The sequence below is a fragment of the Mixophyes fleayi genome, chromosome 5, assembly GCF_038048845.1.
Source record: "Mixophyes fleayi isolate aMixFle1 chromosome 5, aMixFle1.hap1, whole genome shotgun sequence".
Lineage (NCBI taxonomy): Eukaryota > Metazoa > Chordata > Amphibia > Anura > Limnodynastidae > Mixophyes > Mixophyes fleayi.
The window spans coordinates 204,053,754-204,125,842 of NC_134406.1; the positions used below are offsets into that span (position 1 = coordinate 204,053,754).

The following is a 72,089-nucleotide window of genomic DNA, read 5'->3' on the forward strand; positions in this document are numbered from 1 at the left end:
GGGGTTAACCTTGTATATTAAGATGTTCACATAAAATTGCATTTTAAAATTACTGCAAATGTTAACTCTCGCTATGTTTCTTAAAGTGCAAAATATTTTATTAAACTATCTGGGAATTAAACATATCCTGTTCAACATGGGTGATATTTTATAAAGCTAAAGCATATTCCATATCCGTCTCCCAGTTCAAATGTACTTCTGTGTCACAAGATAACTCAGCGTGTACAGCATTATCTAGCTCAATTAATAAAGAACATTCTGTATGCCTTTTCATTACGTATATTTTTGCAGTACTCTACTGTATTATAGGCTTGATTCCGAAGCTTTCCCCCCCCCCCATGAAATACATTTATTAGGATGTTCTTAACGTCTACTGCACATAAAATACAATTTTACAGTTGCTCCTGATTGCAAACACATAGCTGGAGCAAGAGATGTGGCAAAAAAACAAGAACGTTTGTGATGCCCAGAGCTTGATTTGGACCTGGCTGCATGTGCCTTAGCTTGGCAAGCCCTAACTGTAAATTGACTAGGGCCAAACACCCCATCCCTGAAATTGTAGGCTGTACTAAGTGTCCTCTGCACGAAGACGTGGCTTTGTTTACTGTCCTATGGTCCGGTTATGGGCATGCGCAGAATGATTTGTGTACAATACGCTCAAAATCGTCTGATACCTTGATGAATCAGGCCCAATATGTTTTCTACGGCACAGTTATTTGCAGCTCCATACTTTCTAGAAAGGAATGTGTTACTGATTATATTTTACTTTATCAGAGAAACATTGTAACTAAAATCTATTCATATCTATAAAAGATAATTACAATAGTTCTCTATATTACTGTGCAGTGAAAGCGGGGAATAAAATTAGTATTCTATGTACTTCACACAGTGCTCCGCAAGCAAACACTACAACACAAAATGCACATTTTTATCTTCATACTTTTACAAATGATGCTGTATAAGGAGTTACTTGCACTATTAGTATTTCTGGGGAGAGATCACAGTTCTTCCTGAGATGTGTTCAGAACTTTTTCAGAATTAGGTTAATGTCTCAGGTTCAATTTGGCTTGGACTAATTTTAAGCCTTAGCTAACACTCTGAACTTGTTTACATTTTTTGCTATATGCTATACTTGCCTGCTTTGCCTTACTAGTGTGAGAGCATGACAACGATTTGCGTCAACATGCGGTACCCCCCCCCTCCCCTTCCCTCCACTCCCCTCACCTCCCCCTATGCAACGAAATTTCAAATTATAGTGATGCTGGCTTCGGGAGGGTGGCCTGCCCGGCTGGGTTTCCATGAAATTCCCTGGACATTCCGGGAAAACAGATAATAATAATTTTTGCTAATATTTGGATCATATTTACGGAGTGGCTAATATCAAAAGTTAAGGTGAAGACACACAATGGCCTTAGGTTTAGATTGATGTTTCCCTGCTAGCATTTACGTTAAGATAAAGCAAATCAAGTGATCCATTTTCAGAGTCTTCCTCATCAAAGTTTATTTACTAAGAAATCTAATGATGTGACTCCTGTGCTGATAACAGGTACATTTTATAAAATTATTTTTCAAACAGTATTATTCAAGTCTAAAATTTACCATTACCAAGACCATCTTTATCAGAGCAGGACTATTGCAGTGGTGGTAATGACCTGAATATTTCCCTAACTTCTTCTGAGTGACAGTCTTATTAAGATCCTGCTTCAGAACATACATTTCTAGCATGACAGCGTTGTCATAGACTATTACTAAACTTTACAATCTGCAAGCACAGGTCCACTGAGCTCCATAAAGGGAAGTAAGCTGGATGTATTTCACACTAAAGAAAATCCTTTAGAAAAAGTTAAAAAAGAAGGTCATACAATTACAGTATTTGTTTCAATATAGGTAAACATAATTGAGCTAAGAAACTATCTGGTGGTTTATCTCAGTATACATTTGTCTTTTTCATATTATATCTAGTTCTCGTTTCATTCCAATGGACTGCTCAGTGTTGATAGCCATTTCTGAGCCATTATGTTTCTTTACTTGTACACTTGTTAATTGGTCAGATCAGCAGCATCTGTTTGTGTACTGTAAGGATGGTCTTCCAAGTTTCATTGCATCATTAGAACCATTCTGATGAGGATCCAGGGGAGGGATTCTCCGACCTGAAATACAGGTGTTTAAAAAAGCTTACTAAGTATGTTAGTCAAGTGCCTAGAATATTCCTGGGTAAATATTCAGTATAACATATGTGGATAAGTTATAGTTACCAACATTTCAAAATAATTTACAGGGACACATTTCTGTTGAGCAAAAAAAACTTCTTACATATGGTACAGTCCATGTCGACCATACCATCACCTACAAACTGCATCATGACATGCTTGGTTAACTTTGACTTCTGGGTATTTTGGATCCTCTTCTTGCATAAATATATAATTATATTGCCCAGAGTATAATAATATATAGTGAAAATTGCATTCAAATTTAAAGAATTAGAAGAATTCTACATGTCTTTGGAAATTAGGGACAGTTGGCAACTATGATAACTTATTTTATACAATCCTTGGCAGTTCATTATCTGTCATTCCGATGGCAGATAATGAACTGCCATTAGAATGTGCAGCCTTCCTGGGCTTATGTAGATTTCCAAAAATTTGGGTCTGAAAGTTGCTATATTTATTCTTCTGTTAGGATAAAGGTAAATATTGTATCAGTCATAAACTTCAGTGCAAAGTGTGCGCATTGCTTGCGTTATATCGTATAAAACGTGCTTTTGTTTGTCAGTCAATAACTGCCGGAGAGCGGGCGATGTCTCATAGGATTGAACGTACCACACCAGGGTTGTGACAGAGTATGTGTCAGTATTAGGGGTTCTAAAAGTGGCCCAATTGTATCCCAGGGTTTATTACATGGAATTGTTGCCGTCAGCTTGAGGCATGTTAATATACATTGCATGTGGCAGATAGAGTTGGGATTCAGCTGAGTTCAAATGCATGTCTTTTGTTTTGACCATGACTTTCCTCTGGTGTTGACATTTGTGCTAAAAATTCCATTCGACTGTAGTGAGACTGAGAAATATCTGGGGATCCAACAGTCGAGTGTAAAGCGAGTTTGAGTTCTGAGATAGAAGCTACGGAACCCAATGAATACCTTGAGAAAACGGAGAGATGACTGCATGAGAGCTCGTTGGTATACTTGGGGCAGAGTGTAGTAAACCTGACACATTTGAGAGTTGGAGAACATCAACTAAACCTGCATGTGCATGGGCCCCTATTCACTTACCCACCAGAGCCTAAGATGAGCAGATCAGAGCTAGAGTTAAGTGCTAAGGGGTGCACCTACATACCACTGCCAGTAAACACAACACTTGTTTTTAGACAAACTACAATTACAGTGTAGTGTCAGGTGAATAGTGATATCAGCAATCAATGTGATTATACATACAACTTGTCTTATAAGTTGTCACCATCCTTTTCATTCCACTCAAAATGCACATCTGTAAGCCTGCTGCCGAAAAATCCTGGATGAGTCATGATTATTTGCTACAGTAGATTCCTATAGCACTTTGTGCTCCCCTGGGACTTCACTTCATGGGGAACAAGTAAACCATATGTAACTATAAGACAGAAATATTAGATGAAGCACTTACTTATGCCATGGAAGAGTTCTTCAACATTGATGGCATTCTTTGCACTAGTTTCTACAACAATGGCCCCAATAGATTCTGCATATTCCTTGGCATCTTTCATTGTAACCTCCCTGAAAAGAAGAAAGATACAGGACATTACATTTGCCAGACTTAAATGCATAGATTGTAGCTACAGAATTTCCACTTAATTTTAACTGTTTTTTAAAAAATATAAGACTTATTGGGCACCCTGATAAATCTGACCACACATAATACCCAAAAATATCATCAATACCACCTAGTGTAAGCCAGTTATTGTGTAAAATAGAACGTCTTTTCTCTTGTTGAAATGAAAGACTGGCACCTTCCCTTGCAAAAACAAAAAATTCAAAACCTGCACCCATGTCCTACCAACAAACACAGTCCACATACCCAACACACAACGGGACTAAAAAATCACTGACACATTCTCATGTACATCCTCCAATGTGGTGTACATGATACAGTGTACAAGGTGCCCTAAGGGAATATACATTGGAGAGACCAAGCAGAAACTGCAATCCAGGATGAATCTACACAGACACACAATAAAGAAGACTCTGGGTAAACACTTCTCTGGACCAAGACTCAATATGACAGATTTAAAAGTCTTAATACTGAAAGATTTTTTTAAAAAATGACAGGGAGAGAAAAATCCGTGAATTCAAGCTGATAAGAACATTCCAGTCATTGGCTCAAGGACTCAACCTAACACCTGGATTTATAACCCACTACATGGACACACTTCACATCCCACAGCAGAGTGACTCCAGGGGGTAAATGTATCATAGTCCGGGTTGTACAAGTCGCCGGAAATCGGCGAGATGACAGCTTAAATTTAAAGCGGCGCTGCCTTGTAAATGGAAACTTCCCTTTACAAGGCAGTGCCGCTTTAAATTTAAATTGTCATCTCACCGATTTCCGGCAACTTGTACAACTCACACTATGATACATTTACTCCCAGGTCTCTGAACTCCTAGGACTTTCACTCTTCCATCCGTAACCTCCGTTTTATTATTTTAACTTATCTTAATGATGTATCCCCCACCCCCCCCCCCCCCCCCTGTACAAATTGCTTGATGTAACATCTCTTAAATGTTGTGCCCTTTTCTCAGTCATTCATTTGTAAACTTGCCTGATGAAGGGGACTCTGTGCTCTGAAAGCTAGCAAATATAAAAATTTATTTTGGTTAGCTAATAAATGTATCACTCCTATAATACTTTTGGGGTTTTTTTTACACAAAAGTATTCAACATCACATAGACTCTTGTTGGAATGTAATCTTACACACTGGAAGCTGAAAATGTGATGTAGGATTCTTTAAAAGAAAATAAAGTGAAATAATGAAATCCAGATTGCATGTTATGCTGTATACATAAAACAATCTGTGAAACAAGTAGTTTGACATTGACTTATACTGCCATCTCCAGTTACTACACAAAGAACACACAAGATAAATACTATCAGGAATCATATAGGGTAATAATATGTGAGACATGAAGAACTGCATCTCCTTAAAGCACCAGCAATACCAACAGAAGCTAAAATTACAACAAAATGACACTAATTATGAAATATTTCTGCCCATGTTATTTTTGAAAGAGATTAAGCGGAGAAGTGTATTATACAGGCCGCTCAAAAGAATATCAGGCCTTGGTATGGCCGCTTCAATACCAGGATGGGTGTAGCCGCATGGACCAATAGGAAACAATTGGTTCACTTAGTTACTCCGCCCCACCATAATCTGCCAATTTTGTATCCACCCCACTTTCCTGTCAGTGCCCCGTATACAAGCAGCCATGTTTCATTCTATGATGAAGTATACAAACTAGGGCATAGGAGGGCATTATTATGTAATAATTGATTGACTGATATATACTGTGTTATAGATGGACACTAGTAAAACAAGAAATTAACACTTGTAAAACAATGTAGGGATTCTTACTAGTTTGGCGTTTTCAGATGATAACACTGTTTAATATAGGAGACTTCGGTCACAATGTTGTATTAAGACAATGATATCCAAACATTTGCTAACACAGGAAATACAAACAGACAACAACTGTTTTAATAGGGACCCCTGTATTGCCTACCTGGCTAATTTAATTGTGTGTTATTTTGAAACTCTGTAATGTTTTACTTTTTCTAATTCCTGCCCCTTTAAAATTATTTTTTCCCAATATTTTCACTTGATATATCAATATGTTTTGTGCAAGTCAACAGGAGAGACTTAATTGAGTCTTAAATTAAATCCTATCATGGTCAATTCAGTTTTGTTTTCAGGCCTGACAGCATAGAAGAATACAGACATGCTGAAACCTATTGTGCGAAAGACAGCAATCCCCAGTAGGCTAGTCCAAGGAGTGATTGGGAACTACAGTAATCAGCCTGAGAGGGACAAACATTTACTAGAATTGGTAAAACAATTTACCAACAGGGATATCTCAAAGAGTTATTATAACATGTTTTCCATCAACCACTGACTAAGGTTAAAACAAAAGTTCCCCGTGTAAACTTTGTAACTATGTTCTCTAGTCACTATATTGGAATTCAGTCTATCATTAAGTGAAATTGAACTGTAGTTAAATGTTAACCAAAATGGCCAGCGCTAGTTTCTGAACCTCCACACTTATAAAATAAACTACTTGTTAAGAAATTATTTAGCATATAGGATATTAAAATACTATTGTGGAGAAAGTTATAGTTCACATCTACCTACAGTTGTAATTATAAATGTGGACATTGTGCTGAATGATCAAATACTTTGAACACTAAATTTATTCTGCGCTGTACTACAGGCAGAAAGACTATTCAGAAACAGTTTTCTACAAAAGGCGTTGTACCATATTCCAAGGGCACATTAAAAAATATACAACACATTCATTAGCTATATATATATATATATATATATATATATATATATATATATATATATATATATATATATAAGTGAACATAAAAGCAATTCATACTAGATTTAAGATCATAATTACTCCTAGAGAGATGGTTTACAGTTTCTATGGAGGTGGCTCACAGTATTTACAACAAACACAGAAGGAGGTTCTTATAACTCCATTATTTAATAGTTTTTGGTAGTTGTTAATTTAAAATATCATCCAGGAATGAGAGTACCACGTGTTATATTGACCAGTCACATGATTTGTATTGCATATGATATGAATTCAAAACCATTCAGGACCTATAATGTTTTCAGTGTTAATATAAAGTTACTTCGGTTTGACTTTTGAAGGGTTACTAATTTTTTGGACATCATGTCATCTGAGTACTGTGGGCTGTATTTTATGGTTTTATGAAATCAGCATGCACATATGTGATTTGATACATTGTTTTACTATTGTTCATTTGTTGAACAATTGGATACATATTGAATTGCTCCTATGCAATTGTTGATTCATTTGTAGCAATCAGAAAAACATGTTGAACATTTAGGGCCTGAGCCATTAAGGAAATCAAGGCAAAATAAGGAGTAAATTTGAAACCATGTTACAATGCAAGGGGTGTAAATTAGTTTATTATTGTGCACATAAATAAGATACTGACTTTATTGTCATCTAGCACACAAATACTTGATAACCTTATTTTTACACTGAAATTTAAAGTTGATCTAGGACATGCTTTTTACCCCAACTGTAAATCTATCCTCGTATTTTACATTTACCTCCCCCTCCAATGCAACATGGTTTTGCCAAGGTGCAAATTTATTCCTTTTTTTTGCTTTACTTTCCTTAATGACTCAGGCCCTTTGTACTCAACACAGCTTTATATCCCATTACATAATTTAGCTCTATGTACATCTGTATCACAGTTTTTCATTCTGAAGCTGAAATAAATGTTTTCAACTACAGATAATGAAGATTCTAGTACTCTGAAGTATGGAATGAAATATTGTCGGAAGATCTCATCATTTACATGATCGCTTGTTTTAAGCACCAGTTTGGATTGCAGTAAACTGCACACTGCTATTGGATAAGTACATAGGGCCTGGTTCATTAAGAAAAGTACTCTTTTTTTTTTTTTACTTACGTTTTCTCCTAGACAAAACCATGTTACAATGCAAGGGGTACATATTAGTTTATTATTTTGCACATAGGGAAAACACTGGCTTTTTTTTTCTAGATCAGCTTTAAATTTCAGTGTACAAATAAGCTATCAAGTAATTGTGTGCTATATGAAAAAACAGCCAGTATTTTTCTCATGTGCAAAATAATAAACTAATTTGCACCCCTTGCATTGCAAAATGGTTTTGTCCAGAAAACTAAAGTAAGAAAACTTACTCAATTTCTTACTTAACTTTCCTTAATGAATCAGGGCCATAGACATTAACAGGTGTGGTGTGGTGCTTAAGAAAATTACATTTACAGACAGTGGCGAATAATTGGTGACTGAGTGCAGCACTGTTATATGCTTAATTAGTACAGAGTTGCCCTGTATTTAATTTTTTATTACAAATTTTAGCAAAAACACAAATGTTATCAGCATTGTTTTGCCACTTTTTATTTTACTCTTAGGAATACTAGTTCTAGACTGCTTATATAAATGTGTATTGTGCAAGGTCTCTTGAAAAGTGAAATGTAAAATGTTCTTGTAGTGATCTATTGCAGAAAATAGTAGTTCATAATAAAGTAGTATTTATAAGGACCATAGTGATCATAGCATGTACACAGCATGGCATAGATGACAGAAGTTGTTTAAGTGAATCCTGATCTTTCAGTAAACTTTCTTGAAGATATGTTCATGTTGATAGCAGGTGACGTCACTATCAAGTTGTTTTCTACGACCTGTCCCACACACTCTCAAATGAACTAAAGTGGGTGGGTGGAAAGGCCAAGGAAGATCTTGAAAGTCCTCCACACATTCACCAATTTGTAATTTCCTGATACTGTTGGCATTAGCATTGTCATTGATATACTAAGCATAATACAGTATGTTACAATTGCCTATGCTCCCTGCAATCCACTGGCAACAAAGTCTATGGGGTGCATTTACTAAACGACATGTTTGAAAAAGTGGAGATGTTGCCTATAGCAACTAATCAGATTCTAGTTCTCATTTATTTTGTACATTCGATAAAATGACAGCTAGAATCAGATTGGTTGCTATAGGCAACATCTCCACTTTTTCAAACCCGCAGTTTAGTAAATATACCCCCAGATCTCAGTTTGAATTCAGCCTGTAATGAGCCACTTGCCTTCCAGATTATAGACTTTTGAATTGAACTTTTTTTGTGGTGCCTTTAAGTCTTATTTGCTCAGCTGAGTAAGCTCATAGAGCATAGAGTATTAGTGAGGTCCATAGTGTCAAACCAATGTGAGAAGAGTCTGATCCAGCAAATTTATTCAGATGGCACAGTGGCACTGTGGTCTAACAGCACCAGTGATTTGGGCTCCATCCTGATCATGGTATTATCTGTAAGGGGTGTATATGTTCTCCCCATGTTTGTGTGGGTTTCCTCACTGTACTCTGGTAGAATGTAGCTCCAACAGTTTTTTCAAATAGCTGGGGCCGTGATTTCTCAATGTTTTTGAATCTTGAAATAAATTATTTTACTAGCAGCTAGTGTAATGCATGAAGAATTGGTGTAATGTACATGTAGTGTGTAGTAACAGAGCAGGGCAGTCCTAAGGATTTTGGGGGAAAGGACAAAACAGAGGAATAGTGCAGAGGATGATTGAGCTATGCTTGGTCAAAACAGGACAAACAATACCAAATAACTAGGCAGACTAGTGATATAGAGAATCCCAGGACTCCACAGACTAATAACCAAAAGGACTTAAAATAGTAACACAACACAAACACCTAAAACCAAGCACCGTAGTAGAGACATATGGAGTTTTGGGGAAAAGGTGGCAGTGCTTCAACATGCAGACTCAACCTGTAATAATTTGAACATTTATGTCTATGTTGAGCTGGGTACACAATACAAGTTTTTCATCAAATTATCATGCCGATCAAACAATAAACAACCGCTTGATAAGGTATCGCATTAGTGTGTATGCTCACACGATCATGTTTTATCATACCAAAGCACATTGTATTGTTTGATTTGGTTTTATAAACTTCCTAAAAATTACAATCAACAATGGAACAATGTCGGGCAAATGTGAAAGTGTGTCTGCACTCACGACCAGCAGTGTAGGCAGATCTCTATAGAGTGTGCAGAGTACCATCTTTTCAGCAGATGGTTATGAGAAATGAAAAGCACAGATCTGAAGGTAAATTGTGTATTGTGCACATAAATCTGCATGCTTGTCATTAGTGAAATCATTATAAAAATCGCATCATCAGTAATTTTCTATAGTGTGTACCCAGCTTTAGTCTCCATCTCCAAACATGCTGAGAGACACAAAACTAGTAAAATGTAAAATAAAGTAGCTCATGGATAATAATTATTGAAAATTACTCTCATGAACCTGTCACCTGGCATTAGAAATAATCACAATTTCTAATTACCTACACTCTGGCACTTACCAAATGTAAGATACCAAAATACCTTTAGGGGTACCCTTATGTTTAGTCTTATGTAACCCTTTTGCTGCCATTACTGTTACATCTGCACACCACCACTCCAAGGCAGTCTTGAATGTAAGTTACATCGTGTATGCAGTTAACAACTGTAGTCCACTGATAGCATTACCGGTGAAGTTGAACAGAGAAAAGATACAAGAAGAGGAACTTACGTTGCTGCAAAACACTTTTGTCTCCAATCATGACACTTTCCTGAGTACTTACTGAGTAGTCACACTAACTTTTACACATACATGCCCTAAAGTGGACTAATCTAGTAGTTAGCTTGGTCCATTCAAAAATAACTTTTAAGAATCCGGGTTTAGCATCTAGGGGTCTATTTATGAAGAATTGCAAAAAAATCTGTTATCTAACATCTCTTATTGCTGCTCTTCTCAATGATAAGAGATGCATTTCCTTCTTTCCACAGCAGTAATACTGCAACATATTATAAATATAAATAAATATATATTTACTGTCTTTTGTGTTATGCTATTGGTAAATTGTATCAATACTTAGATTTACCTTAATCATGTGGAAACTGCTGTTTTCAAATGATTTAAGGGTTTATATAAAATGTTTAAAAAATAAGTCCCCTAGTCTTTCCAGCTTGTTAATATTCAGTTAGTCCTTAGTCTGGGATATTAGGTTTGCACTACTCACCTGAGCTCAGCACAAAACCCAATATGTCTATTTTACAATATTGTGGGTAAATGGGAGGGAGGTCTGTATGGAGACATTGCACATGCTCCCGGCTATGGCCCCAGAGAGGACGGTATTTTAAGGGAAAGTTCAGTGGAAATTAGAGAGATGTGCTCTGTGAAGACAGGGACTTATCAATGCATATGAGGTGCTGCTGTACTAAACAATAAGTCACACATATTACAATGACAATCTGAACTACAGGTGTGGGACCCCTCCCAAAAATATCCTGGACTAAATCATGACAACCTATACTCTCTATGGTGGTGCGCACTCAAATAGGTGATTTAGTCAGACCAAAATGAGCCTGACCATATCACCTGTTGACTAATATACAAAAACAGAGACCAAACAAGCGTCCTGTCTGGTGACTGATAAGTAATGCAGAGCTCCAATTTGGAAACAAATATATATTGAAAAGCCCCTCTGATGTCCATTATACCACATATAGCCCTCTTTTGTTCTGGGGCGCACAGAGGATTTTTCAGGGGGGGTTTCCTCCACCCCGAAAAACAAACAAACCCTAGAGAGGGCTCCGTTTCGGCTTCCCGAAAAACAAACAAACCCTAGAGAGAGCTCCGTTTCGGCTGCACTGTACTATACAGCAGCCGTGACGCTGTCAAAGAAGCGTCCGCAGCGGTGCTGTATACAATACAGCACCGCCGCGGACGCTTCTTAGGCAGCGCCGCGGCTGCTGTATAGTACAGTGCCGATATGTAGGGCACTTTTTAAGCGGAGGTGGGGGGGGTTTCTGGTATCAGATGCCGCACGAAGGGGGGATTTCTGGGTCTCCAGAAACCCCCCCTGCGTGCGCCACTGTTGTTGTTCAATACTCAATACATAGTCCCCATCCTAAGTCCAGCTCACAATATATGGTCACTTTTTCTTGTCAGTACATAATGTTTCACCTCTATATTCTCAGTGCACAATGCAAAGCCCCTTATGATGTCCACTGCATAATAGCCACAATGTATTGTTTACTGGATATACTGTATATTACTAAAATCATATAAAAAGTTTGGAGGATTCAATTAGATTTCGGATCTAAAGTTTATTTAGCTATTATAGTTTAAGTTGTTTATTATATTGCAATTTATTCATGCTATTTGTTTGTGGCTGCCACCTACCTTTTATCCTGTTCCTACTTACCATTACTTACCTCCCTTGCCCTTTAATTAATACTGTATGTGTGTGTGTGTTAAACAAGTTACTTGTGTCAAATACAAGGAGTCTCCTACCCATAGCCCATTATCCACATCCCCATAAGTGTAAGAGAAGATTCAGGTGGAAGCACTGCATCATTGAGAGAAGTGATACACACACACACCACATATCCACATCACCCCTCTCAGGGCCAGAGTTAGGGGGTCTTACGTAATATTTTCTCAAAATAAATAAGTAAAATAAAGCCTTAAGGATCCAATATCCCACAGGCTACCTGTGCAGGTGGTATGCAGGCCTGATTATCCAATAGGAAGACTAGGCTGTAGTCTAGGGCGTGAGGGTGGGCCCGTTACATTTTGGAGAAGTATAAACTGAAATCTATTAGTTGTCTTCCAACGTAAAAAGAAAATATGAAAGAAAAATGGGTTTTACTCTTGATGTATTTCCATGATAAAGGCTGAAGACAATGAGTCATTATAGGGTCGACAATTGAGCATAAGTGAGGTGGAGGGACAAGGATAACGGCAGGCGCATAACAGCCCCTCCACCTTTTCACTCTCAGTAGCACTCGTTCACACCTCTGCTCTGCTGTACAGTTCTGATTTTAATGAAAATGAATTGAGTGACAAAAATTGCCATGATCCCGAAAACACAGGAACATAAACTTTGTGGCAGTGGGAGGGCAGATTTTTAATTAATGACAGTTAATTTTCACCTAACTCATATTATCCTGGTGTGGAAGGTGAGAAGGCGCTATGAGCGTATTAGCCTAGGGCGCCCTGAACCATTGATCAGGCCCTGTTGGTATGCCCCCTTGTACCATGGGACACTTTCAAAATAAGAGGTTTAAAAAAAAGTGGAAAAGCCCCTGTATTGATTACATAAGAGATACCTGAAAAGTACAATAATCACAGATTTTGCTACCTGATGTCGGAGAGATCACATTTGTTTCCAGCAATAGCCATAACAATGTTCTCTGGGCCGTGTTCTTTCAGTTCCTTCACCCACTTTTTCAGTGTATGGAACGAGTCCTGTTTAAATAAGACGATGCATTCAGTTTTCCAATTCTCTAATAAACACAAACACTAAAGTGCATTAAAATAACTACACTTATTACTGCATATTAAACCAAAGGGATGCCTCCTATTGATAGAGGAGTTTTGCAGGATTTCAGTGTTTACTTCTAGAGAGTGATGCATTGTACAACTTATCAGTATCTGCTATACATGTATAATCAGTGGTCAAAGTGGAAATTTAGAGGTGGCAGTAGTTTTACAATGAAAGCAGTAGTAGATGTGGCGGTATGGCATACCACCGTATACACCCCCACTTCCACCAAAGTGTATAACAAACATAACTTTCCACAGATTTGTCTACTGATATGTAACTGTTTTGGAGAGAAATTATAGAGCTAATTAAGAGTCAGCAACTAACCAGATTTGTCACATTTGGATATCACACATACTATATCTGGATGAATGTATCTAACCAATGTTTTAAAGCCCCAGACTAAGTCCCTCTCATACAATTGTTTTGGGTGTACAGGATGCCCCTATTCATTTGCGCTCACTCACTCAACCTAAGATTTTTGTGCATTACTAATTTAGGTTCTCTTACACAGTTACCACAACTTGGAATTAATTTGCCAGTTCAGATATTTCATGCACCAGAATGTGATATGTGTAGTAACCCACTAATAGAGGAGGATTTTTAACTATTATATGGTTACATTTCTGATTCCCATAAAGCAGCACCTGCAGGTAAATGTATGAAACTGCGCACTTTGCAAGTTGCCGAATATCGGCAACTTTGCAGGGAAAGTTTAAAGCAGCAATGGCTTTTAAAAGTTACGTTTGTTTACCAATTTAGGTCTGCAAAAATTTAAATTATAGGCAGGGCTTAGTTCACATACCAGTGAAGTAAATCCAATCTATGATATGCTATACATTTGTATATCCATGATAAGCAGTTACTTTATGTTAAACATAGAACAGACTGTAGTTAATGGAATGCAAAACATAGAAAACACAAGTTGCTAAAAACTTTACCTGCTTTGTAATGTCATATACAATAACAGCAGCTGCTGATCCTCTGTAGTACATTGGTGCCAATGAGTGGAACTGCAATAAAAACAGAAATCTCTGAATTGCACAAAATAGATATTTTTAATTGAAAGTGATGCCATATTGTTTGTCCGAAGCTGCAGTGACAAGCTTCCATGTAGTAGCATCAGTTTCAGACTTTGCAAAGCTGTTGTACATGGAGAATCGTGAGTTATAGGCACAAGCAGAGGTGAATCCTGAACTCTGGAGGCCCATGGTATGCAACACTTGCAGTCTGCTAGTTGAGGAAAAGGAACTTCAAAAAAGGGTTTAATTTTAAGTGAAAATCTTTGTATCATATGTATAGACAAAAAGGAAGCACAGATTAAGGGTAAAATAGAGGTACAGTAAGGACCTCTTGAAGAAAAAGTACATGTGTGTAGGACATTTAAGTAGTATAAAAACTCATTCGCCTTATATAGTGCACATATACAAATAATAGGGAGAGTAGAGCACATGCATGGGGGCATTCCCAGATTAGGAGGGGGCACAAAGCAATTCTCTTTCTACAAAACAGATTTTATTTTTACACATCCTGAGAAGGTGTGTAGATCGGCCTCAAATTTCTACCAATGTAATGAAAGCATTAAACTGTACGATAAGGACACATATAATAAAGACAGTCACAATGTCTCCTCACTGTCGTGTTTAATTTGAGACATAAATGAGGCTGGAATGAGAAATATATTAGGATGAAAAAGGAAAAGCTGAAATGAATGAAATTGCAGTAAGTTGGACATTGAAGTGGTGTTTTTAACCCTTTCTCTTCTGCGCATTTCCAGCTGGATCAACAAACCTGTAAAGGTAAGAGCCTAGTGCTTTTCTGGGGGGTAGTTCCAAAAACTGTAATGTAGGAGATGTGCAAGGTGGGTAATAGACATATTTGCACGAAATGAATTGTTTCTGTTTTTTAAATGAGACTGTTTGTCTGGTTACTTATTTGAAAGACTTGTGGTGTCAGTTCAGATATGGCTTTTTAGACATAAAAACGTATTTCACTATGTCTGTTGTATTGCAAATGCAAACTAATGTATAGTATTATGTATACATATTAGAACTCATGTGTGAATGTGATGCTGCTATACAAATGACTAAGCTATAGGCAGTGTCTTTGACCTAATGCCTCTGGAGAGAAACTACAGTATGCTGCTCAGCACCTTTCTGTTTGCACAAAGACCTTTTTTGTTAGATCGTCTCCATATAGTCATACACTTCCTCATTTCATTCATACCTTAACTTTCTAGTTAACGTACGTCACAACTCCATCAGTTGTTGGGTTAATGACTATAGGTCCATGTGACTACGTTTCAGAGGCTGCACATACATAATTTATTGGCACTATTGGATTTGTGATATAGCTTTATGTCAATCTGGAGATAAGATTTTGCACAGATTTACACCTAATAAAATGTTTGAGACAATGGACCTGGTTAATCTAGGGATGCAAAAAGCGATTTTGTGGGTATCATCTGCAAAATCACTCTGCACATGCCCAGAACTGGCTCATACGCAGCCACGTTCAATACATCTGCAAGCGCAAAGGACACTTACTACAGCCTATAATTTTAGGTAGAAGGGGCGTACAGTAAGGGCGTGCCAATCGCAAACAGCGGCGTCCGATCCAAGCTCTGGGCATCTCTCAGCTGCTTGTTTTTCAGCCGTCTCTTGCTCCAGCTACAGGACTAGTCTAGGTCCTGATTACTAGTGATGATGGCTGTGTATGCATGCTATAATAGGTGTATACAATCAGTAGCAACAGTAACAATGTATTTTATCTACAGTAACATATACAGTAACATAATAACATCCTAATAAATGTATTTCGTGGAAAAGTAAAAATAAAAAAAACCTGTTTCTTAAACTTTTTAATGTTTTGTCATTAATACCAGGCGACATGAAATTAAAAAATGTTGTGTTTACTTTAGTTTGGGTTGTGGTGAATGGACATGTTGCCCAAACGTAACATATTTAAGACTTACAAAGTCTGGGTCAGTCTGGGTGAGCTTGTAAGTCAGGATCTGTTCCGGTAATAATTATTTGTGTTTTTCTGTTAAATATTTACACTTATTTCATTGTCAATAAAACTATTTTTTTAAGTTAAAAAGAAAATGATTTCAAAATCAGCCACTGCGATTTACTGACACCGTAGAAATTTTTACTCTATACACTACATGGGTGAATTATATGAATATCCAAAGATCACATCCATATGTGCTTGCTGAACATCTTGTTCTAAAACCAAGACCATTAATAAAGAGTTGGTTCCCCTTTGCTGCTATGACAGCCTTCACTCTTATGGGAAGGCTTTCCACTAGATTTTGAAACATGGCTGTTGGGATTTGCATTCATTCAGCACAGGAAAGGACCTTCTGCAAACTGTTGCCACAAAGTTGAAAGCACACTCACACCATTATTCCTTCTTCACCAAATTTACAGTTGGCAGTACGCATTCGATTAGGAAGTGTTCTCTTGGCAACTGCCAAAACCAGATAAAAAAGTTAAAGTGGGTGTGGTCATACAATTGAGAGCGTGGCTATGCATCATTGGGACGTGGATAGCAGGTGAAAAGTGCTAGGCCACTCTCCTACACAAAAAAACCTGCATTGTTGTGTACACCATTGGCACAAGGGTGCAGTGCCCGCTTGCGGAGCATGACATATGTCCCAGTACTCCTGACTTTCAGGACATCTAGCAACATAGTGTAGCATATAAAGAATGTAGTGTGTACATAAAGAGTTTATAGTCTTGGCCTGCCCCTTACATTGGGCAGAACACTCCAAAAATTGGGATTGTCCCACTAGAATCACAACATTTCACAGACTGTCCTGCTCTCTCCTACCTGTTCTTGTCACTTTCACCACATATGGCTGCTGGTTTTTTTAGTTGTGGCTTGCTTGGATCCTGGAATGTTGGGGGTCCTATTTGGAAAAAAATATGGGTACATTTAGAAAATTCTAACCAGCCCCGGTGTTAAATCAATAGGTTTCCTCCAGCCCCAACATTAAAATAATAGTATTCCCATTTAATAAATAACCTATTTCCTTCCCTGCAAACAGCCCCTGCAAACAGCCCCAGCAATAGTCTCCCCAAACTCACCCCCACATTCAATAGCCCCCAAACCACCCCATCTTAAATTAATAGTCCCCACTATTAAAATGCCCCACCATCACCCCACAAACAAAATAGCGCCCATTAATTAGCCACTACCTACGTCACACGCCACAAGCCCCCTGTTGCATCACACACACATTACTGTGCTCCTTCATAATCACCACGCTGTGCCTCCTTATGATCACATTGTGCCCTTTCATCACAACCACGCTGTGCCCCCTTATGATCACACTGCGCCCTCCATGCTGCTTTACCCCCCTTAACCTGGCCCCCTTCATCACACTGTGCCTCTCTCTCCCCCCCTTCCTCATGACACTGTGCCTCCCTTCCCACCCCTTCTTCATCATACTGTGCCTCTCTCTCTCCCCCCTTTCTTCATCACACTGTGCCTCTCTCCCCCCCATTCCTCATCACACTGTGCCTCTCTCACCCCCTTTTCTTCATCACACTGTGTCTTTCTGCTTTCCTCCCCTTGCCTCCGTTCCTTTACTTACCTTTGAATCTTCTACCTAGCTTCTTTCATCTCTTCTCTTTTATTTTTCTCTTCTTTTCTTCTGTCTTCTTGCTTCTTGCTGGGTCCTCTCTGCGTCACTCCGCACTGAATATCAGGTGGGACTTGATGACGTCACGCCCAACATTCAGTGTGAATGGAGCAGAGAGGAAGGAAGAGGGACGCCGGCGACACGTTCACGTGAGTATGTTTGTTTGTTTTTTAACTACCCTGCTCCCCCCCCCCCCACCAATGAATGGGGGGGTAGGGAGAGCAGGGATGTCCCTTACTTATCTATTTTTTGTTATTTTTATTTTTTGTTAATTATGCAGCGCTGCGGATTCTGTAGCACCATATAAAATGGTGATCCCAGTGCCCACCATACACACAGTTCTGTTCCCAGATTAAGACTCATGCCCACCACCATCACATAGAGTCCCAAATGCCCACCTTAGTCAGTCCCATTTTCAGAGAAATGGTCTTCTACAAAAAAACTCTGCCTCTTCTATTCATAAATCATTTACTCACCTGGGGCTATACAGCACTAGCTACCTACTTTGTGGCAATGGAGGCAGTGATTTGCGAACAGAAATCCCTTTGGGCAACCCCTGGAGTCTGTGTGGCCTCTTGAGCTAATAACTGCTGGATAGAATACAGCCCCAAGTAGCCTGAGGCACAGAGAAAGATGCAAGAACAGGGAATCAATGGCCTTTGCTTCCTCTCTGGCAAGCCCAGCATCACAGTAGGAGTCTGGGAAAGTATATCGGAGAAGAAAGCCACATGCGTATTATAGCTCATGTTATTGCCTTGTGTATTGCAGAAGCAGGAGTTCCAGCCAATCAGGGATTCTTGAATTGTGACGAGACAAGTGCCAGAACCAGCGGAACCTGAGGCTTCTGGCTACCAGGCACAAGCTGGGCCAGTAAGGGTAGGGAGGTGTGGGACAGGGTTGTAACTAGGGCTGTGCAATGCTGAAGGGGGCACAGTATATGAATATTTTACGTTCATTTGGATAAAATTGAGGACTAGGGGGTGGCAGTTTTCCTTCTCTCCCCAGGCGCTAAAATTTCAAGTTACTGCTCTGGTGTGGGACCCATATTAAATGCCTTGGGCAGGTATCCGGACGACCAGGTAGTATTGGTGGTGGCTGTAGGAAGTCTATGCAGTCATGTTATTCACTATTGCAACATAACTCATATAAAATGTTATTGTTTAACTTGAACTAAACTTATTTAAATTAAAAAATATATATTTTATTCTTTGTGTACCTGTTAATTATATGGACACTACTGACTGACACTAATAACTCACAAGTGCCCTTCTGCTGCCTTATTATTCACTGACTTGAGTCAGACAGTAGGAGATTTGGAAAAAAGTAGTTCAAGTGGAAGAAGTGTTGTGGCGCTAGTCAGATACAGTGCCCCCCATATCATTATCAACTTCCTTTTTTATACTAAAGATAATTAAAACAGTATTGCTTTACAAACAGGGAATATTGATGAGACACATGTCAAGCATTCGGCTGTTCAGAGAACAACTACACTATAGAAACTGAATATTGAGATATACTGCTGTATTCAAAACCTATTTTAGAAAAACTGGGGAGTCTCCCAGACATTGCGGGAGAGTAGGCATATATGGTTATGGCTCATACAGTTGCACAAAATGTCTAATAAAGCTCACATTCTGTATCCATTTAAATGTAAGCAGTCACATAATGTAAGGGTATAATTTTAGGAATTATGTTTTAGTATCATTTTCCTATTTTTGATTTTGCATGCTTGTGGTTTTGGCTGTTCTTGAGGCACACACAAGACTAAAACTGGACATATGCAGAATTTATGAACTCTGCAAACTTTACATTTTAACTTTTAGAATCCATTTTGTGTATTACACTGTATTTTATGTTTGTGTGTGTAATTTTTATTAAAAACATATTTGATAAGCATTTGCAAAAGCATAGTGTGGAGTTCATTCTCATTTTAAATTCTATAGGATGTCTTGTTTTCAGAAACCAGGGCCGTAATGAGGGCGACCGCCCAGGGTGCCAGGCCGAGGGGGCGCAACACCTGCCCGCTATATGCAGCCCTCAGCGCACTTATCGCAGTGCTGTCATTTTTGAATGACAGGTAGCCGGCACTTCCTGCAGTGTACCTGATGTGCACATGTGATGTCAGGACGCTGCATAGAGGAGCCTGCACAGAGAAAAGAAGCAGGAAGAAGAAGACAACAGAGCAAGAAGAATCAGAAAGAACGAGCAGACACAGCAAGGAGATTGCAGAGCAAGAAGAATCAGGATGCAGAGACAAGAGAAGCAGAGAAGCCTAATGTAAGTATATTGCTGTAAGAGAACTGTAAAAATCGTGGGTGGGGGAGAGGGGGAGAGGGGGGGGCTGTAAAAAAAAAGCAGAAGGGGAGAGGGGGCTGTAAAGAACGGGGGTGCAGAGAGGGGACTGTAAAAAAAAGAGGAGAGGGAACTGTAAAGAACGGGGGAAAGAGGGGGCTGTAAAACAAAAAGGAGTGGAGGGGCTGCAGCTTCTGTCTGTCGGGCGCATGCGCCCTGCCTCGTCCCGTTGCCTAGCAATGGGACGCTACTTTCCACGCGGGATCCCCCGCCTCTGGCTCCTCCAATCATCAGTGAACCTGCCCTATTTAAACCTGGCTCTGGCGCCATTAGGGTGCCAGAGTAACAGGTTCATACCTAGTGTCCTGGTTCTCCTGCTTCCTTGCTCCCTATTGTGCTTCCATTATTCTGCTCTCCATTGTGACCCGGCTTGGCTACCATCCTTATCTGTGTGACCCATATTGTACTGCGACCTTGGCTTGTTGACTACCCTCTCGGATTCTCCCTTGTACCGTATATTCCTGATTGGCTCGACCCGGACCGTCTGACCCTTCTACACTACACCGGCAACTGGCTAGTAGGACAGTGACCTGCGTACCCTGTGCAGCGAAGTCCAAACCTCCTTGCGGGGGTCCCTGGCGAAGACCAGGGGTACGTTACACTCCGCACCTGCTAGTTCAGTAGCGCTAATTCCGGTTAGTGTTCAGTTCCATTATACTCCTCAGAAGGCCTGCGGCCTGACACCATCAAGCTCCACTGTAATTCTCAGTTTTAAAAAAATGTTTCTACATTGCATGCAAGAGATCTCTGGAAGAATTGGTTGCTCTTCATGAGAATACGTTAGGTCTCACCCAATTTCAGGACTCAACTGTACTACTACATTTGGTTAAGCTAAAACACGGCGATTATAGACCAACAATGTGTTTTCTTATACAAATAAAAAGAGAAACATGTAAAGTTCAGTTCATTTTTAAAAAGCATTACATGAATTTGAATTTTGATTGCATTTAATTTTAACTAGGCTTGGTTTTGTCACCAGTTGTGTAAAAGTATATAAGCACAATCCTATTTAGCTTTTAACTTTATTGTAAATGTACATTTTCCAGTTATTTACAATTACAAGTTACTGCATTATATTATAAGAATTACTACGATTCCTAATTTAATAGCACACTTTGCACACACAATATGTAACATAGATACTCACGCGTTCCTGACCAGCAGTATCCCATATTAGAAATTTATGCAGCTCATTCCCACAAGGCACTGTTTTAGTCATAAATGAAGCCCTGAAAAAAAAAACCCAGGGTTAAAAAACTAGCATTACTGATAAGTACCACAAGAGGGCAGTATAATGATGTCCTATATATATATATATATATATATATATATATATATATATATATATATATATATATATATATATATAGTACAGAAATGCATTGTACTGAGAACATACTGAAGGTTATATGTGATCTCTACATATTTCATGTTAATATATTTTTTACTGTAATCAGAAACAAAAAACAACAATTTGTAAAATATATGCATTAACCTGTATACGAAGAGGCAACATTTCAGTATCAGTAGACTTTTATCAACAAATTATATTCCCTTGCATCCTAACATGGTCATCAATGGGAAAATTAATTGTTCTGCAGTTCACTTACCCAATAGTAGGGCTGATATTATGGTCAAAATGGTCCTGGACGAACCGGCAAACTATGCTTGATTTCCCCACCCCTGTGTCCTGCAACAAAACATTGAGAAAGTAAATCAATTTGTATCATTAACAGTGAAACATAGAGAAAAAACAAAAAACAAAACATATATCCATCTTGTCTGCCCTTTTTTGGGTGTGCGGATTTGTTTGTAGGTAACAGTAACCAAATGCTTGTCCCATGCGTTACTGTATGAATCTCCACCACAGTTGCTGGGAGAATATTCCATGGATCTGTCACCATTCTGTAAAATATTCTTCCTTTACCTTGCCGACCTGACTCACAACTTAGTGAATTGGCAGGTGTGGCACTACAATAACCAGCCATTTAAAAAAAACACACTTATTTTCTCCACTGATCACTTCACATGTTTATTGCTTCTTTCTCTGTAACACAGAAATTATTCCCCACTCCAACTGACAGCTTTATAATAGTTTGTTAATTGCTGGTGGTATTTAACACGTTTCACTTACCACCATTGCATCTGTTTGGTTGGATGGTCAGTGACACTTTGGTTGACACCACTTCTAACACTGACACCTGGCAGATGACAGACACAACACATTCTTACTTGAATAAGGGCGCTTTTATTGTACACACCACCAGTAGTCTACAGTACACTCTTGTCAGGATGACACCAGGAGACCCTAGCTCTGGCTAGACATAGAACTCCTGCCTAGTCACCAGCCAACTAGCTTGGCATCAGTCGTGCCGCACAAGGTTTACATACAATCAACCCCTCCCCTTAATCCAATTACCTCATTATGCCCTGTCTTCCATCTGTGTATGTTCAACCTAGGAATATCAATCTACTAGAATGTAATCCTATCTACCACATTATCCTGCAGATTGTCAGTTAAACCTTTCCAAAACCTCATGAAATATGGCAGCCTGCCCCTCTCTTTGCCACAATATATATTTCCTTTATGTTTTCTTATACTCTTTTATATTGTTTTTCTATGTAATCACTTTTTCTGTTTAACTCTTTCTGTACATTTAAACTTCACACTCACTTTTCTTGTATTCCCTCATATCCTTCTACCAATTTCGACCTGCTCCCCTATCTGTCTACTATTGTACCGTCACATCTCCTGATTCATGTTTTTACTGATTATTAGAGCTAATGCACTACTAAATTCACGACTGTAAGTAACATCCTCCACCTTTTCCAAGCCACTACATATCCCTACTGCTGTCTCAGCTATTATCTCACCTTGTCCTCTGTTAATTATGCTCCTAAAATCCTTTTCTAACTACTACCTACTTTTCCAATATGCCATTGTGAAAAAATATCTCTCCCCCACTAACACTACTATTGCTGCACACCACCTACACGCTACTTACTGTGACAGATTATTCAAACCACCTACCTCAGTTCTCTGATAGCAAACTATTTCTAAACTCATGAAATCACCCATCTTAGCCCTAGCTCTGAAAACAAGAAACAAAGCAGATCAACGGACCACACTTACACCACCATACATATCTCCTTCAGAACACAGCCCTGATACAAAACTATGGCAGCCCACTTCAAGTAGTGCTCCATGTCTATGGACAAATAAGTATAACTTTCTTCTAGCTACTAGGTGAAACAACCAGTGTCTGCAGTACACATACATCATCTCACACACCAGCCAAGCACAATAGTGTACTCTCAGAGGTGATGCCTGTCTGAAAAAAGCATGGCTTTGTGATAGGTGGCTGTAATATGGGAAAACCAGTTGCCATTTAGGCTAACTGGTGGTTTGAGGGCATGCCTATTTGGTCCCAATTTTCCAGTCAGGAGAGTTGGCAAATGTGTGAAAGTAAATATATTTGCCATATTGTAGCCATTTTGTATTCATGTTATGCTGTTTCTTAAAAAGTGTTTGTGTAACAAAAGTAATGTCTGACAGTTTACAGACAGGAAACCTCACTTGCCGTTTATGGAATCACCATGTGCAGGTGTAAGGGATCAATCTGGACTAAGGTCATAGATAGTTCAGTGTTTGTGTTTGAGCTGATCATTATTTACATAAACTGTGTATAGAGCTAATAAAACTAATACTGCAAAATAAATTCAATTGTATAATAAAATAAAACGGATTCTGTTGTAAAATTCTCTCTCTGAGACTACTACTTTTTCACGGAAAACTATTAACAAAAGCCAGAATGTCCGGGTTACAAGATGGTTTTTAGCATTGCAATATTTTAAATTCACATTTGAATACAGGCCTGGTACACAACTAGCCAAAGTAGATGCATTGTCTCGTATCTTCTGTTTAGGGGCTACAAGTGTTCCACCCTCTTGGTCAAAACAGGGGAGGCAGATGTATGACAAAAACACTGGAATAGTGTTTCTGGGCAAGTATGTTAGTTCCAGATTTATGACTTACATGTTTTGAAAACCCCAGGGAGATTGTTTTGTGTGGGAATGAGCTTTCCACTAAAAAAAAGCTACTAAGGGTCCCTGTGGTGTAAATGGAGAGAGAAGGATGGGTTCCACTGACAGCAGACTGATTAATGGTTGCAGCTGAAAGGTGTGTTTGAAAGGATGTTAGATCAAACTCAAAGTCTGCTCTGCGTGGGGGAAAGGGATTGCAGAGTCTCTAAAAGAGAAAACCTGATATTAATTTTGAGTAAACTATATGTGTTGGAACGTCTTATGTTTTTGTGTAGTTTGATAGTCAGGAATGACATGTGTTTAATGCCAGTCAGGCAAGGGACCTGAGTCATTAAGGAGAGCAAAAAACAGCCAGTATTTATCTTATTTGCAAAATAATAAAATAAGAGATAATAAAGTAAGTTTGCTCCTGGCCAAACCATGTTACAATGCAAGAGGTGCATTGTAACATGGTTTGTCCAGGAGCAAACTTACTCTTTATTTGCTTTGCTCTCCTTAATGACTCAGGCCCAAGGTGTTTATTTTGAAGTTTTATTTATTTTTCCTACCAGCTGAGGTCAGTTGTACCAAAACCTTGGACATGTGTGACTTCTCTGCTGCTGTACACTATCATCTGCCCCAGGAGATGTCACCTTTTCCCCTAACCTGATTACAAAATAATTATAGTGACTTATATTCATGCAGTTACTGCTTTATCGGATTTAGCTAGGTGGCATTGAATCCGATGTAATGCTCAAAATGTTAAAAAATATAAATATGTACAAAACACAGAAACAATGTCTCAGTTATTGGGCCTAATTACTGAGTTCAGTGTTGTGAGTCTCTGGGCACTGCAACATTTGTATATGGACTTTCACCTTGAAGTGTCCGAAACTCAGGGTCATTGCTGTAACAAAAATTAACCAGTCCTTTGATAAACTCACTGTTTCCTCTCTATCAGTTAGTATAGACCATAACAGTGACTACAAATAAGAGTAGCAAGACCCCTATGTGCTATGTGGGCTCATGGCAGTCAAGAAGAGAATAGACAAAAGATAGAGAGGAACAGGTATAAGAGGGACATTTGGAAGATAAGGAAGGACAGGTATGAGAGGAACAGACAAGAGATAAGGAGGAACATGTATGAAAGGAACAGAAAAGAGATAAGGAGGAACATGTATGAAAGGAACAGACAAGAGATAAGGAGGAACAGACAAGAGATAAGGAGGAACAGACAAGAGATAAGGAGGAACAGGTACAACAGGGGTGGACAAGAGAAAAGGAGGAACAGGTATGAGAGGGACAGACAAGAGATAAGGAGGAACAGGTGTCAGAGGGACAGACAAGAGATATGGAGGAACATTTATGAGATGAACAGACAAGAGATAAGGAGTAACAGGTACAACAGGGGTGGACAAGAGATAAGGAGGAACAGGCATGGGAGGGCCGCCAAGAGGCAGATTTTTGAGAACCTACAGAAAGAAAGATAGCTTATGTGAAGGGTCATGGAAAAAGCAGGTATTATGTTTGTGGTGTTTGTGTGGTGGGTGTTACTAATGGTGGAGGGATGTATAGGGGTCCCAATATATTGCAAGAGACATCAGGGACCAGTAGTTACGCCACTGACAATGAACATGAAACATCAGTGCATATCAGTTGAAACAGTATCCTAGCATGTTAAATAAAACATAATCTCTAAGGGCAAATGGAAAAGTTTTGTATGCAGAAAGAAAAGATGTCCCACAGACATGTTTATCTTTCAGCCCTTATGTTGTAACTTTTGGCTAAATGCCCAAACTCGCAAAGAGCTCTGTCTGCTAAATTGTTTTGTTCTTCAATAGTTGAAGGCTGACAAACAACCAAGAGCCAGAACTTCATAAACAAAATTACTAGGTCATGGAAAGAAATTACAGAAGATACAAATATATCCATAGGACTGCATCCTGCTTTTAAATACATTTAAGCTCAATGCAAAAATACTGTATAAAAAGTATGTCTAAGTTTATATAGTGTCATACAATATGAGCAGCTCCTTATACAAACAAAACCATTTGGAACAGCAAGTGCTAACATTAAATACAATAGGATAAAGGTCTCAGCCCAAAGAGCTTACAATTTGGTGGGATAGTAGGAGACTTACGGCACTATCTGTCTGGCACAACTACTGAACACTTGGATCAGTGGGCAATTTGGCCACATATATGTCTTGTCAAATTTCCCTGATCCAGTTGTTCAGCTGCTGCACAGACCCACCAGATTGCAGTGAAGGCATGTGCTTCTTAATTTCTCAATCCCTGACCCCACACAAGTGTCAATGGGCCTGAGTCATTAAGGAGCGTATCCCGTGAATGCATGCATATCATCAGCACAAAATACACTGGGGATGCTCAGAACCAGACGCAATAGAATGCAGCCACGTCCAAGTCACCTCCAAGTGCAAAGCCAGCAATTTAGGGCAGTGAATGGGGTGGGGAAAGGGCAGATACACGAAGGAAATATACAGTGAGGACGTTCCCGTGCAGCAACGTCCAAGTCAAACTGAGGAGCACATAGAAGTAGGCTGGTTTTCTGACGTATCTCTTGCTCCAACTCGGGGGCTAGTTTAAGCTCTGAACACTTGTGCTGATGGCTGAGTATGTATGTGAAAACGTATGTGTGCTATCAGGAGCAACAGTAAAAAATTATTTGACGTACAGTAGTATTGAAAACATCATTCTTTGGTTGTAAATAATTGTTTGACTGCTGGCCATGCTTCTAGCTTACATTTTAATTTGTGGAAAATGATAGACAATTTGTTTTGAAGATATTGTTTGCCCCTTTCTCCTGTTCCAAACCTTGTATTGACTTTCATCTATCACAGTTATCTCTGGATCTCTTCTTCATTTGCCTAATTCCTTAATTTGACCCATTAATTTTTCATCTACAGGTCTGCTAAAAAAATATGGGCCACTTAGAAACAAGACCAGTTTGGCTAATTCCCTCACTCTCCCCAAAGCCTTCTAAAGCAAAGCTTTCTATTTTATTAAACCACATATGCATATAGTAATGTCTTTATCCTTTGTATGCATACATCATATTCCCTTGACATGGAAAACCTAATCTGAACTCATCAGAAATACCCTGTGCTTATTGGTGCTAGTAGACAAAGCATGTATTTTTTTGCATAACTGCACCTGATCATGTGGGAGGTGCACAGATTTTCATGCCAAGATGGCATGCAGAGGGGGAGTCCCAGAGCATTGTTCTCCACACAAAATTGTTGTTTACACATTCCCCTAGGTCAGGGTTTCCCAAACCCAGTCATCAGGGCTCCTTAACAGTGCAGGTTTTCTATATCTCCTTGCTGGAGCACAGGTATATTCATTACTGACTGACACATTGTAACAGATCCACAGGTGGTAGTAATTATGTCACATGTGATCCGGAAAACCTGCACTGTTGGGGAGCCCTGAGGACTGGGTTTGGGAAACCCTGCCCTAGGTGATGGAAATCAGGTTTTATCTGGTCATTTCAATGGGATGCCTTTTTCACCTTCCAGGTGCACATTATAGAGAAAAGCGTATTTCTGGAGGCACTTACCCCAATACAAACCTCCCAACTGTCCCGAATTTAGGGCTCTATCCTGCCATGTAGACGGTCGGCACCTTTGTCGCAAAGGTCAGTATGCTTGAAGGTATGTCCCATTCACAGCAGTAAATGGGTGCCCCTGACAGTAGAAATGAGTGGGTGTTTTGAGGGGGGGGGGTGGATAAGGTGCAGCCTAACACTTCAGAAGTGCTAGACACGCCCCTGGGGTATGTGATCTCTCAACTGCATGCTGCTGTTGCCATGCCCCCATTGTGCAGAGGCTCAAATTTTACGCTAAGGCACTGGAACTTTCAGCTACACCACTTTGTATGATGCTTAGATCTGTATGGATCACAGGCTCTGATCAACCAGTAGGCTGGTCAAGCTGCAGCCTGGGGCTCTGGGACCTGGGTGATTAAATAGCTGGGTTAGGGTTATGAATGGCTGCTTCTGGTTGATGAAATTGCTGGGGAGGTTGATGAAATTGCTGGTGGAGGAGCATGATCTCTGTATCGTGTGGAGTTCACTTGGATGCTCTCTGTATTGTGTAGTGGTCAAAAGGATGTTCTATGTGGTCTCAGCTATAACTAGAATGCTAAACACTAGTCAGATGGGGCTGGTAGATGTCAGTATTTGATTATACCTCTTTGACAACACATTTTTATATATATAATTGTGTATATATGCTTGTGCTAGGGGGGTAGTTTTATCCCACGAGTGCTGTGTTTAAACTAAAGAGTGTAATCATGTAGAGTTTTCTTAACATTTGACATTCTAATACAATTTTGGCAGATTTTCAAAATAAGACCCCAACTTTCCAGAAGACAGCCAACCGACAACAAAGCTGCAAGAATAAGCAAGGAGCAGAAGGTAGTTAAAGCTGCAAGAACAGGTAAGAGAACATGGCACCATCTGTCTAAACTTCAATGCTGGAGAATAGTCATGAATTATCCATTAATGAGTTGGAGGGTAGGGAACTACTAGTGTATTACCCTAGGGTGGCCGGAAACCCTTAATCGTCCCCTGATGGATCAGCTCGTCTACTTACCTCTTGATTAGTTTTTGTAGTTTCTACATGTATAATAACATTAAGCCTGTGTATTATTATTTTAGTGGTTTGCAACAGTGTGTAGTTAGCTTTGGGTTATGATTAATGTGGACCTGAAAATAATAATAAATCATAGTTTTTAATAGTAAATCATAGCTCTTTCTTCTTTCATTTTATATTTTGTGAAGTAAAGCTAATTCCCAAACATGTAGGTATTCACATTAAAATTACTTATTTATCAGTTATATTCTTATCTGAACTGCACAATGAAGTCAGGTAAAATGCACACGGATATCAGACAGGACTTGTATTTACTCCAGTTTACTGTGTCTTTATAATCATACATTTTCTTTCTTTCTAATGCAAGTAAAGTCTGAAAATATGCAGCATTTAAGAGGCGATTTCCCAGATGGAAATGTTATCTAGGAGAAGAATTTCCAGGAAGCGCATCATTCGCCTGCCTCCTCTGATTGAAACAAGAAGGACGTAGGTTAACAAGTGGAGAGGGGGAGGTGAAGCACACAGGAAACTTGCCTAGCAGTTACACTGTTCATCCCTTAACTCTACTGTTGTTTTTTTTTGCTTGTCCTTAGGCAGCATTAAAATTATTTACATCTGATGTTGCAAAATTTCCTCTTGTGCCTTCCCTCAACATCTCTGTCCAGAAATCAGTGTGTGTCACACCAGATTAATAGCATTGCCACTGAAACACAAACAGGACCTGCTATTTCCTAATTCTTTGTTACCAGAATTGACTAGCTGACTCTGCAAAATTATACACAACTGTGAGGCTATTGGGTTTTTTGTCCATTCATAAAACAAATAGCTTTAAAAATAGAAGAATTTCTATATAATATCAAAGTTTCAAAAAGTAAAATGCTATAGATTTATATAGACAACACACACCACAAACACATATACATAGAGCGACGCATTGAAGTTTGCAGATTCTATAAGGTTCATTTATTAACATGGGGAGAAAATTAGAAATTAGTTTTTACAACGTGGTATAATTTGCATAACTGAAGTCTATAGGTACACATTCTTTGGCCCTGCCCCACTCACTAGCCAATAGCAAAATCTGTTACACAGAACATTCCATATCATAGCAAGCCCTTCCTACGAACAGTATCACCGGTCACCATACTTTTTTTTCTTTCATTCCGTCCATTATTTGTTCTTTCAGGCCTACTGTGCTTATTGTTAAATCTGCTCCTGGTTATAAGACATATCAGCCAAATATTTGCTTGCTCTAGATGGAGCAAAGTTAAATATCTGATTGGTTGCGGTGTGTTACAGCACCTTTGTACTTTTTGTATCACAATATTAAGCATGTCTCCATGTTTCTGTCTCTCTCAGCCAACTCAGCACTCCATTAATTTATAACCAGGTTTGCTTGAACAAAAACTAAAACCAGTAAAGTCTTAACTCTTTCTCTGTTTGCTGATAGCACCAACCTGCATTGTCAGCGCAGCCTGTTTAAAGGCACCTATAGACCAACAGTGGTAATGGGTTAATAATAAAAATAGAATCAGTCGGTGCTCTGGTGCATTCACATGAACATACACATAGATGAATGGCTCGTAAATGAATATTACTCCTGCATCAGTCTAGAAATCAGCATTTTCCCCCAATGCACACAGTGGAAACACAGTTGCATTAAGCTCTCTTTACCTGAAATCTGCAGTGTACTTGATCCTATTGGTGTGATAAACAATAATCATAATGTATCTTTCATTCTTCTCTTCCGATCTCCATTCCCTCTGGCATAAGATTATATATATGACAATGGCTTGGATGCTGACAGCGGTATACACGTCAATGGAGAACTAAAATCACAAGACTACAAAGCACTAACCCCGAAGACCTCGCAGATAGGTAAAGACTGGTTTGGCAATCAAGAGTTCTCTTTTCAAAAATCTGGTTTATGCTTAAAATGATAGCAGATTCACGAGAAAATAATCTTATAACACCTTGAGGACAACTATCTGTAACAACTGTTTGGGCTCAAAGCTTTTAAGCAAAAAAATCCAAGTAATTAACACAGAAAAGCAACAGTACTCTAACATTGTGGTGAATAGATGCCAATAAATGCATGTATGAATAATGTTTGGCAAAGGAAAACAAGGACTTTGTGGTAATATGCTGTATGTCAACAATGAAAAACATACAAAAACAAAATGGAATCTTCTTCTTTAATATCACTTTTTCAACAATGCTTTCTCAGTTTTCTCTTTTGTGTAATATGAAATGCCTTTCCTTTAGCATTCTGGGATATTTAGCCTTGCACTTTATATTAGAATAGGCAGAACAATGCATTAAAATAAGGTCTCGGTCAGTTTGTCACTAGTGGGTTGTAGTTTAAAACAAAGTGTGATGTAATGAGTGAGCGTTTAAATTACCATCGTTATCCCTTTGTCTAACAGATTCTCATCCGCATCCTTCTATCAAAAACAACTTAAACAGCACTCACCCCCAGAAGGCAAACTTTCAGCTCCCGGATAGCCATCCTTTAAAAGGACTTTTGTTTCTCATAACACATCATCAGGAGAAAAGAGATTCAGCACACATACATCTCCCAGGCTCGGCTTGCATGCTCATGTGGATCGCATACAAATAATTTCCTGACTTAACAAAAAGAGAGAGAGCGAGAGAGAGGGAGAGGGAGAGGAAAAAAAAGGAGGTTTTAATTTCTACAAAACAAACGGAAACCAGTCTGGGCTATTTATGGGCAGTCCTGTCACATGGGCTCCAGACAGCTACACATTTGCAGTTTTCGTAATCTCCCAAAAATGCTGCACATTGTACAAAAAAATTTTAGGGATATGCAGTGAGTGTGGAGGATACCTGATGTGTTTAGAGACGCAGGACTAACATTCAGGCTACCAGTGATTATCCCTTGTTAAGACACCTTTCATTTTTCATCCAACTATAAGTTAGAAAATTTAGTATGTGAGAGAGTGGAAAGTGACTGTAGTCCAGGATAAGGGTGGAGAAGGAATTCACTACTGCAACATTATTTATGGAAAACATTGCACAGACCATGTCTCCCTTTATTTAATTCTAAAATGTCAGGAACATGATGTAGTGTTGTGTATTGACTATTTAATATCAGTTGTATTCTTTGGTCCCCAAAAATTGTAAGCTTGCAAGCAGGGCCCTCTTACCTCTCTTTATGTATGTATTATACAGTATTGTGTTATTACTGTTTGTTCTCAATTGTAAAGCGCTGCAGAATTTGGTGGCGCTATATAAATAAATGTTGATGATGATGATGATGATGAAAAATAGTATATTAGTTCTTTTGAATGATCATACAAGAACAGACAGTGATCACAGTGAAGCTTTATGAAAGGTGACACTATGTGCGACAAACTCCCTACTGATGTGTAAGTTTTCTCAAGCAAATGGTCTAGTTATGAAATGAAGATAATGTTTTTTTCACAAATGTAACCAAAATTATGTTCTTTGTACAATTTTCATTTATGCTCTAAGAATGTAAAATCCATTTATGCCAATGTCAAGATATTGAGTCTCTTACTGACTCCATGCACATGTATCCAAATTTAATCAGGAATGTTTCTCACACCAAATCAGCATCTACTCTGTAGCCTTAAGTCCTTCTGCCCAGCAATATATGTGGGTACAAAATGCACACCTAGGCAAATACCTTGAATAAAAAATAAGTGACTTATTAAATCACTCACCAAAGTGGCTATAGTACTCTTTAGAATCTATAACACTCCATTGCACAATATAATAAACACAAAGGGAAAAATATACAAGAATGTTCAAAAGTTAGCAGCCACCCTGGATCTCTGATTGCCATCCCTGGGTTCCTAAATACAGTCCCTAATGTCCCTTCTACCGGCAAAGAAGTGATCAAACTATCCTCAATTACCATGTTATCTGTATATTATTTGTTTATTCAGCATGTCTGGTCTTTGTATTTTGATTCTCTGTAGATACCATCTCCATCCCCTGTTCACCACTGTCACTCCCACGTCCTAGCCCACTCTCCTTCTCTTCCTTCACTCCAGTATCTGCAGATGAAGTCCGCACTCTTCTCACCTTCTCACCCCCTCCACATGTCCACTTGACCCCATCCCCTCCAACCTTCTTCGCTCCCTCTCTCTTGAGGCCTGCTTCTACTTTGAAAACCTCAACCAATCCATCTCCTCTGGAATCTTCCCCTCCTCCTTTAAACATGGCCTAAACGTGGGCCTACAGAATTAGAGCCTACACGTAGGCTCCACGTGGCCTACAGAATTAGACTTTAAACTCCTCACCCCCACCTTCAAAGCTCTCAATCAATCACTGCCTTTCTTTCCTCCCACCCTACTAAAGAAAAAGTCCCTTGACATTGCCTTTCTTTCGCCCCATCTCCCTCCTACTTTTTGCCTTCAAATTTATTGAATGTGTTGTCTACAACCATCTCACCGCCTTTCTTTCTTCTCACTCACTTCTTAACCCACTTCAATCCAGTTATTGCTCCCTTCACTCCTCCGAAACTGCACTCACTAAGGTCACTAATGGTCTTCTTTTCACTAAATCTAAAGGACATATCTCAATCGTATCCTTCTCTCTGCTGCCTTCGATACGGCCGACCACTCCCTCAAATACTGACACAAATACTTGATAGCTTATTTGTACACTGAAATTTAAAGCTGATATTTGTGTGCTACATGAAAAAACAGGCAGTATTTAACTTATGTGCAAAACAGAATACTAATTTGCACCCCTTGCATTGTAACATGGTTTTGTCCAGGAGACTGAAATAAGAAGTTTCTCAAGTTAAGATCCTTAATGAATCAGGCCCCTAGTTATCATTTTTTTAGTACATTCTACAAAATGACAGCTTGAATCTGATTGGTTGCTATAGGCAACATCTCCACTTTTTCAAATCCACAGCTTGATAAATTTAACCCCAGATATCATCTCTTAAAGGAACATGCTTCCATTATCATAGTGCAGATGCATCAGTTACATCATAATGCTCGAACCTCATTGGTTGATTCCATTTCAAATTCAAAGAAAAGGGATGTCTTGTTTCATTGGAGTATTAGCATAATGAAATCTCTTTTCATTGTGTCAGACCTCATCCATATCGAAATGTCCATACAGATTAGATACTTAAGGCAGTCCCCCTGGTTGCTATAGGATTACAACTCTGCACAATAGTTGCAAAATACAATCTTGACAACAAGTTGCTGGTTAAGCTGTGAATGACACTTTATAGTATATGCAGTATCAGCCTTAATTCTAATACACATTGCTAAATATACATTTATATTGATTTTTAATACAAATACCATACAATATATTGCATCTAACATTTATTATTTTGTTAGTTATTCTAACCTTATAATTGCTTTAAAAGTCCCACCCTCTAAAGATTTCCAAACCTCAGAACATCTTTACCCTTTTAGTAGTTGTCCAAATTACCTTCAAAAAATCTGTTCATCATGCATTTAAAAATCTTAACTCCACATCTGACAACTACATATATTACTATTATAATTATAAATACTAAAATAATTAGTTTTCCTTAAGTGTGCATTATCTGGACAAACCAGTCTTCTACTCCTGAGAATCAGGTTGAAGGATCTAATCACTTAAACCAGGTGTCTGGTACCACACTTGTATAATTATGTTCTCTAGCAAAAGTATTCTTCAATTGCATAATCTCGTCTATCTTTTAAACAATCACCTCTTCTGGATTGGAGGAATTTGTAAGATAAGTACAACATTTAACCCCATATACTGTTTGTAATTTAACACAATATCATGTGTTTACCTCAGTAAGGTAGCCCAAAATCAATCTGTGTTGCATAAGTTCTGTCTTAAGAGCTTGTAATTCTGTTCCTACATATAGTAGTAAATGTATTGTCATAAATCCCAGTGATATTGTCTATTAGGTCAGCCACATCCCTAAGCATGTGCTGGTTGTTAGCGGGTCCATAAGACCCGTATGTGATCAGATTCAAGAGCCCTTTTGCTATCTTTTCTCCTGTCATATATTCAAAAAAAATGTTTATATTTCTTTACTGTCTTAAACTCTCTTTTACTCACTCTTGCCTTGTAGGGTACCTGCTTTTGTGTATGCACGAATTTCACCTCCTCGTGGTCCATAATTACTGCGTAATGTACCAGAGTCCTGATTAAACTTGTACCAAAAGAGTTCAGTAGTAACCACTTATATGCACGCTTCCCGCACAAGGCCGGATTAACCCGAGGACTAACTAGGCTACAGCCCATGGGCCTTGGGCATCCAGGGGGCCCTTGACAGAGCTCAGAAGTATTATTGATCGGGTCAGGGGCGGGGGCGCCCCCGGCCCGATCAATGCTGCTATACCTGTCACTGTTGTCCTTCTGCAGCGGTCAGTAATCTCCATACTGAGGAGATCTCGTGAGAGTGACACAAGATGGGGCCCCCTTAGCCCAGGGGTCTTCATTCCCTTAATCCGGCCCTGCTCCCACAGATATAGTACAACCCTTCAGGTAAGGTAAAAGGTTAATCTCACAACAGCCAGAAGGTTCCCTGTAACAAAGCATTACAAAAGAATTTGCTATCTATACCATCTTGACAAACATCAATGTTTTTCATACAAGCGTTATTATATTCCATGATGACAATCATGATTCTGTTGGTAATACCTTGCAGTAGTTCTACTTGCAAAACTTGTCTACAACCCTGGGTAGACCAGAGATACTACCTGCTATGATTCTGGTATCTAGGCTCAGCATCTGAATAATCATACCACACACCCTTGTTAAAACATGCAGTTATGAGTTGTTCAGCTCATTTTTAATATGACTATTTTTGGTTCATACCTAATATGGCTTTTGTCCTCAATTGTAATTTTAGGTGTAAATGTGGGATTGCTATTTCGTATAATGCCAATAGAATCTGGCATAGTTACCTTATTACTACCTGTAGGATAGTCTTCCGTTAATTGGCCTTTCCTCACCACCACAATTTTATAGCTCTTTACAAGTCCTAATATATAAGCCATTAGGGCTAATCCTGTTACCAGGATAACGGTCACTGTCAGGTACTCAAGGTATGGATGGTCTAATAGCAACTTCTTCTTCTCCTTCTTCAGCTGACAAGTGTGGATTGAAGCCCCAAACAACCCCATCTTCTTTCTCATAGAACAAGTCGTTAAGGTTAATTTCTGGTTCTGCATCTTTACTCACTTCGGTACTTGAGGTCTTGGCCGGGTCAGCTACCTTCTTACAGTGCGAAGTGTGTATCCAATTGTCTTTTTCAGGGAGGTGGTCGTTATTAACAGCACTTGATATGGCCCTTGCCATCAATCTACAAGACAATCAGAATGTAAAAAGTTTCTAATCATCACATAATCTCCAAGCAAAACTGCATGCACGGTCCATCAGGTAATCTTTTCAGCAGTTTCCCTTGTTCCTTTTGGAGTCACTATAAATGCAATGAAAGCTTTATCACAGTCAGTGGTTATATCATGTGCTAGAGATCTGTCCATTTGCGGGCTGCACTAGATATTGGGCAGTGGTCCAAACAGGATTTCATAGGGTGAGAGATTTAGTGGTGGCTTTGGGGTTGTGCGCAGACTATACAATGCAAGAGGTAAGGCCTATGGCCAACTCATGCTATTTTCAGCTTTTACTTTAGCTAACTTATTTTTTATGGTCTCATTGTACCTTTCTATCTACCATTAGCCTGCAGGTTATATGGCGGGTGTAATTTGCTTCTCATTCCCATGTGCTCAGACATAGCTTGGAATACTTCCCCTGTGAAGTGTGTCTCCCTGTCACTCTTTATTATCTGTGGGATACCATACAATGGCAAAAACTCTTGCATTATTTTCTTAGCTACAAATGCAGCTGTGCATGCTGCAGCCAGATAGGCCTCAATCCAACCAGTGCATACATCTATGCAAGTCAATATATAGGGCACATTTCAGACCTTTGGCATTTGTATGAAATCAATCTGCAGTCTCTGGAATGGGCATGCTGTTGAAGGGATCTGTGATGGCTCTGTTGGTATTGCCTGACCTGGGTTCATTCTCATACAGATGAGACATGATTGTGCTTTCTTTGTCTGCATGGGATGAAAATCCAGGTGCGTACCAGTAGTTCCCAATCGTTCTACACATACCTTCTTTTCCAACATGGGTTACTCCATATGCTGCCTCAGCTAGTGCTGGCAGAATTAATTTGGAAGCCACTGGCCTACCTTGCCCATCTTTCCACATATCATTGGTATCTTGCACACTATCCTTCAATCTACAGCTGATCCTTTCTTGTGACGTACAAAACTTTTGCATGTCTATCAGTTTTTTTCATCAATTACTTGAAATACATTTAGTTGTACATTAATTTGATTTTGATCATGGCTTATAATGGCAGTCTGTATTGCTGCCTCATCAGCTCTCTTATTGCCAAGGGAAATGGGGTCCTCTTGCAAGGTGTGAGTCTAACGTGTAATCACTGCCACTTTTTTTGGTAGCTGGATTACATCAATTAGTTCTTTTAATTGTTGTGCATGTGATATGAGGTCTCCAAAGGCAGTAAGATAACCCCTCAATCTCTAAACTGCACTAAAATCATGAACCACACCAAATGCATACCAGAAGTCTGTGTAAATGTTCACAGATTTGTCTTTTGCTATTATACAAGCCCTTGTCAATGCTACAAGTTCGGCTACTTGAGCAGAATGAGGTGGTCCCAAAGAACCAGCTTCTACAGTCTCAATGTACGACACCACCACTACATATCCTGTGCATAGTACTCCTGTGTCACTTTGCCTGTGGCAACTGTCATCAGTTTAGAGAACTAGGTCAGGAGACGGCAGTGAAATGTCTGATATATCAGCTCTTATTGAGAAATTTTGTTGCAGAATATTCGTGCAATCATGATTTTGTTTGTCTGAATCCTGATACTCCTCCTCCACCCTCTGGGAATGAGAATTCTCATAGGGTGGAAAGGTAGCAGGATTCAGTGTGGAGCAACAAACTACTGTTACATTTTGGGGAGCCAGCAGTGCCAGCTCCCATCTTGTAAATCTGGCAATGGAGACTTGCCTGGCCTGAGCAGAGTTTAGTAGCAAAGAAACGGCATGCCAGGGGCAAACGCAGGATATGTAGAGGGGGGTTTCCACACCTCACCACCAGTGGGCGTGACCAGCATGCATGGGGGCGTGGCTATAATATTAGACTGTGCTTGGCTGCTCTCCAACTCTTCCTATCCCCATAATATACATGGGCAATGCTGCGTGTACTACTGTTAGGTGCACGCAGAGCTGTGTGTAGCGGGAGCAGGGTCCAGCCACCTCAATTATACAGTGCTCCAGGCTTGGAGGGAGTTTCCAGGCACTAGGAACCCCCCCTCGGTTTGCCTATGCATTCGGTACATGCAAAGTCAGTGGGTGCTGTATTACTATGTCCTGTACCCTGTCAACTAGAGCTGCAGCAGCCACTACAGCTCAAAGACATGTTGGCAAGGCAGTGGCCACAGTATCCAAGACACAACTGTAGTAACCCAATGGCTTTTCTGAGTCACTATGCATTTGTGTGAGCACTCCTGCTGCCATTGCTCTGCTTCACTATAGAACATATTAAATGGTTTACTGTAGTTTGGTATGCCTAGTGCAGGTGCTTATGCACGTGCTTGTTTCAGAGTGAGGAAAGCAAATTCAGTTTCTTCAGTATGATCTTTTCTGACAATGTGGAGGATATCAATTGTTGCAAAGGTTTTTGCAACCTGGGAAAAATTTGAGAGCTATTGTCGACAATACTCATACATTCCAAGACAAATTCTGACCTGCTTCTGATTCTGTGTTAAAAGGTATGATAAGTTTTACCCTGTCAGGTGTGAGGTGTCCATGGACTGTGACTGAATCCCATGGGGAGTTTGTACCACTCTGTAGATGAAGTCAAACAGGTACTGACATTCTTCATGTAGTGGAATGAAAAAGAATGCTGGACATAAGTCAATTACTGAGAAATGCACTGCCTGGTGTGGTACCTGCATTAAGATAGTTGCTGGGTTCAGGACTATGGGGTACTAGGTCTGTACCACCCTATTGATTTCCCTTAAGTCCTGAACCAGCCTAAATTGCCTCCCCCCATTTTCTTAACTGGGAGGATGGGACTGTTGCATGTACTATGTGTCCTAGTAAGTATACCTTGCTGCAATAACCTTTGTATTACAGGAAAGATACCTAGTTCTGCTTCAGGCTTGAGAGGTTATTGAGGCAGTCTTGGTGGGCGATATCCTGTTTTAAAATTAATTTGAACAGGTGTTGCATTGACCATGAGCCCCACTTCTTGTGAATCAGTGGCCCATAAATGTTTTACAATTTGAGATAACATATCCTGAAGCTCTGGTGTTGTAGATATAGAATTTAGAGAAAACAGATGTTGTGGCACATGCAAAATGTTAATTTTGTCTGTTACCTTTTCTGGGGAGCTTCCAGGTAAACTCCATCAGGTGTACAGTAAATGGTATATACTAGTTTACACAGCAGGTCTCTTCCCAGAAGATTTGCAGGAGCAGAATCTGCTAAAACAAAAGCATGTTCGGTGGTTAAGGTTCCCACAGTTGTGAGAACAGATTGGGACACAGGATAAGCAAGTACTGTACCTGACAATCCCACTGCGGAAACAGTATTGTTTGAAAGTGGAAGGTCACATTTTTCTTTTAAAATGGATTGAACCGCCCTGTATCACCTAAAAAGGTATGTGTTTGTCCCTCAATATCAACATCAATGGTGGGTTCACTTTCAAGTCTAGTAGTCAGAGAGTGTATCATGATACGGGTGTGGTCTGAATTTCAGATCGCTGGAGTGGCCTGCCTATAAGAGTTAGAGTTCTGTAAGAGTTCTTGGGGTAAATGTATCAAGTTTTCCAGCGGGTTTGAAAAGATTCTAGCTATCATTTTGTAGAATGTACTAAATAAATGATAGCTAGAATCTGATTGGCTTTTCAAACCCGACGGAAAACTCTCAGCTTGATACATTTACCTTGTCTGTTCTACATGTCCCGGCATTGCTGTGAGTTAGGAAATATCACCTCTTCCCTTCTGAAATCTATTTGAGGATTTCAGGATGGTGCAGGGACGTCTAGTCTGTGCAGGACCAAACAGCCTTTAGGAGGTAACCCGCAATAGCGTGAGGTATGCCCCTGCTTCCCAAACCTATAACAGTGAAATGAGGTGCCTGGAAATGTATCACGTATATTTTGCTATTTCCTTCTGAAGATATCAGTGGGAGTGTGGTAGGTCTGCATCTGTTGTTTTTGCAATTGCAATGTTTATAACTGTATGTGTAACAATTTAGATGTCTGTGCTTCCTGTTTTCTGTTTATGTTTGAGTCATGGTGTATGGCATTTTCAATTAATTGTGCCATGGTATCTGCCCTCCACCCGGCATCTGTATTTGTACCCTATGTTGAATTGGCTCTATAAACCCTTCTATTAGGATGTTGAATGCAAGTGGTTTGTGTGCTTGTGAAGTGTCAATGTCATCAATACCTGTATATCTTTTCATTTTAACAATCGTTGACAAAAATCACGAACATGTTCCTGAGAAACTTGTTTAATAGTAAAAGGTTTTTGACAGCCCATCATTGGAGGAAAAAGTCTGGTTAATTCAGTACAAATATATTTTATATTGTCATGATTTCCCTGCGTGTCTCTGTCAATTCCTATTTTCTGAGTCAGACTGATCTGCTCTTAGGAATGATCTCCAATCATCACACAAGGGCTCATGTGCATATCCTACATTTTTTGATAAACTTACAACAGGCAGGCAAATCCTTGTTAGGGCCTGGAAAAGCACTCAGCAAAGAATGTAATTCACCTCTAGACCATGGTACTGTCATAGTAACTGTCCTATTTGGCAATCTTTGAGCTGCATTATTAGAATCTGTCTCTCCTGGTATAGTCAGAGTTCTTAAGGGAAGTAAATGTGAGGCAGATGAGTCTGGGCTGACTGCGTGCTCAGACTGTTTTGTCCTTCTCCCAGCCACTTCTCCCAAAGGCGTATCAGGGAAACATGTATCACCTATAACAGTCTTATTTCCCTTTTTCTTGCCCTTCCTTTTTCTAGATATGACAATAATCCATTCTCCCTGTCACAGGGTCTGCACCAATGAGGAGACCACCACGGCCACAGCAGTCTTATCACCGTTGCCCTCCGCACTGGCATATCCCTCAGCGGCTGCCCCCACTACTGTAATATTTCTACTACCCATGGCAGTTGTCACCATGACCATCACCGTATCCTCTTTCCCTGATGAACTGTCAGTATCAGAGGTGTACCGATCACGAGTGATGGCCAAGGTTTTGCATAACAATGATTGATCCCTGTAAGGAAGAGGACCCACTGGTGTGGATGGCATTTTGTTTTGTGCACTAGTTTCCCAACTGGCAGTCTCATTTCTCCACAACTTTAAGCACTTAATTTGCTTAACCCTATTATTAGCAGTATGTGATTGTAACATGCTTTGTTCAACATTATACAATTCTTTTGCATCAAATAAACCATCAAGTGGGAATGGTTGCAAACTATCCCGTCATCTTACATCACAAACGTGCATACTTCACACAGTCCTCACCATACTTATCCTTCATAATTGCACACACACCACCTTGAGGTGGCACAGGCTGTTTCTCACCCTCTTTGGCTGTGCTGTTACCCATTGTCTTACTACAAGGTTACGTTTATTTACCTTATATACGTTTTATATACAGGCCTTAAATGACAGAAGCTTATATAGACAATATATATAATACAATGAGTGTGTCACTCAGGTTAGGAGACCAGTATCACCACAGGGAGCCAAAGCTCTACCCAGAGCAGAAAGCACAAAGGACACGTCTGTCACGGGTATAAACAACTGGCTGGCAAACTAGGCTTATATGTATTTTAAAACCTACAGGCCCTAAACAGTACTTGCTTCTGTTTTACATTTTATTTTGGCACAAAATAAACTTTTCCAGCAGCAAACACAGCATACAGAGAATCGTTTCCAGCAATAAGCAAAACACGCTACAATTCCCACAAGTGGTTCTAAACAACAATTAATACACATTGTCCATATTGTAATCTTATAAAGGAGACATGAGGGCAGTCAGTTTAAAAGGAGACAATACACTTCTACCAGACAATGCAACAACTGTAATAACAGCCTGCTTTATATATTTTAATCCACAAGTTCAACTTCCCGCATTGTGATTTACCCAGACAGATATATACCATCAAGAAACCCCTGCGCTTGATAGGCTGGTACAGTAGTCACACTAATATGCGAGGCGTCTGCTAGCCCTACAAAAATGAACAAAAAAACAAAAATGCAATAGTGTGTGCTGTACCCAATCAGAATAATTGACTGTGGTAATTTGTATTCACATTAAAAATAATTTATTCTTAAAACATTCAAAACAAATAAAAACTTTACAAAATGGAATAAACATGAAATACTGATGAACTGAAAGCAAACATTCAAAGGTATAACCAAATGTGGAATGCTAAAAATATTCAAATAAACGTGAGATACTGTATCGGTCCAGGGGGTAAATGTATCAAGGTCCGACTTTTTCAGCGTTTTAAAATCGTGGCAAATCGCGGGTATTAACCTGCGATTTTAGTACAAAAGTTATCAAATGTATCAAGCTGCAATTTTTACTCTGAACTTCAAAATCGCTGGTCATCTCTGGCGATTTGCTGCGATATCAAACACTCCCGTGTTTAGATGAAGGATTCCTCGGCGTTGTGATAAAATAGTGTTAAGATGATTCAGTTTTATTATGTACAAATTAGTATTTGGTTATAAATGGTTCTGGCCAGAACATGAATACAAAAACCAATCAGACAAAGATATCCATTATTGATGTATCATATAATATAAATCTCAAAGTCTGTGGCAGCGGGAAAGGTTCCCAATGATATAAAAGCAAAGTCCTTTTAGAAGCAACACAAGTGGGACAAGGACTGTCACCGCGAAAATGGCATGATTAATGTTCCATAGGCTTCCAGAAATGTCCAGCAAATAGAAAGGTGGCTAATAGCCTGAAAGGAGTCTACGGATGATGTGAATCTGTGAGTTCTCCACTTCTGACATGAGTTTATGCACGCAGCAGCGGGCAGTTAGTGAAGTCCAGACAGCTAGCAATGTATGGTAAGGTGGACTTACGTTTGTGAGGAGTGGGTCACGATCAGGTTCCTTACCTCTCCTCTCTGGATCGGCAGCACTGTTGGATGGAACTTGCACTGAAGAATGCTCCATCTTCTTCGGTGGTGCACGCATGCGCAGGGAGATGCTGGTGTCCCAGCTGTTAGGTATGTGTCCTTTCCTCTTGCTTGCTCCCATGCTGACGTGGCAGTTCAGCGTTCCAGCAGCGGGAGCTATGAAAATGATAGTAGAGTAAACCCGCAATGTTGGAAGGCAGGATACAGCGTGTAGCTGATAATGAGATGAATAGGCAAAGTTTGGTAGTATGTCAAAAGACAAAATATCCAACGCGTTTCCCCCGCGCTCGGCGGGCTTCATCAGGGATATGGGAGGGTGCTACAGATGTTCCTTAAATAGATGGTCAGTGTTGTAAGTAACCAATCACACGTAAAGCCTTATTTTTATTGGCAGGTGTATCGTGTGCTTTAGATGTGCTATATACGGCACAAATGTAGATCAATGTTTAGCTAACTCTCCTGTGTTGTCCTTATCTAGCTGTGAGATTAGGGATATTACAAATCTGGTGCCCTCCTGGCTGAAGAGAAGACTTCAAGCAATAAGGGTGCCCTCCTGGCCAAGAAGAAATGAAGACTTCAATCAACAAGGGGGGCATTTTGCCCAAGAAAAAGAGAAGACATTTCAAGCAGGGACTTTTGGGACATTTCAAGCCGGACTTTGGGAATTACAAATTAATTTTGGACTTGTTCAAGCCCGACTATTGGATACAATTATCTTTGGGACTTAGTGCACAGCCATTTTAGGATTAAAAGCTGCTGAAAACAGATGAAAACATCAGTGGTGAGTATATGGCAATTTATTATTTTTAATAAAAATATGTGGTATAAATGAAGGTGTTTACTGTCTTTACTGGGGTTTTATTATTTTTATTAAATGTATGTGGTTTTAATGAGGGTGTGTTGGTTTATTTAATATTTTCTTTTGTGGAACTACAGGTCCCAGCCAGCCGTGGGTGTCAGGACATGTTGGTACTTGTGGTTCTCCAAGTGCCAACATGCCCTGGCTGCCATGGGTATGCTGGTGCTTGTAGTTATAAAAGTATCAGCATGTCCACACTGTTTATGGCAGCTTGGCTAGCTGGTTCTTGTAGTTCCACAAAACAAAATGGTGTTTATTTTTTTACCCTTATATCGCCGCTTCTTACCCTACACCCACTGACCAGGGGTGTAGGAAGAACCCTAGTGCTTTCAGCACTGGGCTGGTTGTCCATAGAGGGGGGGCCAGCTCATTTTTTTTCGGCGGACCCCACTCCCTAGGTAATCCAGCCCAGCGATGAACAGCCTGGGGTTGGTTTGTCATTATGGCACGGGGACCCCTGCCGCGTGCCTCCTTGCTATAGTGCCACCAACCCCGGCTGGGTTGCTTAGTGCTGGTTATGTAAAAATCGGGGGGTCCCCACGTAAAATTTTTCACGTAACCAGCAGTAGGCGGCCAGCACTAGGGTTAATAGTGAATAGAGTGGGGACCCCACGCTTTCTTTTTTAACTTTTATTTATCTTTATCAGTTTTGACAGCTGCCGGGACGTCCGGCTCCATAGCAGGGCAGTGTAACAGTGACGCGTTTAGTAATCACGCTGCTAGAATGCAGCGTGTTGTATCTGGCGTGTTTTAAAGCAAACTCAGGAGAGTTTGCTTAATTGCAGCTTCATACATTTGAGACTTGTAGAGCTAGAGTGGAAAACAGTCGGGAATTTGATCTCTATCGATTTTGGAAATAGCGGTTTTGACAGAAACACAACTCTGGCGATTTTACATGAAATCTCAGATTCATACATCTGCAAGTTTCAACTCTCCCGAGAAAATTGCTGGATTTGCAAAATCGCACCTTGATACATTTACCCCCAGATATGTTAAAGGAGTGAAGCACATAAACTGCATAACCAAACACTGTAGCGATTCGTCTAAATAGGATATTCTGAGTCAGATAATCCAAGGATCAACTTAGCTAGCAATCTTCTAAATAATTGGGAATAGTCGCTGGAAAAAAGAGGATACCATGGCAGGAAATGATATTCCGACAATCTCACCAGAAAGTTAAAAATAAGCACAAATCCATGTGTGTGGCTGTGTGGCTCGCCGAAGAACACAGCAGCGGTGAGTAATGTGAGTAATGGACTCTTTCTCCTCTATAAAGGGGAACCAGGTTGGGGAATAGCACAGCTACGTATGCATCACTATACGAACCGCTTGTAATACATTATGTCAGAGATGATAATTCCTCCTGCCTCGGATCGGGGGAGTGGCCAATTTTTCCACAGCCGTCCAGATAATACCAGTGTATTGAAACCAGCAAATTCAAAGAAAAGATATGTCTTGTTTCATTGGAGTATTAGAATAATGAAAGCTCTTCTCATTGTGTAAGCCCTTATCCATTTCTAAATGTCCATACAGATCAGATACTTAAGGCGGTTTCCCTGCTTGCTATAGGATTACAACTCAGCACAATAATTAGAACAAACACTCTTGACAGCAAGTTGCTGGTTAAGCTGTGAATGGCAGTTTATAGGATACACAGTGTCATCGTTAATTTTAATACACATTGATACATATACATTTACATTGATTTATAACATAAATACCATACAGTACATTGTATCTAATCTAATAGATATGCAATAACACACTAATTATTTTGTTAGTTATTAGCTTCAGATATCAAATATCTTCTAACCTTATAATTGTTTTAAGAATAGGAATATAGAAATATAGTATTTGATGCAGAAAAGAACCCACATGACTATATAGTCTGCACTTTCTGGTTTCAATATCATAAAACTGTCTTAAGAATAGCCATATGCTTATCCCAAGCATTTTCTAATTCTTTTACTTTATCCACAACTTTTGGGAGACTATTCTATGGAATTATCACCTGTTGTGTAAAACATTTGTCCTTATGTTACCTTTAGCCTTCCTCCCTCCAATTTCAAAATGTGTTCCCTATATATAATCTTATCATTAAAAAAATACTGCCTTCTTGTACTCTATAAATCCTTTGATGCATTTGAATGTTTCTATCATATCAACTCTGTCCCAACTCTCCTCTAAACTGTAAATGTTAATGACGCTTTTCCTGATTACAAAACCTTTTCTTTCTATTTTATTCATGTCTTTTTGGAGATAGGACTGTATACCATACTCAAGGTGAGGTCTAACCAGTGACATATTAAGTGGCTATATAACATCCTTCTTCCTGCTTCTGTTAGCTTTTTCTATACAATCAAGTATGTTATTGACTTTTTCCCATTGTTTCAGTACAATGCTTGCATACCTTCATATAGTCTGAAATGATATTTGCAAGGTACCATTCTTCTGTCATTACTGACATTGCATCACCATTCATTCTGGCGTATAGATTTTTTTTACCCCAAATGCATTATTTTACATTTTTATATATTCAGTTTGAAATTCCCTAATTCAGTCTACTCCTCTATACTAATCTTACAAATCCTTGCATCACTGACAAAAATGCATAATGGAGAACATCACTGTTTCAGAAATCATCAACTTCCTTGTAGCTTGTACTGTAACGCCTGTGGAGAATTACAACACACACAGAGATCTTACCTGATCACAATGCAACCATTGGGACATCCAGAAAAGGGCTTCATGTGGGGTTGTATTAATTATCCTGGAAGTTTTGTACCAATTGTCCTTGCAGGGATTCCAAAAGTCCTGCTGTATTCAAGGTCACCATCCGTAACCGCCGACCGGCAACGCCTTGCAGGGAAAAAAAACACAATACAAACAAGGACAAACATACACAAAGATAGAGACCACTCAAATGAAACGTCTGGTTTCCTTGATTGCTGCAAATTTTCTCTCCTAGTGGCTGTGGGGGCAAACAGAGTCAACTCAACCCACACATTGCTGACTGGCTCAATTTACGTCTAGAACTACACTGTGTCCATGTGTAACACTGCAGGAGACTAGCTGTAGTGCACTATCCCTGACCAGACCCTAATACACAATAGAGTGGATAGGGGAGAACAACAGCATACAACAATAACAAGACAATACAAACACTTCACACAGTACAATAACATAATACAATAGGGATCACTCCTGGCCTACCTTTGATGGGGGCCTGACAGCAGGGAGCAGAAATGCAGGACACTGGAAAATACAGATATCTAGTGCCCAAAAATATGCCCATGGGTCTTGTACCTAACAGTGGTGTCAGTGGCCAGGTGAAAAGTATGGAAAACATACTTACCTGGTCCGTACAGGTACCAGGTATTCTCTCCGCCGCTTCCTTTTCCTCCAGTTCTCCAGCCAGAGTTGCCTCTTTTCCAGTTCAGCTCTGTATTTGATTGAAGAGGCTCTGTCCTCTTCATTCTATGTCTTTGGGACTTTTCCTGTCGCTGGAAAAAGGGCCCTTTCTCTTCAGGAACTGGCCTCTTTTTCTTTCATTGCGCTGCTGCTCTTCAGTTCTTCTCTATTCAGACTCTTGCAATGGTCTGACCAGACCAGTGCAGGGGGTGAGGCTTAGTGATGTGGCTCACCATGGTGCCAGATTCAAATGGCCAATGGTGAGCTGTGATTGGTTCGCTGCCCTGACCACTGATTGGCTGATAGCAAATCTGTTCAGATTCACTGTCCCCAATGCTGGGAAGTGTGCAAGATGAGTGGACTTACCTGCACTGGATTAGCGGTCTGGTAAGTCACGTTTTCTTTTCTTCGACCTCTTCATGAGCACCACTACAGGGGGACACTTTGCTATAGTACCACCGGCCTCCTCCACTGGAGCATCAACTTCAGTATCACTTTTATACTCAATGAGAACAGAATATAAATTTCTGCTCACTCTTTGCTAGCTGTCCCAATTGGGTTTCTCAGAGGCAGACTTCACATGCACCTTCCAGTGGTTTAAAATTACCATTCTAAAGAACAATGCAGTCTGAAAAGCGTTCTGCGCATTGATGTTTATTTACTTGTCAGGATGGATAAACAGTTTTGGCAGTCTCTTCAGCAATCAAATGAAACATTCACAGAAATAAATAGTCCCATAGCCCTATACTCTGGCTATCACAGTTAGATCCCTAACTGGTCACTGGCCACTTTTTTGCTCCAATCTCCCACACAGAGCTCAAACCCAGCTTTTTAAGCTTCCTGTCAGGCATTGCTCTGACTGACTCCTTAATTAATTAGACCAGGTGCTTCACCTGGTCTCGTGTGTGTGTGTGTGTGTGTGTGTGTGTGTGTGTAGGTGTGTGTAGATTTAACCCTCTCTGCACCTTTAGGCTGTGGTTTCCATCACTCTTTCCTCCACTAGAAGGTGGCAAAGTATGCCAAATGTCACAGCAGGGAATTGAATCTCTCCCTAAATCTTATAGAGAGATCGAAACATTGACTGTTCACTTGTTACTGGGTATTTCCATATTGCATTTTTCAAGTTTTTGGTACAACCTTGGAGAATGCCCCCCACCCCTATTTACCAGGTCCGTTGCTGAGTAGCACTGGGCTTATAGAAGCGGTTTGAGCTATGTCGCCTGTCTGACCACGTTTTTTTTTTAACTAATAAGTGGCAGTTTGTCATGCAGTTTGACAAACCACTGATTAATAAAAGGGGTGGTTTGTATACCTCCCATGTATAAAGGTAGATTTTAAAAAATGCGGTTTTATATGCAGTTTTCCTTTTCCCATACTACCATTACTGTTTACAAACCACAAATGAAACCATAAAATAAAGCGTCATTTTGCAAAACCAAACTTTAGAAAATCTCCTCATTGGTATTTGTGCGAGTCCTTTTAGAAACGCATTATTCAGTTGGATTGTGAACTTAGCACAATAATCAAGGTCTATTGTTTCTATTAGTATGTAACTACAGTAAGTAGGCTACAAATAAAATAATTTTGCCAGTGGTTTCCTGATTGGTGTGGATGACACCTTAATCGGTAATCTATCATATTTTTGTTATATTTCTCACCCTGATGTACTTGGATTTTCTGCCTGTCTATTTGATATTAACAATCCTCTTACTTTTTAGCTCAACACCGTCCCTTTATGACTGCCTTGACCACAGGCATCTGTCTGACTGAGACTGTTTATTTATTCCGTAGACCACTACTGAGATGTTTCCATTGGACTGCAAAGCATTACTTTTAGGTTTCATTTTACTGTTTTTCTTTCATGTGTCCAAAGCAATTTCCAAAGTTCAAAGACAATTATTCAATACTGTGTTTTGTACATGAAAACATTTACTAAGAGATTTTCAGTTATAATTAATTAATTCTACCTCTCTTTGTTATAAGGAAATAGAGTTAGGCCTCATAACCATTAGTGTTAATTTTGCATTAAAAAAGGGAATAAACAGTTAATGAAAACATATGTAAATGCACGTGCCATGCGCGTTCAATAACATTTTTACTTACATTTTACTACTAGTGTTTTTGAGGTCAAGACTTCCCTAATTCATTTATTTGCAGTGAACACAAGTAATATGAAACAAAATGCATTAAGAAAAACACAACACAAATGCAACACACCCAAATACTAATAATAATACCAATAAATTAAATCAATAAATAAATACAACCCACATCCATTGTTTTTATCTTCCCCGCAGCAGTCCGTAGAGAAATGACAATTGAGTAATATGAATAGACAGCCATTAATTAATTTAAACATTAATTCAATTCAATCCACAAACAGCCAATCAGAGGTTGCTAGATAGTGTTGCTGACAATCATCATTATCACCATGTACATTTTCCACAGCCCTATGGCACTCACAACAGAGTAGCTTCCACAGTGTTGGACTTGGGCATGATGGGCCCACCAGGAGTATAGAATGGTAGGGGCCCACTAGGAGTATAGAATGGTAGGGGCCCACCTGAGGAGATGTGGCCAGTCGCCAGAGAGTCATAGCCAGCCACTAGAGGGGGTGTGGGCCACGATGAATAATATGGCTAGCACCATAGTACAGTATATAAAGAATGTGGTGTATATTAAGAGTGCACAGTGTGGGCACCACCCCCTAGATCAAGACAAGATTCTGACTGACCTGAAGAGTCACCCAAGAGTCACCCAAAATCGAGTTTGACCCACCAGCATCAGTTGGTAGACTGTCCAGCTCTCTCCTACCTGTTCTTGAGACTTTCACTACATGCAGCTGCTCATGTCTTAAGCTCAGTAGCTGCTTGTCTGGAATCTGAAATGTTGGTTCCCTGTTTGGAAAAAGGGATAAGTACATGAAATATGGAATGCCTAGTAATGATTGAGCCCTCTAGGTCTCCATCCCTCCCTCTAGACTTTAAAACTACCCCTCATACCCCCCGTCATAAATAATTTATAACTGGTAGATACTGATTATTTCAGAAAACAAATATTGTAAAACAATATAATACACAACATTTTGATTTGAGTGATGCCAGGTCATTTCCCGTCTACACAGGGAAGGTTTTTATTATAGATTAGACTTCACGGGAATGTAAATGCAGTACTTATTTCACCAGCAGCAAAGGAAATAAAAAATAATATAAGCATTTCACTATACAACAGATTTTAAAATATTCTCTGTGCGGGAGGGGGGGGGGGGGGTGGTCTACAAATATGACTTCTTTTAGGCTAGGTACACACTGAAGAATTTTCCGACCGACGTGTTATCTACAACGACTTTACAATCGACCGAAGATCTGACCACTTGGACGATTAATGCGTACACACTAGTCACGTTTTAGATTATTAACGAAAGTCCAACCGTCCGGGCAGCGACTTTTAACAGCCATATTGTCGTGAGCAAATATTGTAATTTTATACACACTGAAACGACTTATGAGGTCCATGTAACAATATTACCAAGACATTTAAATAAGGGGCAGAGAATGTTCAAAAGTAGCCACCCCAAAACTCATAAAAAAGTGCAGGTAACACGTTTTCTTCATACATTTGTTAGCACTTGTACAGTGTATGTTCGTTTGCAACCGCACATAAACAATTTTTTTTTTACTAATATGGATACCATATATACTCGAGTATAAGTCGACCCGAATATATGCCAAGGCACCTAATTTTACCACAAAAAACTGGGAACTTATTGACTCAAGTATAAGCCTAGGGTGGGAAATGCAGCAGCTACTGGTAAATGGGGCAGGGACTGAAGTGAGTGAGTTCTCTGTACAGCGCTGCGGAATTAGTGGCGCTATATAAATAAATAGTGATGATGATGATGATGATGATGATGATATCTGTCAGTTTACAAAAATACCCCCTCTCCCCCAAAAAAGAATACAACAAATCTTTTCAAAGTCTGGTTTTATAGGTAATGTACACTTAAAAAATTCTTCCCCACATCACTTTTAACCTGTTCCTAAAAGTTTTTCAGAATTTTTATTACGGTACTTTTGCAGAAGAGACACATGTACTAATGTTATTATAGTAAAATGATGGAGTTGTGTTTTTCTAATTGCATCTTCCAGATATAACAACAACATAATCCATTATATACAGTTAATGGGGGAAAATACCAACGAGACATATCATATCCCCTTGTTGAATCCTAGAGGGAGATAGGCAATGAAGTGTTAACACACAACACAAGACATTTCTTTGTGTCTTATTTGAGAATTTATAGAGATGGGGACAATGTCAGTCAAATCATTTCTGCTTGGTAATGTGTTTAGGGCCGGACAGGGATGTCCAAATATGCCAGAAAAACATGCTAAATTTCACGGCTAAATACAACCACCAATCGTTGATGGTGACTGTATTCAACATACCAGGAGCACAATGCAGGGCCGTAACAAGGCTGGTGCCTGCGTCCATACCCTCAGCCCTTAAGTTCCGCTTAAGGGCTGAAGAGAGAGAGAGAGAGAGAGATATAAAAAAAATCAACTTACAAGAGTCTGGTGCTTGTGGCCGTAAGTTCCGCAGTGGAACGCATGTGCGTTCCACAGACAGGAAGTTCCACTGCACATGCGTTCCACTGCGGAACTTACGGCCACAAGCACCAGACTTAAGCATCAGACTCTTGTAAGTTGATTTTTTCTCTCTCTCCCTCTTCAGCCGTTAAGCGGAACTTAAGGGCTGAAGGTATGGACGCAGGCATCAGCCTCGTTACGGCCCTGCATTGTGGTCCTGGAGCATCAGTCGAGTATAAGCCGAGGGGGGCTTTTCCAGCACTAAAAATGTGCTGAAAAACTCGGCTTATACTCGAGTATATACAGTACTTTTCAAGAACAACAAGCAACTGCTCTTTTTCTGTTCACTGTGGCAAGAAGACTGCAAGTACAGACCCGAAGGTAAACATAAATAGTCTTCTTTAGATACAAATGTATAATTTTATTTACATACATAAAATTTACAATATATATTGAATTAATAAAGTGCAAACCAATAAAAGCAGCCAAATAAACAGTTTATAGTTTTTCTTATTGCAACACTTCAACATTATCCATTTGTGATGAACTTCCACTGAACTCTTGCATGTTTAAGCGGGGTATAGTGGTAGAAGTCAAGTATGGTTCTGGCATTAAAAATTGTCTTCCCATACTACCATGCTGCATCTGTGTACGCCGAAATGTGTACGATGGTGTTTGCCTGTGGTTTGCTGGCGTTAGAATTGTATCCAGATACAAATCTTCCTTGGTAGCCCTACACATGAAGTCGCACACCAAACGCTCCATTTCCACTTGTATCGGTCACTTGTAAACGCTCCAGTGTGTACCTAGCCTTAGGTTTGCTTCACTTATCTTCAGAAACTGCTCCTTCAGATAACTGAAAGCCTGACCTTCTTTATTCAGAGGTAAAATGATTTTATGTGGCTCAACCAATGGAGTGTACTTGACGTTTTTATCTCCAGTAACATAGGTTTCTCCCTTTGGCCACATCTTTGTGATATAGTGATTTTTTGTGTCTCTGTTGTCCCATAAACACAGAAAACTGCGGTGCTTTGTGAATCCACCTTACAAACCTAACAGCAGTGCAAATAACTTTAAGTCACAACACAGTTTCCATCCATGATCCTCACACTTGATTACCTCCAACAACTCAGCCAAACTTTCATAAGCTCCAATGGTGCAGGGACTCATGTGTATGATTACATAATCTCTGTACAGTGCTGTATAATACGGTAGCACTATATAAATAAACAGTATTAATAACACGGCTATTCTTTGTGGAAGGAATAACCAAGCAAAGTTTAATTAATGCTTAAATAATTTTATAATAATAATAATAATAATAAAAATAATAATAATAACAATAATAATAATAGCAATTACTTTAGGACCACAGTCTTTATTGAATATGACTTTTCCATTTTTCCTAACATACTGCTCAATGTAGGTTAATTTATTTCTTTATTTAATAATGAGAGTGAAGGGACATCAGGGGGTAAAGCTATTAAGGTTCGATTTCTGCACATGGCAGATATTTGGCGACTTTGCAGGAAAATTTAAAACAGCAATGTGTTTAAAGGCAATACTCCCAGGACTCTCATTTTTACATTTGTTCCTTTTGTGTGTTTTAACAAAAAACAAACAATTTCAGGAGCCAATTGACCCCAACAAAATTGAAATGAATACCAAATAAAATATTAAACAGTTCTACTGGGTCATAGTTTTAGTCAGAAAACCTGAATGAAACATTTCTAACAAATGGCAGATCAGATATCACAAAAGGCAATTTGGCTTCAGAATAATTACTAAAATGATTTATTTAATCATACATACTACTATTCCTAAAATGCACATTAAAAAGACATGTTAAAATACCTTACGATCACAGGCAAAAAGCACAGCTTCAAACACATGTAATCGTATGTACCAAATTGTTAGTGGAGCTAATTTAAATAAAATAAATTGCCAGTAACTGTCCAGATATATCTCAAGTATCCTGCTTGCAAAACCTGCTCTATGTGTGTCAAGCATTTCATTAAGGCCCTTTAGATGCACGGTTAGTAATCTAAACATCCAGAGAGCATCTCTACAATATGAAACCAATCTCCTCCTCTATCTGTATTCTTCACATCTTCTACCATCTTCTTCTTCTATCTACTAATCTGAGCCCTTTACAATCACCTACAGATTTTGTGTGTTTAAAGCTGTAATAGTAGGCATGGGAACCAATCTATAGCACTTCAGAAATGCGAGAAAATTCTTAAAGCAGGGAACTGGAGATGTGTGCTCTGCACCCCTGTATCTCAAATAATCCCATCCTTCATTGCATTTAGCAAACTATACCTTCAATTTGCCCAACCTCTGCCATTGGCAGGGACAAACATTTGCATCATGACAGACAATGCCATTGGAGCCAACAGGTCCACATGGTTCCCTGTAAAATTGGTGCATTTGTGCAGAAGTATGCATGTAATGGCACAAAGTCATAATTGACCCTTAGTCACTTTGAAAACCGTAATTGTAGAATTTCTGACTTAAGTTTGTTCTCTTGGTTTCACTTGACTCTGAGTATCAAACATCTTGCGGTCAACCACAAATCACGTTTCATCCACAAAAGGATATAGTCAACCACCAGGTTCCGTTCCTAAAGTAGCAACTTTTTTAAGTTAAAAAAATTAAATATTCATTCTAATTCTGTATCTGAAAAATATATCATCTGGCATATGTTAGATTCCAAAAAATTAGCATATCCCGATAATCAACTAGTTTACAGAATCAGGATTTATTGAGCCCTGGCCTGGACAAATGTATACAAAAATCTGGAAAAAGGGACAAAATCTAGGAACCAGCAAATTTACAATTAAACATTTTCAAATCACAAAAACTTTTTTTCGTATCTAAGAATGACAATCAAATGGTTGCTGAAATTAATATATATTATACAGCCAAATGACTAGCATATCATAAATAGCCTGTGCCCAACAAATTATGCAGCATAGCCGATGTCCCCCAATTATTACACTAATCTGTTCCCCCAAACAATGATTGAATATACATCAGACTGTGCCCTTTTAAAGCACAATTACAAATTAAAGTACTAAAGGTACTAAATTAAATACTATTTAGATACACTCTGTTACACAGGACTTATGGTTTTATGGTCAGAAGGAGCATTGTTAGTTTAAAGATAAAATAAGACATCTCATATTCATGAAAATTCTAAAATAAAAATCTTCATTTGCCATATAAATCAGATTTTTTATAAGTAGCTTTGTTACTCTTAGGAGGGTATTCAATTGTCGGCGGGATTGCCGAAAATCCAGCGGTCCGCGCAAGATTACCATTATTTCTGTAATCCTGCGCGGAAAAACCGTTAATACGGTAATTTACTCGCTGCATTTCAGCTCGCAGCTCAGGGGGCTGTGAGCTTAAATTCAGCAAGAGATTACCGTATTAACGGTAATAGTTTTTGAGCGCCGTCAATTGAATATGCCCCAAAGAGTAAGGGGGGTATTCAATTGTTCGTCCGGACCGCCGAAAAACTCGCACTCTAAAACTATTATCGTTAATACGGTAAATACTCGCTGAATTTCCTGCGAGCTGAAATTCAGCGAGTAAATTACCGTATGAACGGTTTTTACGTGCAATATTACCGTATTGACGGTAATAGTTTTAGAGTGCAAGATTTTCGGCGGTCCGCACGAACAATTGAATACCCCCCTAAGAGTAAGTTTGGAGGGCGTAAAATACAGGCCCACAGATTTGTCTCCTTTTTAACAATGGGAGAAGCAACTATAGATATCAATGCTCCCATATAGCTGGATCGCCGAAAATCCCGCGCTCAAAAAATATTACCGTTATTACGGTAATCTTGCGCGAGAAAACCGTTATTACGGTAATTTACTTGCTGATTTTCAGCTTGCGGCTCAGGGAGCTGCAAGCTGAAATTCAGCGAGATATTACCGTAATAACGGTAATATTTTTTGAGCACGGGATTTTCGGCGATCCCGCCGTCAATTGAATATGCCCCAAAGAGTAAGTTTGGAGGGGACGCAAAATACAGGCCCACAGATTTGTCTCCTTTTTGACAATGGGAGAAGCAACTATAGAAAACAATGCTCATATATAGCTATGTTTTTAAGGTAGTCTTGATCCTTAGAGGAATCTGTTTAGCTGCTAGATCCATCACTTCCTATAGCAGGGCAGTGTTTAGCAACATCTGCTTGTGGTTAGTGGTTACAGCACCAACCCTTTCATCAACAAATTCTCAAGAATTTCTCTACTTATGCAGCACATACATAGCCGTGATTCAAAGAAAAACTAAACAAATATAGAAACTGTCAGGAAAATGTGTAATAACAGCTTTAAGTTTATGTCTGAGGGTTCAGCAGACATACATTACTCTACAAATGAATTTAACACATATTTCATTTGTCTGAACCTTAAGTATCACCAAAATTAAATGAGATGCCATCTAGTGGCAAAATGTTACTGTTTAGTTTTGTTTTCAAACACATTCTGCAGGTAAACTTTATGACAAAAGCAAATTAAAAATACTTGTTATATTATTAAGTTATTATTATTGTAATTATTATTATTATCACAATTATTACAATTATATTACAATTTTCCAGTGTTTTCTTTGTGTAGCTTATGCAAGAAGCAAACTGGTAGAAACCCTGGTAACTTTAGTGATCAATCTTAGCTTGAATAAATGTACTGTACCTCTGTTACGAGCCGCGGCGGTGCCTAGCCGCCGCGACTCACTCACCTGCGTCCCGGCCGTCGCTATGGCGACCGGGACGTCACTTCCGGCCCTGACCCGGCCGTTGCCGGGGCAACGAGAAGACGCTTCAGCGCTGCGTCCCGGCAATGAGAGGAAGCCGGGCGCAGCGCTCACCATATGTCCTAGCCTGTGGGCTAATTAATGCAGCCTATTAATTATGCTGGGGGCTGTGTTTAATTCAGAGCTAGGCTCTGATTGGTGGCCACTGGTATTTAAGGCAATGAAGTCTGCTGCCTCATTGCCGGTTATAGCTCCTGTGTTCCAGTCTGCTAACCTGCTAGTTCCTGTCCTGTATCCTGTTATCTCTATTTGACTCCCCGTGTATGACCCTTGGCTTTGATTTGGACCTTGCTCGTGTTTCCTGTGACCCTGATCTTTGGCCTGTTTACCCGTTCTGCTATTTGCCTGTGACCCCTGACCTCAGCTTGTTCATCGATACTGTTGTCTGCTGCCGGCCCTTGACCTCTGCGTGGACCTGACTCCTCTTGCCTGGGTTCTCCCCAGCTGGTACGCACTTCACAACCCTCTGTCAGTCTGCGGCCCAGTCTGTCCCCACCATCAGGGGCTCCAGTGGACACCTGACTGGCAGAGTAGATTCCGGGTTGTGTTGTGCCGGCTGGAGGGGTTCCTAACATTATAACCGGCCCACTCACGGAGACGAGGTTGGAATGGATGCAAGTGGATCCTCACCGTCTCCGGCACAAGCCCTAGCAGCCCATGTTGAGTCCTTATATCAGATGATCCAGGGATTGACTGAGCGTCTGTCTGTTCAAGAAGAAGCCGCAAAAATGTCACAACCCACTCCAAGTTCCGTCTGTGAACCTAAGATGAACTTGCCGGATCGCTTCTCTGGAAATAGGTCCCTGTTTCGGAATTTCAGGGAGAGCTGCAAGCTCTATTTCCGATTGAGACCCCGCTCCTCCGGGTCAGAGCATCAAAGAGTCGGGATTATCATTTCCCTTCTACAGGGTGACCCCCAGTCCTGGGCGTTTTCCTTGCCGCAGACCAGTCCTGCCATGCAGTCAGTAGACGCTTTCTTCGAGGCGTTAGGTCTACTATATGAAGACCCGGACCGTACTGCCTCCGCTGAAACTCATCTACGGGCCTTGAAACAAGGCCGGCGCTCGGCAGAGGAATACTGCGCTGAATTCCGTAGATGGTCACCTGATAGTGGATGGAATGATCCTGCCTTGCGGAGTCAGTTCCGTCTTGGCCTGTCGGAACAGGTCAAAGACTCTTTGGTGCAGTACCCATCTCCTACCTCTCTGGAGGATCTGATGCACCTCTCCATTAAAATCGACAGGAGATTTAAAGAGCGGAAAATCGAAAAGGAGACATCATCACCTCTATCCGGCTTCATTCCTGTTCCCACGGATGGTGAGGAACCCATGCAATTGGGGGTGTATCGTCTCTCCCCTGAGGAAAGAGACAAGAGAAGATCACAGGGCCTATGTCTCTATTGCGGCACAAAAGGCCACTTCTCCCGTTCCTGCCCGAATAAGCCGGGAAAAGAGCATGCCTAGGGAACGAGGGGAAAGTTCACCTAGGTCTGCAGATTGTCTCCCCGAAAAACGCCGTATTGATCCCTGCACAGCTCATGTTTAGTGCTCGTTCAATGGACCTGTCCGCCTTCATTGATAGTGGAGCTGCAGGCAACTTCCTGGACATCGGGTTCGCCCGCGCTGCTAAAATTCCGATGGTAAAACTCAAGTCCGCTATTACTGTCTGTGGATTAGATGGAGGTCCGTTGCCTGGTGGCAAGATTTCCTGGGAGACCTCGCCACTACAATTAAAAATCGGAGCTCTCCATTCAGAGTCAATAACCTTCCTTCTTATCGATTGTTCATCAGTTCCCTTGATCTTGGGCCACCCATGGCTTTCCCGTCATAACCCTGTCATGGACTGGGTAAAAGGAGAAATTGTCCAGTGGAGCTCTTACTGTACACAGTCCTGCTTGTCACTGCCCCTGCGGGTGATTCAGTCTATTCCGGAGCAGCTTCCCTCACAATATCATGAGTTCTGGGATGTGTTCTCCAAGAAAGCTGCTGACACCTTACCACCTCACCGTGACTTTGACTGTGCCATCGAGCTTATTCCTGGTTCCAAGTTGCCTAAGGGTCGCCTGTACTCTCTCTCTGGTCCAGAGACCAAGTCCATGCAGGAATACATTGAAGAAAATCTGGAGAAGGGCTTCATCAGGCCATCTAAATCTCCCGTAGGAGCAGGATGCTTCTTTGTATCCAAAAAGGACGGAGGACTAAGACCCTGTATTGATTACCGGGGATTGAATCTTATTACAATCAAGAATACCTATCCCCTTTCCGCTCATCTCCGTATTATTTGATCAGCTGAGAGGTGCTACTGTCTTCTCAAAAATCGATCTTCGTGGAGCGTATAACCTCATCCGTATCAAAGAGGGAGACGAGTGGAAGACGGCATTCAATACGCACTCTGGCCATTATGAATACTTGGTTATGCCGTTCGGTCTTAGCAATGCACCTGCAGTATTCCAGGACTTAATCAATGAGGTTCTTCGGGACTTTCTTGGTAGTTTCGTGGTCGTCTATTTAGATGATATCCTCATCTATTCCAGATCTCTGTCTGTACATCAGAATCACGTTAAACAAGTTCTACGAAGACTGCGAGAGAACCACCTTTACGCCAAACTAGAAAAGTGTGAGTTCGAGGTGCAGAAAGTATCCTCTTTAGGTTACATAATCTCTTCTGAGGGATTCTCCATGGATCCAACTAAGGTTCAGGCTATTCTAGATTGGGTGCAACCAAACAACCTTAAGGCGGTGCAGAGGTTTCTGGGCTTCTCCAATTATTATAGAAGGTTCATTCCAGGTTTTGCGGACATCGTGGCTCCCATTGTCGCCCTAACCCGTAAAGGAATGGATCCAACTAATTGGTCGCCTCAAGCAGTAGCCTCATTTGAAAGCCTGAAAAAAGCCTTTGTCTCTGCTCAGGTCCTTAGACACCCGGATCCAGCTAAATCATTTGTTCTTGAGGTCGATGCCTCTGACGTCGGTGCTGGGGCTATACTATCACAGAAGGACCCTCATACTAATCGTCTACACCCGTGTGCCTATTTCTCCCGCCAGTTCTCTTCAGCAGAAGCCAACTATGATGTCGGGAATAGGAAACTGTTGGCAATCAAATGGGCCTTCGAGGAGTGGCGACATTGGCTGGAGGGTGCTCCACATCAGATCTCTGTCATTACCGACCACAAGAACTTGCAATATATACAATCGGCCAAACGTCTAAATCCCAGACAGGCCCGTTGGTCGTTATTCTTTACCCGGTTCAATTTCCTGATCACCTATTGACCGGGTTCCAAAAATGTCCGGGCAGATGCTCTGTCCAGAAGTTTCTTGGCACACCACGTTCCAGTTTCGAACCCAGAGCCTATTATTCCTCCTTCCATAATCCATGTTGGATTAACCCAAGATCTGAGTATCACACTTCAGAGATTCCAGAAATTAGCCCCTGATACTACTCCGGAACAACGTCTTTTTGTTCCAGTCCATCTAAGGAAGGCGGTTCTTGCAGAGGCGCATAATAGTAGGTCTGCTGGACACCCTGGAGTTTATAAGACGCTGGAGATCCTTTCCCGTACGGTCTGGTGGCCATCCTTGTCCGCTGACGTCAAGAGTCATGTCCTCTCGTGTGAAATTTGTGCCAGGAACAAAGTCCCCAGGACTCGCCCGGTGGGTCAATTGCTTCCATTGCCCATTCCTGCAAAACCTTGGACACATTTGTCCATGGATTTTATTGTTGATTTGCCACCTTCTGCAGGACATAATACTATTTGGGTTGTGGTGGACCGTTTCAGTAAAATGGCACATTTCATCCCATTAACCAGGCTTCCTACAGCTCGAGATCTGGCCATTCTCTTCATACAACATGTTTTCCGGCTCCATGGACTTCCTTCCGATATTGTTTCTGATCGTGGTTCACAATTCATAGCACAATTCTGGAAATCCTTCTGCACCCTCCTCGGAATCCGGATCAGTCTGTCATCTGCATACCACCCTCAGTCTAACGGGCAAACTGAAAGGGTTAACCAAGCACTTGAACAGTTCCTCCGATGTTATTCCTCAGAATTCCATGACAACTGGTCATCTTTGCTGCCTTGGGCAGAGTTTGCCTACAATAACTCATCTCACTCATCTACTCAAACTTCCCCGTTCTACTGCAACTTCGGTTTCCATCCCAGGTCTAATTCTCTGTACTCTCTCAAATCTGCTGGTATTCCGGAGATTCATTCCACAGTTGCTGATCTGAAAGTAATTTGGGGGAAAGTTCAGTCCTCCTTGAAAAAATCCTCATTGTCGGCCAAAAAAATTTCGGATCGCCACCGTACCACCTGCCCATTCAAAGTGGGCCAGAAAGTATGGCTATCAACTAGAAATCTTAGGCTCAGACAGCCTTGTAAAAAACTAGGGCCTAAATTTATTGGGCCATTCATGATTACCAAACAGATCAATCCGGTAGCTTTTAGATTGAAGATTTCTAGTTCACTAAAAATTCCGAACACATTTCATTGTTCATTGTTGAAGCCGGTATTGTATCCTAGCCAATCCTCAACTGTGCCTGGGGGAAGTTCGAGTAAGCCACTAAGATATGTGGTTCAAAGGATTTTAGATTCCAAAAAAGTGCAAGGACAGGTGCACTTCCTGGTGCAGTGGAGGAACCGCGGGTTAGAAGAGCGATCTTGGGTTCCGCGAAGACAACTCCATGCCCCTAAACAATTGAGGGAATTCTTCAGGAGGTTCCCAAGAAAACCTGGATGTCGGGGTTCCTCGACCCCTCCTCAAGGGGGGGGTACTGTTACGAGCCGCGGTGGTGCCCAGCCGCCGCGACTCACTCACCTGCGTCCCGGCCGTCGCTATGGCGACCGGGACGTCACTTCCGGCCCTGACCCGGCCGTTGCCGGGGCAACGAGAAGACGCTTCAGCGCTGCGTCCCGGCAATGAGAGGAAGCCGGGCGCAGCGCTCACCATATGTCCTAGCTTGTGGGCTAATTAATGCAGCCTATTAATTATGCTGGGGGCTGTGTCTAATTCAGAGCTAGGCTCTGATTGGTGGCCACTGGTATTTAAGGCAATGAGGTCTGCTGCCTCATTGCCGGTTATAGCTCCTGTGTTCCAGTCTGCTAACCTGCTAGTTCCTGTCCTGTATCCTGTTATCTCTATTTGACTCCCCGTGTATGACCCTTGGCTTTGATTTGGACCTTGCTCGTGTTTCCTGTGACCCTGATCTTTGGCCTGTTTACCCGTTCTGCTATTTGCCTGTGACCCCTGACCTCAGCTTGTTCATCGATACTGTTGTCTGCTGCCGGCCCTTGACCTCTGCATGGACCTGACTCCTCTTGCCTGGGTTCTCCCCAGCTGGTACGCACTTCACAACCCTCTGTCAGTCTGCGGCCCAGTCTGTCCCCACCATCAGGGGCTCCAGTGAACACCTGACTGGCAGAGTAGATTCCGGGTTGTGTTGTGCCGGCTGGAGGGGTTCCTAACAACCTCTAAGTAATGAAATACTGAAGCCATAATAGGGGCTTTGCAGGTAACACATGCTGTTATATTGTGCTCTCTCACAAGATGAGGAAGCATTGGGGAACGTTTTTGTTTCAACATATAAATACAGTAGTTCACAAGGAAGCACTATATAAAACATAGATGTTCACAAACCTGACAGGCCCACTTTAAGTAGTAATATGAATCTAGCTGGATTAGGGGTATTGTTCTGTTTGAATCTGGGTTTCTACGGAACAATGTTACAATAAATACCCACACAGGGTATTTATTGTATATATTGAGTGTTTCTATTTAATATAAGAGCTGTGTTAGGTTCAGTTATATAGGATTACAACTGGTATATTGTGGTAGCATTATGTATTTTGTTGTGATATTATAATATAGAAAACTTTAGCAAGATAGGGATTGCAGGACAGCACAGAGTAGATATACCTTAAACCACCATTCCATGAAATTCTTACTACTGAGCTAAGAGAGTTTTAAGGGGATGGTTTAATACTATTATGAATACATAGATCCATAGTGCACCTAGCCTCAACCAACTACTGTTCTTTCTCTCTATTTACTAAGTTATTTTAGTTTTAGGTTGCACCCCAGTCATAGGACAATATTTATATGTCTTTGATCAGAGAAAGGAATTAAATTACCGTAAGAGATATAGTTATTTGATACTGGGATATGGTTTTAGAGTTGGTGCGGTAGAAAAACCTTTTCTCCATACTGAGCTAAGAGCCAAGCATTGTGTTGTGAGCAGAGACGGTTCTCAGTGTTGGACGCTGGCAAACATAGCAAATTATTGCTAGTGAAATATTAAAAATGTATTTAGCGACAAGGACAGAGCTGTTAGGAGAATAGATGAGTAAAGTTACCGTACAGGCCATTTCGCAGAGGTGCGATGTTCCAAACATACAATCAAGTTTTGCTTTATCTACGCCATTCTGCAGAATATTATCCAGCACTTTAGTAGCTGGGACGATGATGGTCAATTAATTCTACTCTGCAGTGTGGTTTAAACTGGAACAAAAATAATAAGGGGAATTCCATGAAAATTTCACTAATCTCTAGTTTGAGAGTTTTTCATTTTAGGTAGAGATACACTTTAAACACTGTACACCATGCAGTTACAGTAAAGATCTGCTCTTTAAATTTACTTTGCAATTGGCAAAATGCTTCATTTTAATGTTCAAGGACACTGCTCTAGCGTGGGTAGCAAACTCTACAGATACCTGGGTTCTTGACCCTTTACTCAGGTTTCATGTCTCTCAACAGCCAAACCAACAGTGTTGGACTTGTACACTACCTGTCCCAGCTTGCTCACTTAAGCCTTTGGTCTCTATACAGTGCTATCTCTTGTAGCTTCCCTCATTGCTTTTGTTTTCCACACAGCTGGTCTGCACAAAGCGCTCCTGTAGACTCCCTCCTGAATTTTAGGCTTTCAGCTCAATACTGTTACGTCTATTTTTACTGTCACCAATAAAGATTGTCCAATGCGATTAATGTGGTTCCAACGCACAAGAGATTTAATAGCAAATATATCAAAGTATAACAAAATACAAGAAAGTATAACCGATACATTACGCTTGCGCGCTGGATCCAGTAACAGTCATTCAATCCTAAAGTCTGTGGTCAAAGAGAGTAAGTGATACTGTCCAATGGCTATTTATGCAGTTTTAGTTGACAAAAAAAACAGTGATGATAACACAATGTACACATAGATAACTAAAAGAGTTCTTGATTAGTTTAGGATTTATGATGTTCCAGTAGAATGCTGGTCATAGGTCAGTTCAAACGATTCTTCTCCAAAGGTGGGGGCAACTCACTCCAACTGTTGTGTACTTGTCCTGCCCTAGGCAACTGCCGATAATCTGGTTTAAACTAACCCATTAACAGAGTATTTATGAGAATTAATCTGATACTAATCATAACTAGTGCAATCGTTTCTACGATGATACTAGATTCCTGCTGGTAAAATGTGAATTAATGTAAGACCAAACACCATATATTTCTTAGGACCTGAACAATAAATACCTTTAACGTAAATTTAACTTTGTATAAATAATCTCTGATTCTTAATAATACAAGTGTGAGTTGGAACTTTATTAAATGTGAACTATTTACAAATATGGGTGTGAATGTAAGTGTATTTGCTTTGTTTACCTGTGCGATTGCGTAATTAACCCTGGTATCACGTAGCGTACTAATCGTAATCACATGAAAAACTATTACAACCAATATTTATTAATTTAGAATGACTTCATCCAATTATTCGACTTTGACAAAACCCTAAAACCACAGTGTAGGTCAGTGTTCGAAAAACATGGTGCAGTCAGCATGAACAGAACTCATGAAGGTGACTCAAATAGTGAAAAACAACAACCCTCCTCAGGTCATGGGAGTAAGTATTTTAAATCCTCTGGCACTCTCAATTAGGAAAATCACCAGGGTTCATACTCAATAAATAGAGGTCAGACAAAGGTCGGTACACTCCTGTAATCTTTCAATGCTAAGGTGTAGTGGACACTCGGAAGAGGTCTTGCTGCGCCCCCTTGTTAAAAACAATTAAAAAAAACAATCTTACAATACATTTTAAAAATATCCTTGCCTCTCCAACTCACGCCACAGCACTATAAAACTAAGTCACCCACTCTGAGTGTCACGCAGATTTAATGTTGTCCACAAAAAGGAGCCAAACACTCTATTATGGGATGGTCTTACTTTTCCTCGTTGGCTTCGGGGAGATCCCAGGGGAGGTGGGCGTGCAGGGTTGGGGCTTGACTAATTGCATTATTTTTGCCCCGCCCCCTAAACGATTGGCCAATTACAGCAAGGGGCTAAGATGATACGATATTTGCGTCATTAAGCCCTGCCCCTACCACTTATCTATTGCAGGAGCGAGAACTGAGAGGTTGCCCTGCTCTCCCAGGAGGTCTCCCAGAAATGCAGGAGTCCCCCGGACATTCTGGGAGGGTAGGCAACTATGTGTTAAAGAAAAGCAGCTAATGAATCTCTAGAGACTGAAGTGTCTTTTACATTTCTGTCTCCATTACTAAAGTCATGTTGTCTTACCTGTCAGTCTTTGATTAAATCTTGGTCTCCATGAAAATGGCTACCTCCATAGGCATTAATACATGGACATAGGACACAATTTCTGAACTGTATCATCATGCCACAGATGGCAAAGTCAACCACGTCTTGTACTGGCTCATCATCAGGGAGAATGCCAGACTTTTCAGGGAGTGAGGGAGATCACCCCTATTTCAGGGAGTCTCCCTGACATTCAGGGAGAGTTGGCAAGTATGGTCTTACTATGACACCCCACCAGGGGCGGATCTAGGCAACTGCTCTACCCGGGGCGATTTTAGGGGGGGGGGATTTAGGCCCCGCCCCCTTTCTAATTTCTAAGGCTGCTGACGGCTGCACAGTATGTGCAGGTCCGTTCAGCATTGGCAGTGTGCTGCTGTCCCGCTGCTCTGATTGTGTTTAAAACACAATCAGAGCAGCCGGGCAGCACACTGTCAATGCTGAACGGACCTGCACATACTGTGCAGCCGTCAGCAGCAAGCCCCTGCTAGGGGGGGGCGATCGCCCTGATCGCCCCCCCCCCCCCCCCCCTGGATCCGCCACTGCACCCCACTTAAACATTTTTCTTTTTGGGTTTTGCTGGTTTTCTAATGTTCACTGACTACTGCTGATGTTGTTTGGCCAGGCCAGCTATCAACAGACTGTAACGATCACTGCTACCCACAAGGCTCATTCGCTGACACCTGGAGCCTCTCACTCTTCTTGGGTAACATGTAGCTGCTGCAGTACCTCTTTGTCCAAGCTAAATCATTCCCGGCCGTGTACAGTGGATCAAAACTGCTGGGTAACTGGCAAAGAACTGACTCAAAGAGGCTGGGATCAATACAGGACTGCCAGCAGATGCAATAAAATGTATACTTTAATCCATTGGTCACAGAAACACAGCAGTTCAGACACAGCTGCTTTTACAGGGACATGAAGGATCTTAATAGTAATTTAATTTATTCAACGAATTAGCTCTTTTGATATCTGTTCCTTTGAGTACATGTCAATATACCACAAGTTACAGGGTATGGGAGTGGGTACTATTACGGAATAGTTACTATTTTTGAAAAAAATGATGTACCTTTGTTCCTACTCTGTAACTTCAACAGTTTGGGTAAAGTATACATATTTGGTATTCCTATACACTTAAACCATATACTATTGCATGTGTTATTTCCTTTCTGTGTTAATAGTGCTACTTCCTTTTAGTTGTGACTCAATAAAATGTGTGAACCGTGTCATAATGTTTTACAAAGTTATGAAAGAGCAGTTACAATATTTTGAGAATCTCTCAAAATTCTCCATTGCACTGTCATGGTTTTGGCTAGATAGCACCATAATTTCCCTTATTGAACACTAAGGGGCACATTTATCAAAACTCGCAGAATATAAAAAATAGTTTTCAATCCTTATCGCATTGATAAGGATTGAACTATTTCTCATATTTATTAAAAAAGCAACACAGGAACAGCAGTTCCGAAAAACTGCTGTTCCTGTGAAGTGGAAATCATACTTACCACTGCCTCTTCGGTTCTGAAGCAGCAAGCGATGAACGGGGCTCCTCTTCTGACTCCAGTGCGCATGCGCCGAGTGAAACCCTCGGGCATGCGCACAGACATCTCTGCTCTCGCTCTGCAACTATAGTTGCAGAGAGTGAGCGGTGAGTGACAGGGAGGGATCATGTTATGCCTCCACACATGCGTTGTCCAGCTCTGCTCTTCGGAGCAGAGCTGACAGCACTGAAACTTTTCATTAATGATAATGTACGCCAGCTTCAGCTGGCGTACATTAACATGTTTGAAAGTTAATTACATTCATTGTTTAATAGCGTTACTGAGCACTCCCCATACATTGTTATGGGGAGTGCTCAGTAAAACGATAGGAGATGCAAAGCAGCAGATATCTATGATATCTGCTGCGATGCTGCTATCATAAATAGCAAATTAGTGTGTAATCCCCCGAAAACAACAGGGAAACCTTTCATAAATAGGCCCCTAAGCTGTTAAAAAATTCTAGAAGAATATAAATAATGTATAAATTGCCACAGTGCTCTAACTGACTGCAGCTAAACCTCCCTTTACAAATCACACAACATTTCAAAGAATAACCAGATAAATGAAAAAGTAAAAATAGTTTCAGCACTGTCAGAAACCTTAAAGTGTAGCATATAAACAAAACAAATAAAAATGCTAAATAAAATACTTATTTTTCACTGTTGTGATGTGTCAGAGGAATCTTTTTTCTCTTTCTTTGCTTCCAAGATAATCTTATAAATCAACATGTGAACAAAAAACACGAAAGCAACATAGTGTAATCTTGTCAATATACAAAAATATGTAGTACACATTAACCTATGTGGTGCAAGCAAAGGAATACAAATACAAATAAAAAAAACAACAGGTGTGTTTAGTGAAAACTTTAAATATTCTCCCAGAGGTCCCAAGAGATAGTGCCTATCCACTGAAGAAGCCGCCCGTTTTGGTGATACACTTACTATGTAAATTCTTGTATGTTAGACTTTTTACGTTTCTTTTAGGTAAACCAGCCTCTATGTATTTATACAATTCCTTTTGCTCTCAATCAACTCCACCATTTGTATTTATAGGTGAAAAAAGGAAAAGAATAAAGGATCTAGGGCTAGATTTACTAAATTGCGGGTTTGAAAAAGTGGGGATGTTGCTTATAGCAACCAATGAGATTCTAGCTTTCATTTATTTAGTACCTTCTACAAAATGACAGCTAGAATCTGATTGGTTGCTATAGGCAACATCCCCACTTTTTCAAACCTGCAGCTTAGTAAATCTAGACCCTAGTGTTTAACCATTTTCAAAAGCTTCAATTTTAATACATAAAAACACACTTACACAATAATAAAAACAAATATGTATCCAAAATGTAATTGCAAGTCTTCCTACCAGAGAGGAAATGTCAATATCACAGTGCTTCTGCAATAGTCTTAATCAGTATCTCCCAGTGCAAGTGATGTTATGTTATTATACTTCATTACAAAATATACTGGAGATCTATAGAATTTTTGGAGAAATGTCATGGTTCCATTATGATAAGGGTTGAACAGAGAAGTGAGACTGAACTTAACAGTCACCCTTCACTGAAATGGCTTTAAAAAAAAAGATATGGATTTGTGGCTCAATTTAATAACACCACAAAAGCTTCAGCAGTGTAAGCAAGATTAATCAGTCCAAGTGACATTAGAAAGGCATTATTTTTTGCATCAGTGGTCGTCGTAGGGGTGTATACAATGGTACGCCATACCGCCTCTTCTCCCACTGCCTTCATTGTAAGACTATCAAATTCCATTCACTTGCATTTCCATTACTTTTTTCATAACGACACTTCTAAATTTCCATTACCTCCAGATGTTTTAATACTTTAGATTCCTAGTAAAATAATATGTTTTTATTTTGACAGATGTTTAACAATAGAGTGTTGTTTGGATTGTTTTTATGTTGAATTGCTTTTCTTCGTCCCTAGATTGGGTAGAAAGTTTTGAATCAGAAGTGAGAGTTATTTCCTATTTGGATGATTTTTGCTTTTTGGACCCATAGAAACTGTAGAGATTTGTTATTTTTTAATAAAGAAGTTTCAATAAATCACTCAATATTTAGTATTCACTATTTTTCTTGTACTAATACTTAATTTCTAGGAATTTATATTTTACATATGAAGTTTAGGCTTCCTACTGAAAAAAAAATAATTAAAAAAAGAAAATGTGAACGAGAAGACAACAGAGCCACAGTCCTTATTAGGTATGCAGTCATTTGCACCAGGGACCGCCGCAAGGTGGTTTGGCATTAGCTGCGTCCGTCCGCAGGACGCGGCCCTAACCAGGAGTGTCAGGCGAGACCCTTTAGGGGAATGAGCGGAGTGAGATAAACAAGGTACAGCAGAGAAGATGGAGCACACCGGAGATAGGTGGAGCGTAAGCTCTTCAGCCAGCGGCACAGCGAAGATAGATGAAGCGTAAGTCTTTAGCCAGCGGCACAGCGGGGATAGGTGGAGCGTAAGCTCTTCAGCCAGCGGCACTGCGGAGATAGATGGAGCGTAAGCTATTTAGCCAGCGGCACAGTGGAGACAGAAGCTCTGAAGACCAAATGGAACACGCAGGGAGAAAAACGGAACGTCTAATACCAGGCAGGTTACACGATCAACAGGCCCTGAGGAGATGGGGGGATTGCCTTTTAAAGTTTGAAGCCAGAATGGGTATCCAATAGGGAGCATGCAGAGGACATAAAAGACAGAGTCCGCGCATGCACAGAGCCGGAGACAGGACGCCAGCAGCCAGAGCATGGAATCAGCGTGAGGCAGGCGAGTGTGTTGGACCTCGGTTATAGAAGCCACAGGACCGCCGTGTGACAGAACCCTTGCCTGCAATCCTGTATCTGAGTCATTGGAGTTCCATCTGTGAGTGACTCTTCCATACTTTTTGTTATATTGTTTTCAATATTACACTCTCTATTGTGCTACAGGATTCTAACTCTGCTACCACATATTTAAGTCCTGGGGGCATCAGGAAACACATTTCTCCATGCTTTTCCACAAGGCTAATCCTTTTAAGGAATCTAAAATGATCCTAATTAATGAATGGAGGTACTTGATACTAATTGAAGACGTAAACAGTCAGATTTTTATCATAGTAATTCTATATACCCCCAGTGTAGAACAAATTTCGCAGCTAAGGAAAGTGTTGCTGAATAGTGCCTTATAAGCAAGGTTCATTAGGAATTGTATGTAATTTTAATCTCTCCCCTGACATTGCAGTAGATAGATCTTCCCATTCTTGATCTAAGAGCAAATAAACAACTTATCTAGAAACAGTGATGATTTTTTTCTATGCTATTAGCCTTTCTTCATCTGGAGATGTTTTAATCCCATGTCTGACAAGCTGTCTCTTATTTGGAAATTTTCATCCAGTACAATTTAGGGAGACAAATTTAATAGCCATTGGGGGGTATTCAATTGTTTCTTTTAACGAGCTAAAACCCAAAAAAACGAGCGCTCTAAAAAAACTTCATATTATACGGTAATTTTGCGCGCGTAAACAGTTAATACGGTACTTACTCGCTGCCAGCGGGCTGAATTTCAGCTCGCTGCTCAGGGAGCTGCGAGATGAAATTTAGCGAGTAATTACCGTATTAACGGTAATATTTTTAGAGCGCTCGTTTTTTTGGGTTTTAGCGCGTTAAAAGAAACAATTGAATACCCCCCATAGAACAGTAAGTGAATGGTCTTTAAATTCCCATTGCTATATAACTATGTGCAGAAAATTGCAGCTAGCAGATTTGAATGTTCAGAAAACCCAATAAAGTTGTTAAAAAACTGTATTTGTACCAGGCAGTAGTGGGGAAAAGATAAAGGTGGGAAGAACCAACCAAGGGAAAACTATTAAACTAAATAGAAAATATAGTAGCGCTTCAACATGTTTACAATGTGCGTACAATGGATCCATAAGATTTATTTTGTGACACTGTAAAGATTTATAAGCAACTGACTAATTTTTAGTAGTGTACTGTTATCATAAACAAATAAACTGGTGGAACTATTATTATAGCCCCTACCCTTTGGAATTAATGACATAGGAGATATACTTCTATTAAAACTGGTATAGAATTTAGATAGTCAGAAAAGATAGTCGGACACAAGCTGCTCTTCCACACCAGTAGTCGGATTTCCAAATCTAAAAAAACAATACTGAAGGACCTGAACAACGCAGACAGGGCTGGCACCTCTTTGGATTAGCGAATGGTTCCACCGGATGGACTTTTAAACACTATATGGACAAAAGTATTTGGACGCTTGACCGTTACACCAACAGGAACTGCAGTGACATTGTATTCAAATACATATAGTTTAATATGGGTCCCCCTTTTGCAGTGATAACATCTTCCATTCTTCTTGGAAGGCTTTCCACAAGATGTTGGAGTGTTTCTATGGGAATGTGTGCCCATTCATTCTGTAGAGCATTTATGAGGTCAGGCACTAATATTGGACAAGAAGGCCTGACTTGCAATCTCCGTTCCAGTTCATCCCAAAGGTGTTCGATGAGGTTGAGTTCAGGGATCTGTGCGGGCCAGTCAAGTTGTTCCACACTAAACTCATCAAACCATGTTTTTGTAGTCCTTGCTTTGTGCACTGGAACACAGTCATATTGGAAAAGAAAAGAGCCTTCCTGAAACTGTTGCCACAAAGTTGGAAGCATAGCATTGTCCAAAATGACTTGGTATGCACTAGCATTAAGATTGCATTTCACTGGAGATAAAGGGCCTAGCCCAAACCCTGAAAAACAGCTCCACACCATTATCGCTACTCCACCAAACTTCACAGTTGACATAATGCAGTCAACCCATTCCATTAAGCTCCTGCTGCACAGTTTAATGCCAGTGGAAGTTCAGAACTCTTCAGCTATGGAATCAACAGAGCGGTGGCGACTTTTACACACCATGCGCAGTCATTGACCCCGCTCTGTGATTTTACATGGTCCTCCGCTTTTTGGCTGAGTTGCTCTTTTTCCTAAATGCTTTCACTTTCTAAAAATATCACTTACAGTTGACCATGGAATATCCAGCAAGGATGAAATTTCACGAACCGTCTTATTGCAAAGGTGGCATCCTATCAAAAATGTTTGAAAATGGAGACTGCATGGCTAGGTGTTTGATTTTATACACCTCTGGCAACGGGTCTGATTGAAACACCACAATTCAATAATTAACAGATGTGGTCAAATGCTTTTGCCCATGTAGTATATGGCCGGCATTATTCTGTCTGCCACAGATAAATACTTGGTTTTAATGTCGACATGTTTTAGTGGGCTGTAGTTCAA

General features: G+C 40.2%; 1 protein-coding gene across 1 annotated transcript; it reads right to left on the reverse strand.

Moving 5' to 3' along the window:
* Positions 1-1,222: 1,222 nt before the first annotated feature.
* Positions 1,223-31,473, reverse strand: RAB31 (RAB31, member RAS oncogene family). The gene is made up of 7 exons (XM_075213290.1): positions 31,265-31,473; positions 21,764-21,843; positions 21,301-21,382; positions 14,095-14,166; positions 12,971-13,077; positions 3,638-3,747; positions 1,223-2,150 (listed from the first exon to the last, which is right to left on the reverse strand). Exons 1-7 carry the CDS (start codon positions 31,298-31,300, stop codon positions 2,053-2,055), a joined length of 585 nt encoding a protein of 194 aa, XP_075069391.1. The 5' UTR covers positions 31,301-31,473; the 3' UTR covers positions 1,223-2,052.
* Positions 31,474-72,089: the final 40,616 nt, after the last annotated feature.

Coding starts and splice junctions, on each gene's coding strand:
- RAB31 (XM_075213290.1), bottom strand. CDS start 31,300: ATGGCTATCCGGGAGCTGAAAGTTTGCCTTCTGGGG. Junction 21,844..31,264: donor TGAAAGTTTGCCTTCTGGGG/GTGAGTGCTGTT, acceptor GTTTTGTTGCAG/GACACAGGGGTGGGGAAATC. Junction 3,748..12,970: donor TGTGATCTCTCCGACATCAG/GTAGCAAAATCT, acceptor TCTTCTTTTCAG/GGAGGTTACAATGAAAGATG.